Source organism: Anolis sagrei, chromosome 1 (genome assembly GCF_037176765.1).
Source record: "Anolis sagrei isolate rAnoSag1 chromosome 1, rAnoSag1.mat, whole genome shotgun sequence".
Classification (NCBI taxonomy): Eukaryota; Metazoa; Chordata; class Lepidosauria; order Squamata; family Dactyloidae; genus Anolis; species Anolis sagrei.
The window spans coordinates 244,888,218-244,960,306 of record NC_090021.1 but is presented as its reverse complement, the minus strand read 5'-3'; the positions used below and the strand labels follow the sequence as shown (position 1 = coordinate 244,960,306).

The 72,089-nt window shown below is 41.2% G+C and overlaps 1 protein-coding gene across 1 annotated transcript; it reads left to right on the top strand.

The window, feature by feature from the left end:
* The first annotated feature begins 30,751 nt into the window (after window positions 1–30,751).
* Window positions 30,752–49,997, top strand: IGF2 (insulin like growth factor 2). Its single transcript, XM_060768519.2, has 4 exons — window positions 30,752–31,127; window positions 42,664–42,826; window positions 48,363–48,529; window positions 49,346–49,997. The coding sequence occupies exons 1-4, from the start codon at window positions 30,978–30,980 to the stop codon at window positions 49,583–49,585; spliced, it is 720 nt and encodes a 239-aa protein (XP_060624502.1). The 5' UTR covers window positions 30,752–30,977; the 3' UTR covers window positions 49,586–49,997.
* Window positions 49,998–72,089: the final 22,092 nt, after the last annotated feature.

Here is a 72,089-nt window from a genome sequence, read left to right as displayed (position 1 = left end):
AACTGTGAAACTTAGTGGGTATCCTTGGGTAGGTCACACTTTCTCAACCTCAGAGGAAGGCAATAGCAAATCACTTCTGACAAAATCTTGACAAGAAAACTTGATGATATGTTTGCCTTAGGATCAACATATTTTGGAAAATGTTTGAAGGCACACAACAACAACAACAACAACAACTAATGGTGGGCAATTATTTGCCCTGAACAGAAACGATGTAAGCAGAAAATGTGATGGGCATTCTCTATCATTGTTCATGTTACATCTCTAAGGTCATTTTGCAACAGTGGTTTGAGACAACATTTGTTTCTGGACATTTTGATCAGACAGGGTAGGCTGAGCTTCTCTTTTTGTTATTGTGGTTTAAAATACCCAAAGAATCACAAACATCAAACTACATATTGGAGAAGCAATGTTAATGGATCTTAGGGTGAAGTTTGCGTAGCAGAGTTTTTATGAAGTACTGTATAACTCCTGTCTCCTTTGTACTGAGATAAAGTGTTATCTTTTATTACATCATAGTTTTCCTTTAAGCTGTTAGGATGTTGGATTAGGTGAGGAATTCCATGCTTTTAAATAGTGCGGCTATGATATCACCCAGATTCCTTTCTGTTCCCCCTCCCCTGAACTCTCTTTCCAGTTCTCCACCCTGGTTTGAGATTCCCATTCGACACTTTCAGTCCTAGGGCTTATATATAGTCAATTGTGGCATCAGCATTGAATCAATACTTTCATTGCATTACTGAAGAAAACAACAGCAATGTTTCACTCATTTTTAAAGCCGTTGAGCACCATGAAAACTGAACTGATACAGAAACACATTTTAATTCATGTTGTTTACTAGGGCTGGGCAATTCGTTTCGTTAATTCGTTAATTCGTTAAAAATTCGTTATTTTTTTAATTACGAAACGATTACAAAACTTTTTTTTTAACCTGGAAGTGTTTTTAAATATCGAAACAGCAGGCGCCGGCTGAGCAAGCGAGCGAGAGGGCGAGCGAGCAGCGAGCGAGAGGGGCGAGCGAGCGGAGAGCGAGAGGGGCGAGAGAGCGGCGACGGTGAGAGCCATTCAGCTGTGAAACTCTCTGCCTCAGAGGGAGTGCGGTGGAGACTCTTTGAAACAGAGGCTGGATGGCCATCTGTCAGGGAAGGGCTTTGGGAGTTTTAGTTACGGGAATTTATGGTTCACCTGCAATCAAAGAGCGTTCTGAACCCCACAAGCGGCGAGCGAGAGGAGCGAGCGAGCGGCGAGCGAGAGGGGCGAGCGAGCGGCGAGCGAGAGGGGCGAGCGAGCGGCGAGCGAGAGGGGCGGGCGAGCGGAGAGCGAGAGGGGCGAGCGAGCGGCGACGGTGAGAGCCATTCAGCTGTGAAACTCTCTGCCCCAGAGGGAGTGCGGTGGAGACTCTTTGAAACAGAGGCTGGATGGCCATCTGTCAGGGAAGGGCTTGACATTTGGGAGTTTTAGTTACGGGGATTTATGGTTCACATGCAATCAAAGAGCGTTCTGAACCCCACAAGCGGCGAGCGAGAGGGGCGAGCGAGCGGCAAGCGAGAGGGGCGGGCGAGCGGAGAGCGAGCGGCGAGCGAGAGGGCCCGCCAGAGTGAGTGCCTGCCTTCCCTCCTTAATAATAATTTAAATTTAATAATAATAATTTTAATTTCTCCTCCCTATTCTACTAAATTAATAATTAAATTTAAAAAATATTTTAAAAATATTGAAAAAAAAAGGGCGCCATCTTTACAAAATGTTTTGTAAATATTTACGAAATTTCGTAAATACCGAACTTTTTTTTTGGAAAATTTTGTAATTATTTTAAATATCGAAACAAAAAAAACCCCCAATTACAAAACGATTTTAGAAACAAATTTTTGCGTTGTTACCCAGGCCTATTGTTTACAATGGATTTCAGAGCTGAAGGAAAAGGATAAATTAGGATCAGCCATGGGTGCAACTACACTGTAGAATTAATGCAGTTTGACACATTGTTTAATTGCCATGGTTCAATGCTATATACTCTTTGGAGTTATAGTTTGATGTAAAACCAGCATTCTTTAGCAGAGAAGACTAAAGAACTCATAAAACTACAATTCTCATGGTTTCTTATTTATTTATTATTTTGCTTTATTTCTATACCGCATTTTCCAGCCCTTAACAGGCGACTCAATGCGGTTTACATGGTACAATTATCAAACAGTGTCAGTGCAATTAAAACATAACAACGCAACAAACAGGATCAACAGCATCAATCCACAACAGTTAACAATCAACAAGACAGATCAACAAAACAGACATAACATAACGCCTCAGTTGAAATCAGATCCGTTATCATAATCCTTGTGCCATTCCTATGTTCCATTTACCGTCTTCCTATGATTGGTTGCACTGCTTAACCAAACACTTGTTCATAAAGCCAGGTCTTAACCATTCTCCGAAACGTCAGCAGCGAAGGTGCCTGTCTGATGTCTGCCAGTAGGGCATTCCATAGCCGAGGGGCCACCACTGAGAAGGCCCTGTCTCTCGTCCCCGCCAAGCGCGCCTGTGATGCAGGCGGGATCGAGAGCAGGGCCTCCCCAGACGATCTTAATGTTCTGGTTGGTTCATAGGTGGAGATGCGTTCCATAGCACCAAGCTGTGGCAGTTAAAAGTGATGTGAAAGTGCAAAAATCTACAGTGAAGATGTACCTTTATGGCCCATTTAAAAGGACACATCCTCATCCCCTCCTCCTTTGCCTCTTCTTTATTTAGACACCACCTTCCCCCCAGATTAGCACCAATAGAAGCTTAGAATTTAAAAGAAGTTCAAAGAAATAAAAAATGAAGGTCTACATGATAATAAAATCAACTATTCAAAATATTAAAGGAATGCAAAATATATTATTGAGTTGAGAGAACTCTAGACATGCATCTATCACAGACTTCTTTAATTTGGTGCCTTTCAAATTTTTTGGACTTCAACTCTCATTATTTTTAGTCAGCATAGGCACTGGTCAGGAATTCTGCAAACTGTAATCCAGAACATTCGTGGAGTAGCTCTCAACCTTTGGCTTTCGATATGTTTGGACATCAGCTTCCAGAATCTCAGAATACTGACTATGTTGTCTGGAGCTTCTGGGAATTGAAATCCAAAAACATTAGGAAAGCCAAAGGTTGAGAGTTACTGAGATAAAAAGCATGAGGATGGGAAAGGATAATGAAGCCTCCCCCATAACTGTGCTGTTTTGTGATAGCAGCATGTGGATGGGCTTTCTGAGTCCTTTCACAAGGTCCTGGGTCCATGTGTAAGATTAGAAATGTCCAGTTCTATTAGAGAGGAACTAAAATAAACCAGACATCAATGACAGACCACCAACTGAGTTGGTAGTACATTTCAGTAGAAATCCCCTGTGCACACAAGTATTTGAAAAACTTGTAATCAGCAGCACTGAGGCAATCTCCATGCCCCCACGCCAAAAGGCTATTACACAGAATTGAATTATTTCCCAACAGCATGAGTATTACTGACATAAATTGTGAAATCTGACTGTAACCATGTTGCATTTCTCCCCCATGTTATTTAGCTATGACGTCAAATATGTTTTCTTCAACATCCCTTGTTTTTCTGCATTGCCATTCTCTCAGTATGGGAGGAGCATCCTGGACATCTGCCGCAAAACTAAGTCACGGTTCTTAAATTTCTTCCTTAGAAACACTCCTGTGCCTTGTTATACTCAATGTAACATGCACCCCCTGCCCCCTGGGCCAGCTAGTGTGCAGAATTTCCTCTCCACAAATACTGAGTCACTTTGTTTGCTCAGATTCCACACTAGGTCCAGAACAAGCCTCTAGACCAAGGGTGAGACCATTCAGCTGTTGCTGGACTGCAAGACCCAGGAAGCCTAGCCAGATCGGTCAATAAAGCAGATTTCTTGAATATGAAATCAGTTATATCCAGAGTATTGCATGGCTCCTACTCCTTCCCTGTTCTAGGCCCTAACAGTGCATGATGACATATATTGGCTCTAGTATTGGGGATGTCCATGGTGCCATTTTTCAAAATGGGATCCAGGAAATCTGTCAGATCCGGAAACCGAACCCTCAGAAACTGGACAAGAAATGGGACTTGAATTGACTCTGCTGAAACGGACCATGGGATGACTGATGTTGCTTGGCCATGCATATCCCAGTTTTCATCCATACCCATGTGTACATTGACTTCATGAATAAGTTGAAGGCAGGTTTGGATGCCAAAAATAAGGGAATGCTTTAGCACAGTAGGTTAACCACCAGCTGCAGTAAATATTGCCAATTAAAAGGTCAACAGTTCAAAGCCCAGTTCAAGGTGAGCTCCTGGCCTTTAGCCCAGCTTCTGCCTATCTAGCAGTTTTACAAACAGCAGTGTGAGTAGATAAATAGATACCGCTTAAGTGGGGAAGTATTTAAGGCACCCAAAACAAATTGCCAGAAAAATGCTGGTGATTCGATCAAGGAGGAAGTTACTTAAGAAAGCAGGAAAAGTGGAGCGACAGCATACACCATCCCTCCTATGGCTGGAACCGAGCACAATCTCTAAGATCGAAAGCCTGTATATATCCCTATCTATGTACAGTTGTCTGTCTTGTCAGTATATATCAGCATTGAATGTTTGTCATATATGTGTTCTGTGATCTGCTCTGAGTCCTCTTCAGGGTAAGAAGGATGGAATATAAATACTTTAAATTAATAAATAAATAAAATATGGATTTTGATATGATCCATGGATGCAAAAAGGGGAAAGCACCAGTGACAACTCAGGTGGTTAACTGCCTTGGCTCCCACCACCATTTCCTCACCCAGGCATTCAAAAAGTCCAGAAGCCACAGCATAGTGGAGAGAGTTGGGGGGGGGGGGTCAGTGCTTCTTTTAAGTTCTTCCAGGATGGTCTAAGCTCTTGCCTTTTGCCACTCTAGTCAGAGAAGAGGATCGTTCCTTTCTTTCTTTCTTTCTTCTTTTTTTGAGTCAAGATACAGTACTCTCATTGATCTGTGGATAAGATCTGTTTTTACTGAAAGTGACTTATACATGAGTACATAGAGTATGTATAATCATTGAAAGACAATTTGGAAACTGCTATTCTATATTTGTTTTTTGTGCATTTTTTTAAAAACTGTTCACAGATTTCCCTAACACAGATATTCTAGCATTTAATTACAGAAGGATAAAGTCCCAGTTTGGACCTTTATCCTCCCCTGATGTTCATAGGTTATTTTTGGACTTCAACTCTCAGAATCCCTTGGTCAGCATGGGCAGTTGAAGAACTCAGAATGCCTCACTTCTTTTCCTAACTCACAGGAGATTTTCTTTCTTTTTTTGTTGTTGCAAGGATAGAAATTATATAATCTAATATACATTAAGCTCTCTGGATAAATACTTGTGAAGTATATTATTTCATATTGCTTTGTTAGTCTCTTACAGCACAAAAAGAGGAAGGTAGGGGAGAGAGAGAAAGCAGCAGCACCTTATAGACTAACTTTAAAAAATTACGACAAACTTTTGTGGCTATAAACATAATTCTTCAGATGCAGTAGAGCAGATCAAAGTACAGAATAAGACTAAAGTGATATTATAGGCTTCATGAATGAAGGGGCAGTGAATTCTTTTCCTCATTGAAAAGGGTGTTTGTTGATCTGCACTTTCTGAAAGACACACGGTGGCCAATTAGTTTAATTAGCAAAAGCCCACCCAACATTCCCTACTAGAAAGCTATACAAACTATTAGGGAAAAAGTGTGAAAAGGGGAAGAGAGAAGATAATACAGTTACACAATAGCCAGGTAGACTTTGAAGAAGCCAGGGTTTCCCTCCATATTCATTAATTCTATTTACCCTTCCCCTCCTTTACCATCACTCACAGTATCTAGTTCCCTTGTATCTTCTGCCTTCATCCTACTTTTTCCTCTTTATTTCACATCTGCAGAAGCAATCCTGACATTCCTGGATATCACCAGACATCAGCTCTTAGAAGCCTCAGCCAGGATGGACAGTTACCAGTGATATTGGGAGCTGTGGTCCAAAAATATTGTGGGAACATAAGCTTGTACATCACCAGTGTAGAGGATGGGATTATTTGGCTAAAATAGCAACAAGACCATTGTGCGATGTTGGCAGTTCTGGTAGAAACTGATCCCATGATTTTCTATTTTGAACCATGGTAGTTTTATTGCTGCAGCACAGAATGACAACAGAGGATTCAATGCCTTGGCAAAGGGACATTTTCTCTCAAAAACCCATATGCCCCATGATGAACCATGTGTCCTACTACCCCCTTTTTTTCAAGACACCATAAACAGATGAAAAGGAGGTGAACATTTTCCCAGATTTAATTTGCCCCTCTTTTTTGCTTGGCATTAAGAAAACAGCTGTCTGTATTCAGTCTCTATATGTTGGATCCAAGAGATGTGAAGCTAACCGCTTTCTCTAAACAAGGGCCAAAGATGTTATGGTTAACACATACAGACCTGCTTATATTCGTTCAGATGGTAGTCATCTCTATGTGGTGAGCCATTCATGTGGAGCAGGCAATATTGTTTGACACTACAAAAGATTCAAAAAGAAAGAAGTGAAGAAAGGAAGGGAAGGGAAAGGAAGGGAAAGGAAAGGAAAGGAAAGGAAGAAACAGAATAGAAGGCAAAAAGAAGGCAAAAGCAGACCTGTAGGAGCATGGAGAAAACTAATCCAATCTGTTTCATGAGTCATTGCACTTGAACTGCTGCATATTCCATGATGGTAGTAGTTGTCATACTGAGGAATTTATAAGTTCACTATGCAGTACTCATGTACTAGCCTTGCATTTTAAGGTTTTCCATATGACACACAGCCAACAGTTGACCAAACAGGCACAGAGAAGAGATGTAGTAGTCATGGGCGATTTCAACTATCCCGATATTTGCTGGAAAACAAACTCAGCCAAGAGTACAAAATCCAACAAATTCCTCGCTTGCCTTGCAGACAATTTCATGGTCCAGAAGGTAGAAGAGGCAACAAGGGGATTGGCTACTCTTGATCTCATCCTAACAAATGCGGAGGACATGATCGATGTGGTTGAAGTGGTAGGATCCTTAGGGGCAAGTGACCATGTGCTCCCGCAATTTGAGGTACAAAGGAAGGCCGAAACTAAGACAAGTCAAACCTGCATTTTGGACTTTAGGAGAGCTGATTTCCAAAAAATGAAGGAAACACTGAGCAGCATTCCGTGGACACAGATACTAAAAGACAAGGGAGTTACGGATGGATGGGAGTTTCTCAAGAGTGAAATACTCAAGGCGCAGTTGCAAACCGTGCCAACAAAAAGAAAAAATAGGACAAGTGCAAAGAAGCCAGAATGGATGTCCAAAGAACTGTGCTGAGACACAAAAGAGACATGCACAAGAACTGGAAAAAGGGAGAAATCACCAAAGAAGAATTCAAACAAATAGCCAACACCTGTAGGGAAAAGGTCCGCAAGGCTAAAGCACAAAATGAGCTCAGGCTTGCCAGGGACATTAAAAACAATAAAAAGGGATTCTTTTCTTAGGTCAGTAGAAAAAGGAAAAACAAGGAGGCGATAGGGCCTCTTCAAGGAGAAGATGGGGCAATGCTGACAGGGGATAGGGAAAAGGCAGAACTACTTAATACCTTCTTTGCCTCGGTCTTCTCACAAAAAGAAAGTCATCTTCAACCTCAGCAGGACGGAGTGGATGAGGGATTTGAGGACATCCAATTCCAAATTGGGAAACAAGTCGTACAGGAATACCTGGCCGCTCTAAATGAGTTCAAGTCCCCGGGGCCAGATCAACTACACCCAAGAGTATTGAAGGAACTAATGGAAGTCATTTCGGAACCATTGGCAACCATCTTTGAGAGTTCTTGGAGAACAGGAGAAGTTCCAGCAGATTGGAGGAGGGCCAATGTGATCCCAATCTTCAAGAAGGGAAAAAAGGATGACCCAAACAACTACCGTCTGGTCAGCCTCACGTCGATACAAGGCAAGATTCTGGAAAAGATTGTTAAGGAAGTGGTCTGCAAACACTTAGAAACAAATGCGGTCATTGCTAATAGTCAACATGGATTTAACAAAAACAAGTCATGCCAGACTAATCTGATCTCTTTTTTCGATCGAGTTACAAGCTGGGTAGATGCGGGGAATGCCGTGGATGTAGCGTACCTGGATTTCAGTAAGGCCTTCGACAAGGTCCCCCATGACCTTCTGGCAAGGAAACTAGTCCAATGTGGGCTAGGCAAAACTACGGTGAGGTGGATCTGTAATTGGTTAAATGGACGAACACAGAGGGTGCTCACCAATGCTTCCTCTTCATCCTGGAAAGAAGTGATGAGCGGAGTGCCGCAGGGTTCCGTCCAGGCCTGGTCCTGTTCAACATCTTTATTAATGACTTAGATGAAGGGTTAGAAGGCATGATCATCAAGTTTGCAGACGACACCAAATTGGGAGGGATAGCCAATACTCCAGAGGACAGGAGCAGGATTCAAAACGATCTTGACAGATTAGAGAGATGGGCCAAAACTAACAAAATGAAATTCAACAGTGACAAATACAAGATACTCCACTTTGGCAGGAAAAACGAAATGCAAAGATGCAGAATGGGGGATGCCTGGCTCGAGAGCAGAACGTGTGAAAAAGATCTTGGAGTCCTCGTGGACAGCAAGTTAAACATGAGCCAACAATGTGATGTGGCGGCAAAAAAAAGCCAATGGGATTTTGGCCTGCATCAATAGGACCATAGTGTCTAGATCTAGGGAAGTAATGCTACCCCTCTATTCTGCTTTGGTTAGACCACACCTGGAGTATTGTGTCCAATTCTGGGCACCACAATTCAAGAGAGATATTGACAAGCTGGAATGTGTCCAGAGGAGAGCGACTAAAATGATAAAAGGTCTGGAGTACAAGCCCTATGAGGAGCGGCTTAAGGAGCTGGGCATGTTTAGCCTGAAGAAGAGAAGGCTAAGAGGGGATATGATAGCCATGTATAAATATGTGAGAGGAAGCCACAGGGAGGAGGAAGCAAGCTTGTTTTCTGCTTTCCTGGAGACTAGGACGCGGAACAATGGCTTCAAACTACAAGAGAGGAGATTCCATCTGAACATGAGGAAGAACTTCCTGACTGTGAGAGCCGTTCAGCAGTGGATGTATGTGTTGGTGGGTGAGAGAGTGTAGAGGTCTTTGTGTGTGGTGAGAGAACTGTGGAAGAAAGGGGAGAGCGTGCGGAGTTGTGGAGTGGTGGAGGAGTGGTTGATTGAGACGTAAGTTGATTGTGAGTGAGGGTTGGTAAGTGTGGTGTGGTGTTAATAGTTGTTGAGTGGTATTAAGATAGGAATAGACATAGGAATGGCTAGGACATCCAGGTTGTGTGTGGGGGGGAGATTTGCTGGTCACCAACGTCCCAGGGAGAAGCGCAACAGAGTTCTTGCAACTCTGGAGAAGGTAGGAAGTGGTAGGCTCCATGACAGACCCCTTGGTCTTAAAGTTCTGCTGATTAATGCCAGATCCGTCAATGGAAAGACCACTGCCATTCAGGACTTGATCCTGGATGAGAGGGCGGATCTGTCTTGCATCACCGAGACCTGGCTGGATGAGCTGGGGGGAGTAAATCTAACTCAGCTGTGGGTGCCCACTGGGTTTTGGAGTGCATCAGCAGGCCAGGCCGGGGAGGCGGGGAGGTGGGGTCACAGAAGTCTATCGGCAAGCCATCGCCGTGGTCAGATGCTCGGTTCCGTAATCACCTGGGTTCGAGTGTGTCCACCTGAGGGTGGGAAACCGTGACAGCTTGGGGTTTCTGCTGGTGTACCACCCGCCCCATGACCCGGCAGTTTTTCTGCCTGAGCTAGCAGAAGTGGTCTCCAATTTGGCCTTGGCCTCCCAGCGCCTGGTGGTGTTGGGAGATTTTAACATCCATGCTGAGACCCCTTTGACTTGAGCAGCTCAGGACTTCATGGCCACCATGACGACCATGGGGCTCTCACAAGTTATATCTGGACCCACCCTGGACATACACTCGACCTAGTTTTTGTGGTGGACAACGAAATGATCAGAGTGGAAGAACAAAACATCCTTCCTTTGTCATGGTCTGATCACTATCTGATCAGTTTTAGGCTTTCTGCGACCCTTAACCTCCGCAGGGGTGGAGGACAAATTAAAAAGTTCTGCCCCAGGAGACTGATGGATCCGGATGGTTTCCTGAGGAATCTTGGGGTTTTTCCTGCCATGGAGCCTGGCGATCCTGTCGACGCCTTGGTTGATCTCTATAACAGGGAGATGACCAGAGCGATAGATACGATCGCTCCCGAACACCCCATCTCATTGCGTCGAGACACGCCATCTCCCTGGTTCACTGTGGAGTTGACCGTGATGAAACACACGAGAGGGGGGCTAGAGCGCAAATGGAGGAAATCTCGAGACGTGTCTGACCAAGCACGGGCTAAAGCCTCTCTTAAGGCTTATACTGTGGCTATACGAGTAGCCAGGGAGTCTTTCACGACTACCTGTACAGCGTCTGCAGCAAACAGATAATTGGAGTTGTTTCGGGTTGTCGGGGAACTCTTTCACCCACCGGTGGTGGAGGAGACCTTTGATGACCCAGCAACTCGGTGTTGCGAGTTTGCACACAATTTTGCAGACAAAGTTGCTCAGATACGTCTTGAGCTGGACTCCAATTTCACCACAGTTCCAGGGGAGGTGATTGAGGCATCTGCTTGTCCAACTTTGTGGGATTCTTTTAGGCTTGTTCTTCCTGAGACCATGGAGGAGGTCCTTGGTGCTGTGAGGGCAACCACGTCGGCTCTAGACCCTTGCCCGTCTTGGCTAATTAAATCAGCCAGGGAGGGCTTGGTAGATTGGTTTGTGTTGATCATTCATGCATCACTGTAGCAGGGGGTTTTCCCATCTCAATTGAAACAAGCGGTTGTTCGTCCACTTCTTTAAAAGGTTTCCCTTGACTCCACGGTGCTGAACAACTTCAGACCGATCTCCAACCTCCCTTTCTTGGGCAAGGTGCTGGAGCGGGTGGTCACCTCCCAGCTCCAGGGTTTTCTAGATGACAACAACTACCTAGATCAGTCACAGTCTGGTTTCAGGCCTGGTCACGGCACTGAGATGGCCTTGGTCGCCTTGGTGGATGACCTCCGCAGAGAGCTGGACAGGGGGAGTGTGACCCTGTTGGTTCTCTTGGACATCTCAGCGGCTTTCGATACCATTGACCATGGTATCCTTCTGGGTCGTCTTTCTGGGATGGGCCTTGGAGGCACGGTTTTGTCGTGGCTCCAGTCCTTCCTGGAGGGACGAACCCAGATGGTGAGGCTGGGAGATGCCTGCTTGGACCCCTGGCCTTTGACCTGTGGGGTCCCGCAAGGCTCTATTTTGTCTCCCATGCTTTTTAACATCTACATGAAACCGCTGGGAGAGGTCATCCGGAGTTTTGGAGTTAGGTGCCATCTCTACACAGATGACACACAACTCTACTACTCATTTCCACCTAATTCCAAGGAGGCCCCTTGAATGCTGGACGAGTGCCTGGCCGCTGTGGCTATCTGGATGAGGAAGAACAAGCTGAAGATCAATCCCGACAAGACAGAGGTCTTCCTGGTCAATCGTAAACCGCATCGGAGTATAGGTTGGCAACCTGTGCTAGACGGGGTTACACTCCCCCTGAAGTCACAGGTCCGTAGCTTGGGAGTCCTCTTGGATTCATCACTTACGCTTGAGGCTCAGGTGTCGGCGGTGTCCAGGAGGGCTTTTGCACAGCTAAGACTTGTGCGCCAGCTGCGACCGTACCTCGCAAAGGTTGATTTGACCAGGGTGGTCCATGCCTTGGTCACCTCTAGATTGGATTACTGTAATGCGCTCTACGTGGGGCTGCCCTTGAAAACGGCTCGGAAATTCCACCTGGTCCAACGGGCGGCGGCCAGGATGTTAACTGGCGCTCCTTACAGAGAGAGGTCAACCTTCCTGTTTAAGGAGCTCCATTGGCTGCCGTTTACCTACTGAACCCAATTCAAGGTGCAGGTGCTTACCTACAAAGCCCTAAACGGTTTGGGACCTGCCTAACTGCGTGACCGCATCTCCGTTTATGAACCCACACCCTCCCTTCGTTCATCCGGAGAGGTCCTGCTCGCAATTCCACCTGCGTCGCAGGAGTGTTTGGTGGGGACGAGGGACAGGGCCTTCTCTGTGGTTGCCCCCCGAATCTGGAACACCCTCCCCAAAGACATTAGACTAGCACCCACATTGGCAGTCTTTAGGAAGAACTTGAAGACCTGGCTATTCTGATGTGCCTTTCCAGAATAGGCACATCAGCACTATGTCCCAGAAGCACTTTATTAGAGTTTAAGACTCTCTGCACATTGCATTTGCCCAGAATTCCAACATACCACCTGTCACACACAGCACTGTTTAACTTGTAGCCATCACTGAGTCGGCCCTGGTTTTTATTGCGTAATAGTGTAATGTTTTGTTATTGCTTATGTTTTTAATTTGCTTTGAATTGTATTGTTATTGTTTTGCTGTTGTTGTGTTGAGGCCTTGGCCTTTGTAAGCCGCATGAAGTCCTTCGGGAGATGCTAGCAGGGTACAAAAAAGTTTTAATTTTTTTTGAAAAAAACATTGTTCCTGATTTGAAAGTGTTATTTTCTGCTTAATTGTATTATACTTACCTTGAAAGTAATTGTTATATCCCAGAAACTTTGTTTTTGTTTTTTAGAACCAGGAAAATAAGATTCTGACTATAAATAGAAGGTCAGCTGCTGTCCTTTCCTTTTTGCCTTGTCTTTTTCTCCTGTTGTATTTTGAAATGGTCATATGACTGGTTAAATAAATAAATAATTATTATCCTTCCATTACAGTGGTTCTCAACCTGTGGGTCCCCAGGTGTTTTGGTCTACAAGTGCCAGAAATCCCAGTTTACCAGCTGTTAAGATTTCTGGGAGTTGAAGGCCAAAACATCTGGGGACCCACAAGTAGAAAACCACTCTTTTATTATCTGAAACCCAAACTTCGCAATTTTCCTTAATGAAAATATGTGCAAAAAGAAAGTTTTTGCAGTTTAATAAACCTTTTCTGTGTTTTTATGATAGAACAAATTAGGAAATGACATTTGTAATCCAGAAACAAAAATCGTTTTACACAGTGTAATTATTTTCGGTGACACGCATTATTAAGAATATGAAATATATACAAACCAATATTACAGAAAGGAAACAATTGCAAATGAAAACTGGCTAACCTATCAAGACCTTTTTTATTTCATCAAGGTAAGTATTGAATTCAGTCTAACAAAGAACTATTGCAATTCATAGTTTACTATTGTATCCTTATAGATAAATATTTGAAAGATTTAAAATGGACAAATAACTGTATGACTTTTAATTGAATAAATTTGTATAGACAATCAGTAAGATGTATAAATCTTTGGTAAAATTGGGTGGGAAGAGGAACAGATCAAATATTATATGATAAAGTAGTCTCTGAATTTTGGGGAAAATGTGGTTAAAGGGAGTGAACTTTGCATTGTCTTATCATTTTAAGGTGAACTCCTGAAAACTGACTAAAATGCATAATAGGATTTGTAATATATGGTCGAAATGTAAGCAACATGTCACATTTTTTTCATATAAATTTCTCAGAATGCTGTAAAATGCTGGACTAAAAAACATTGTTTGATAGAGACAATTTTGAAGATGCTGCTGTTTTGGGGGTTGATAAAGGACCAAATGGAGAAGAAATATGGAAGATGTCTTCATTATATGGCCATGGCACAGAAACAGAAAAAATACTGAAATCCCATACCTGAAGACTGGCCTGACTGAAACAGATCAATTAGCTACATTAATTGGCAATCGTTGGCAACATTTCTGTAAGGCAGGGAACTTTTGATTTTCTTCATCTTTTCTTGCAGAAAAATGAGAATAATATGCTAATTTTAGGTTTAATCATTAATAGGCTTGACTAAGTGGTAGAAACAGAAGAATAGCCATTCCTTATGTAGTACAATATACAACCATCATTAAGAAAGTTGGAAATTAAGATTGATTTTTCCTTTTGTTTTTATCTGTTTTGTATTTTTTCTCTCTTGCTGTTTTTGTTTCCATTTCTTTTTTCCTCTACTTGCATATTTTTCTTCTATTTGCATAAATTCTCAACAAAAGTTTCTTTAAAAAACAATCAAACAAGTAAACAGGACCACCGGTTATCAACAGCCCTGCTCAGGTACAGCGGGACTTTCTTGATTGAATCAGTTCACCAGTAATGTGGTCTTCCTTTTTGCTACTATCTTCCACTTTGCCAACCTTTATCATATTTTCCAGTGAGTCACATCCTCTCATATGCTCAGTGTGATAGCCTTACTGCAATCATCTTGGCCTCTAGAGAGAGTTCAGGCTTGATTTGATCTAGGATCCATGTGCTTGCTTTTTTTTTTAGCAGTGTCTAGTGTCCGTAGGACTCTTCTGCATCACATTTCAAATGAGTTGGTTTCTTCTTATCAGCTTTCTTCACTGTCCAGTTTTCATGCCCATACATAGAAATTGGATTTATTGATTGAATTTATATCTGGACAGTTTTTCAGTAAAAAGAACTACAGGTACAGTTGAACCACTGGGTTTATTCATTGAAATACAAATTTTGTGGACTGTTTATACTAGTGGTTCCCAACCTGTGGTCTGTTGACCACCAGTGGTCCCAAGAACTAAAATATGGTCCTTACTTACGTACTTACTTACTAACTGTTACTACATCATTGCAATGAGAGTGACTGGTCTTGCGAAACCCTCTTATAGTGCCGAGGCAATGGGGATGTCAGGAGAGAAGAGGCTGACTATCCATGAAAAGTGTGTCAACAAGCCTCCGGATTGCTGCTTCTCCTCCTCCTCCCTCCCCCTAGCTGAGCTGCTCCATGTGGCCTTGGTATCTTTGTTTTTAGACCTGTTCCAGCTCTAGATTATTAAATATAGTTTTATGCAGGCTAGTAGATGGCAACTACTAGATGGCATATGTTCTGTATCAGAAACTAGAGCTGATATGGTCCATCCAATTCAGTTTTCTGAATCAGCATCCCAAATAACCAAACCAAATGTAACCCTTTTGGTACTAATGTTGGAGAGTGGTCCCTGGTCAAAGTGGTTCCTGGTCAAGTGGTCCCTGGTCAAAGTGATCCCTGGTAAAAAAAAAAGGCTGGGAACCACCGGTACAATTGCACAAAGTATTCCTTAGTTACACTGTCTTCATAATACCCCCACTGCTCCCACACAAGCTGTGTAATATTCCCATCTAATTTTAAAAAAATGGAATAACCTTAATTGCTATTCACTACACTGTATACTTCTAAAATATCAACAAGACTACTCCATGGTTCGGTTCTATGGAATAGTATAAACTGTGAATAGCAAAAACATTTTATAAATAGGGAGAAAGATTCCTCTAAAGGGAAAGACGAAGTCTAGTGTTCTTCCCCATCTTAAAACCTGAGTATAGTTGTAAGGGTTTGTGCGATTAATAGTTAGGTTGTGAAATAATATGAGAAGTGACCTGAGTTTCCATCATTAACATTGCCAAAAGACTTATAATCATTAGACTGTAATTACCAAATTTCAAACAACAGCAGCTGCATTTCCCTAGATCTAAAATATAGTATGTCCACTGCATCAGAAAAAATAAATAAACAGAAAATCGACATCAGAACTGTCGCCATCTGGTCTGCTTGAAAAATCTTGTAATCATTCACCAGTGCATTTTCTTTCATTTAAAACAATTGTCAGTAAAGAAAAACATACCCCCCCCCCCAAAAAAATGTTGAAATACATTGACTCTCTGGGGGTGTATGGTGGAATTAAAATTATTTTTCTATGAGCAAGAGCCCATGTCATTAATTGGCAAAGTCAGGTATATAACATGATCTACCCTTTAACATGAGTTCACTGCAAACTTTTAGAGACTTATTGCCACTGATAGCTGTTCACTTGGCCTCAAAATACACCTCAAACACCTCAAACACAATACACCTCAAACTCTGAGGTCCTCTGAGAGGTGTCTGCTCGAGCCTACCAGAACCCAACTGGCAACCACCACCATGACAACCTTTTAATTGGCCACTCCAAGACTGTGGAATGACCTGTTGGTAGAGCTCTGACAACTAGATCAGCTGTCAGAATCTAAGACACAAGTGAAGATCTATCTCTTCCAGCAGACCTACCCAGACAGTTTTAATGACAAATTTTAAACTTCCATTTTTGTTTGTGTATTTAAATATGCATTTTATGGAAATATATTTATTCCACTGTGGAGTGTTTTTAAACAATTATGTTTCTTTGATTATGTGTTTTAGTAATGTTGCAACCCGCCTCGAGCTATGAGAAGATGCGAGAAAGAAATGAAATTATTATTATTATTATTATTATTATTATTATTATTTGACTTGCATAGTTAAGACAGTTTAATTCCACTTTAACTGGCATGGCTACATCCTAATGGAATTCCAGGATTTGTAGTTTGGAGAAAGCCTTAACATTTCCTGCAGAAAAGTCCAATAACGTGGTTCAAATAAGTTCAGTAGTTTTACAGCAGTGAAGTCTCCTTATCTTACTCAACTACAAACCTGACGATTCCACAAGATGAAGACTATGATCATGAAGGCCATGCCAAAATGTTACAACTGTCTACCTTCTGTGTGTGCAAGATATGAAAGATAGAAGAACCAGTAAACTCCATTTATATTGCCTCTTGGTCCTTTCTCTAGGTCCAATTCACACTATTAACCAATTTGGGGAGGTAGGGGGTGATAGTGTGAATTGGATTTAGACAAAGTAGTCAAAAAATGGGCAGCTACTTAAAATGGAAACTTGGTGGCATTCGGCTCAAGGTTGGCCACAAATCAGAAAACACTAAAGCAAATAATTCATTTTTTGTGATGAGCAATTATATTTCTGTTCTTTTGTACAACTTTCTTTCTAGTGGGCACTATCACTCTTTGCATACCAAAACAGAGATCTAGTTATAATCAAGGAACATGTGCTAATGACACCAATGCCATTTCATCAGTGAGCTAAATCCTTGTTATTTATGGCTGTATAACATTATCTGTGTTTGCTACAGGACATGGATAAAGCCTTCACTCTGAGAAAGGAGGTAAACAACACCCCTTTGGTGTTCACAGTTGAGCCTTCCATGAGTTAATCTCTCTGACAGCATGACACACTAGAATCTCCTATCTCCTTCCCTTGGGCCCAGTCAAGGAAAAAATACAATGTGGCGATGAGAGAACAAAGTGGAGAAGTGGAGGAGAGATACGAATTCCTTGGGGCGGGTGGGGAGGGAGCATTAGTGTGTCTGTGGGGGGGGGGTGTATTTTGTGGTCAGATTCTTGTGCATTTCTAGGCTGTCAGTTCAGTGAGCAGCTCTTGTCTTTTGGCCTTCCAAATGTTTGGCATTCAGCTACCAGAATCCTCAGTGACTGGCCATGCTATTTGAGGTTACTGATGCCCCCCAAGAGTCCTGATTTGACACTAACAGTCAAAATTAATCCTCTGCTGTCCAATTTTTCTTCCACTTCCCACTTCCTCAGTTTGTCCTTATCTTACTTCAATTGTTGCAAACTGAGTTCAAACAGCAGAAGTAGTTTGTACTCCATTAACTCAGTGGGTAGAAGAGGATGGGACAGAACCTTGTCCTTCTCAGGAGGCCCAGACAAAAACAAACTGCTGCAGCCTCCCTTGATTTGTCTCCTCTTTCTCATTAATAATCCTTGCTGTTATCAACCATGTGTCCTGATGTTAAACTGTGAAATGTTGTAAGGCAGGGGTCCTCAAACTTTTTAAACAGAGGGCCAGGTCACAGTCCCTCAAACTGTTGGAGGGCTGGATTATAATTTGGAAAAAACGTGAATGAATTCCTATGCACACTGCACATATCTTATTTGTAGTGCAAAAACCCACTAAAAATAATACAATAATTAAAATGGAGAACAATTTTAACAAATATAAACTTATTAGTATTTCAATGGGAAGTGTGGGCCTGATTTTGGCTGATGAGATAGGATTGTTGTTGTTGTGTACTTTCAAGTCATTTCAGACTTAGGTTGACCCTGAGCGAGGGCCGGGTAAATGACCTTGGAGGGCCGTATCCAGCCCTCGGGCCTTAGTTTGAGGACCCCTGTTCTAAGGCATGGGTTTCTCAGAACTGCTGCTAAAATCTTTATAGCTGTCCAAATCCTGAGAACCAGGGCTTTAGGCAACATTTAGCTATAGAATTAGGCTTTCCCATATTTGAACCATCAATACTCTTTCTCTTGCACGTAGTTCTCAAAGGAGTTTGGGGTGGAATGTGGGACAGAATGTCACTGTTTTCGGTTAGAATTTGCAAACTTTTCATCAGTAATGGCCAGGATCCTACAGATAGAATGGTCAGAATTCATACCAGAGATCATTTCTTATTGCACAAATAGAGTGCTGAGATTCCAATTTAACTGATATGGTTGAATCCCAGGGAATCCTGGGATTTCTCGTCTGGTGAGGCATTAGAAGTTTCTTGCTCAGGGTTCTGCATGTTCCTCCCCAAACTAGGAATCCATAGGATGGAACCAAGACATTTAAAGTGAATAATGGTGCTATACTTCTACATTGTGAAAGAGTCTTAACTGAAAGGGTTATGGACATTATAAACTAAAAAAAGTAATATATCCAGGCTCTGCTTTTGAGTTGTTATAACAAAAGGAGATGAAATTTGCTTAATCAAAGTGAGTTTGATTAAATGAGAATGGTTTATCCCAGTAATCCCAAAACCAAGAAAGGATGTAGTGGTGTCACTAGGTGAGGTAGCATCAGGATGAGTAAATCACACTTAGTGATATTTGAGGGGGACACTAAAATGACTGCCTGTAAAACGTTTGTGCAGTGTTTCAGCAGAAAATTGTGAATTTTTGTAAAACAAATAAACTTTGTAGTTATACAACCACAAAAACTTTGTCAGTAAGACCAGTTTATATGCACTGTATAATATACTTTTTTTTGCATGTTCTAATGTGCAAATGTTCCAAATAGAGCTGTCATTATTGCTCAATTACAAAGATGGTTCAAAGATGGTCCAAATCATATACATCTGCTATTGTTTTTGTTGCTGCTGAATTTTCTTAATAGTTGTTGATTTTTTTTCAAATTTCCCCTGTATTTTACCAACAATATTTTGTATGGAAGAAGCCCATGGGAGTAACACCATGGGTTACTACACTGGATGACACCAACCCTAGTGATACCACAGGCAGTCTGTGCACTCATCACTTAATTTCATCACAGTTCCCTTCTCCAGGTGACTATGTGCAACTCACTTAAATATCATGAGTGGTTGTTTGGGATGTGATGGAAAAGACAGAAGAAGCAAGGATGTAAGAGCCATGCTGTCCACATCTTCTCTCCATGCTCAAAGATTATCAAAAATATACCCATAAGAAGCTCCACCTGTGAGTGAAGTCCCTGTTCATGTGTCTGTAAAATCATCTTTCTTCTTTGCTTGCCACAAAACTGAATTATCTGATGATCATTTAATGCTTGCAAAGCAGACATGGTAGTACTAGGAATCATAATTTCATTAATTTTGGGGGGGGGGGGATTCCAAAGGGAAGTGTGACATTTCAGTGTACTCAATTCACCTCCTTGAATATTATATAAGTTGGATGCCATGGTGTAAAAACCATGTTCCCTCTTTTCTGTTCATCTCACTCCCCCATCATGCCTTTTCAGCAGCTGAATATAAACATTTACAACAAAATGCACTTTAGCTTTTGTGGTTGGTTGCCAAAAGCAGTTGGCTCCTCACCTTGGTTATGATTATGAGAGAAACTGTGTGTGTGTGTGTGTACATTATGTTTAAAGAGAAAACAAATCATTCACATTCCTCCTATCCTGTTCTACTCCTTCATTCTTCGAGCACAGCCTTATTCATATGATAGAGCTTCACTAGTACTACAAGGCTATTTTGGAAAGAAAAAAAAACATCTGAAAGCTGCCAACAATATGCCAGTCCTTGGCTTACACCCCTTAGATTCTTGCACTAAGCAGAGGACATATCTCCAACGTCAAATGCAATGGTTCACCTAAATTAGACATTTCATGCCACCAATTTCCAGAATGTGAAATTCAGCTTCTCACACTTATTTATTTACCATTGTTGCCTTGGATGTTACACATTCTGCTATGGATGGGGAGAAGGCAATATTTATTCATGTACTCAATTGGCAGCATTGCTCTATTTTACTGTTACCCCATACATAACAGCAACATATAACACTGGAAGAAAAAAATCTTAAAGATGCATACCTGGCATTCCAGAGCTCTTTAGAGGTATTCATCTTAGTCAACATGCTTTGCTTTTAAAAAGCCATTAGTTTCACAATCCAGATGTATCTCTAGCCAACACACCTAGCTAGAAGTGAAATGTATTTCATATGTCTATCCTAAAATGTGTCATGAACCTCTATAGGATTTGCAAAACATAATCACAGCCTTTGCGTGCATCTGGAGGGGTGAATTTCTTCTACATCTTTCCAGATAATTGGAAATGTCTACTTTGTAAGGTAATGCTTTGAACTCCCAAATTAACAGTGCCATCAAAATAGGCATGTGGAATTCCTAATGGACAGCTCCTAGAGCCACAATAAAATAATTCCTTGCTTAAAGTGGCAACCATATAGTGTCCTCTTTGAATTGTAAGTAGCAAATCATTCACAGATAGTTCTTCACAAAGGGAAGCCTCAAACGTATTGTTTTGTCATATTCCTTCCTTACTGTTATTCTAAAAAGCTCAATGTGTAAACATGGGACAATTTCAATTTATCCCCTGAACACCCCAGTGAATAAAGTTAGGCTACATATGCAAGATTTGCAGATGAGGCAAGATTCAATGCCTGGGCCTTCAGTTTTTTGTTTTCTGTTTCTGTTTTGCTCTTTCCTTTTAGTAGTATGGTGTCATTTGCATATCTTAAATTGTTGACGCTCCTTCCTTCAATGTTCATGCCTCCTTTTTCCAAGTCTAATCCTGGTTTACGTCTCATATGGTCAAAATTAGTATGGTGCAATGGTTTGAAAATTGGACTAGGACTCTAGGATACAAGGATTCAAATCCTGTTCACCTGTAGAAACCCACTGGGTTACCTTGGGCAAGTCACATTATCTCAGCCTCAGAAGGAGGAACTGGCAAATTCTTTCAGAAATACATTGTCAGAAAAAAAAAACATGATAAATTTGCCTTAAGGTTACCAGAAATCAGAAATGACTTGGAGGTACAAAACATCACAGTTTGAATGTTAAAAACATGTGTGTTTTACCATGCATTTGGGGATTTAAATCCTTACTAGCAAGAGTCTCTGGTTTAAAGTTGATTAATGTATTTATATTTTAACCCCATTGTGGTTTTAAAAACCATTTTCAAGGTAGAAAAACTTTCGTGTTCTGTCTTGAAAATAGTTAATAAGCAGCATATAAATTATCTAAATAAGTAAAAAGCAAAGAAAAATTGAGCCTTACAGTTAAAAGAGGCCTGATACATTCTTACTGGTAATTATTCCATCAATGTTTTAGCAAAATATTGCAAGGTGGGATGCTTTTTTATCTAAATTGCCCAGAATCCACAAGCCAACACAGTCAGATTTTCTAAGTCCAGACTTCCAGCAAGGGTCATTCCCATCTATGCTCCCTGAGAACTTTGAAGTGGAGTTGTTCAAAATGGAACATGGGATTTTCCACAAGAGTGCAGAAACCTTGTCATTGAGTGACCAATGGCATTCCTTCAATGCTCCCATGATGCTAATGGCTTGTCCAAAAACTGACTCTTTTCCTACTATCACACAGTACAACACTCTCATTGAGACAAATGTTGTTCAGAGTGTAAATACATTTATGAGGGTAAAGTTTACAACAGGCATCCTCAAATTGTGGCCCTCCAACTCCCAGAACTTCTAGGCAGCTTGTTGAATAGTCAGGACTTCTGAGAGTTGGAGACCCAAATAGCTGGAGGGCCAGAGTTTGGGGATGGCTAGTTTACAATGAATAATGTCTTAACCTTCACCATACAACAGGAACTGGAAATCCTCTTCATGCAAAACTGGAACTTAAAGTCAACTCAAAGGTAAAACACATTTGTAACCATTTAAACATCATGCTGTACTTTTTTTTTACATTCAGATTCTTTTCAAGTATCTTTAGGGTTGAGGGAGCATTTGATTGTGCAGGAACGAGAATATGAGTCTGGGTTTTTAAACGTTATATGAGTACTCACTATGCCCCCAGTACCTTGGATAGCTCCTTTCGAATCCAGGCCTAAACCTAATGTGGATTCACTGCCCTATAATATAATAGCCACCGTTGCTACAGAGTTTTTTTAACTCATAGAAACTATAATCATTTGGGATTCCGTATCATCATATCATTTCACAGATAAAACTCAATATACATGTGGCCAAGCAATATCAAAATATGATTATGGCAAAAGAGGAGGAACAAAAAAGCTAGGGGAGGTTGCTGTAGCTTGCTTTTGCCTGAGTGCTCTTGGAAAGACAAGAATCCGCTTCCTCCTCCTCCTCTCTATACTTCTGAGTTAGTTGAATGCAAACTGATGTTGAAGTCTGAATGGTTACAGTTTGAAAGTAGAGTGAACTTAGGACAAAGAGGGGCTGGAGGAGAAGGAGAGAGTATCTGGGACATTTTAAAAGCAACTGAAAACTGGCATGACAGAGGATTGAGACAGTTGGAGACATGCTGCAGTATTGCTGTCATGCTGGGGGAATTAGTAGTTTTTTGTGAGGAAGGGGGCATTTATCATGAAGGAGAATTGCATGATGTTAGGTATCATTTTGAAAAATATTATTTGATTCTTTTTTTAAAGAAGAAAGGGAAAAGGTTTTGATTAGTAGCTATATTACTAGGTCAATCTGTCTTTTGTGCTCCACTTCACCTAATACTCTACTCAAGGAAAAATGAACGTAATTTTAATTAATATCAAATCAACACATACAAAGAAAACAATTATAGGAACATATTAGGAGGCTGGGCAGGTACTATTGACTTACTTGAAGACTTGTTATTGCTGGCACAGAATTAATCCTTTCTCGTTACATGACATGTTGTTGTACTTGTGTGCCTTCAAGTCATTTTCTGAGTTATGAAAATCTAAGATGGTCCCATCACAGAGTTTGCTGGGGTTGAGAGTCTGTGACCCAGTTGATTTTCATGTCCAAGTGGAAATTCAATTCCTGGTATTCAAAGAAATAATCAAATTATACATCACACTGGCTCAGGGTAGGAAATAACCAATGAAATTGCACTCTTTTTTTCTGGCAGATTTTTCCATTCTGACACTCCCCATATGTGTTACACTATAGGCTATGTTGCACTGGATTGCAATTTCCTGCCATGAGCAATGGGGACTATAGTCCAAGAGAACCAGAGATGAAGGAGGGCTGCATTTAAACCATTGCCCATAAAATGGTACTACTTTAATCCTATGCAGTCTTGGGGCATGTAATATACTGAGGAACCTAGAAATCTCTGCTAGAGGGTCTGAGCACCATAATTCATGGCAGTAGAATAGACCTTTTCAGCAGGGAATATTAAGTATACCACATTGCACTACAAATCCCAGGACAATATAGTAAGTAACAATGGCAGTTAAAGTGGGGTCAAAGCTGAGCTAACACAAATGCCACGAACTTCCAGTACTATTCAATTCATAAGAAAGCCTTCCTGAAGGCTGCAGCATATATCTCAGAAGCAAAATATAAATACAGGGTTAGTCAAAATGCATAGGCCAATAAGCCATTCAATTGAATGGCTTATTGGCCTATGCATTTTGACTAACCCTGTATAATATTTTCCTGTGTTGTTGGAGGCTTTCATGCCCAGAATCACTGGGTTGCTGTAAGTTTCTCGGGCTGTGTGGCTATGTTCCAGAAGCATTCTCTCCTGATGTTTCGCCCACATCTATGGCAGGCATCCTTAGAGATTGAGACCTCACAACCTCTGAGGAAGCCTGCCATAGATGCAGGCAAAATGTCAGGAGAGAATCCTTTGGAAACATGGCCATACAGCCCGAAAAACTTACAGCAACCGAATAATATTTTCCTACTCCAGTACCCTCCCCAAATTGTTGCTGCCATTTCTATCTTCTCATAGATATTTCGGAAGAAGAGTAAGACCAGAAACAAATGCTCCATTTGATTATGTTCCAACTTTAATTGTGATTTTGTTTGATGTATTGTTTGCTTTTTGTTTTATGGACATTTGGTCCCATATAAGCCACCCCAAGTCACTTTGGGGAGATGGTGGTGGGGTATAAAAATAAAGTTGTTGTTCTTGTTGTTGTTGTTGTTGTTGTTAGAAGGCAGAACCTTGAACCTCTAGATGTTTTAGATCAGGGGTCCTCAAACTTTTTAAACAGAGGCCAGGTCACAGTCTCTCAAACTGTTGGAGGGCTGGATTATAATTTGAATAAAACATGAATGAATTCCTATGCACACTGCACATATCTTATTTGTAGTGCAAAAACTATTTAAAAACAATACAATAATTAAAATGAAGAACACTTTTAAAAATATATAAACTTATTAGTATTTCAATGGGAAGTGTGGGCCTGCTTTTGGCTGATGAGATAGGATTGTTGTTGTTGTGTGCTTTCAAGTTGTTTCAGACTTAGGTTGGCCCTGAGTGAGGGCCGGGTAAATGACCTTGGAGGGCCGCATCTGGCCCCCAGGCCTTAGTTTGAGGACCCCTGTTTTAGATCCTCCCAGAATTCACAATCAGACATTGTGGTAGTTCAAAACATCTAATTTTTCCACTCCTTTGCTAACAAAAAAAGTTGTTTATGTTATGTCAATTGGATTCCCTCTCACCTACTTTTTGATTATCTAGTGTCTTAGATACTTATCCTGGAGACAATGAAAATTACTAACAGGTAAGCATTTACAATTCAACAACAGACATGTTTTTGTAATGTTCTTCTGATTTCGTATTTTCTGTGTGTATGTTTCATAACATAGTCTGTCTGATCTGTGGCAACTCCCTTATAATGGACAATATGACTAGCAATTTGCACCCAATACATGCAGAAAATAACTTCAAACATTTCAAAATTTAGAACTGAGTCAAGTGAGGAACTACATGTCAACAAGCCCAAAGTGGCTGATAAAAGAGCTAGTAACGATAACTAAGCCTTAGGCTAAAGAGCTTCATAAGGGAAAGCTTGTTTACATGTGAATGCAACATGCGCAGGAGCTTTATAGAACCACCACACCTTTCAAGGTAAGCAAGGATAAGGCTTTCTCTTTCCCCATCTCTTCCCACTAGAAAGCCAGGTCTTAGGACAGCAATTTTAATGAAGTTATAAATAATTAATAAGCATGCCAACCCCAAGGAACCATGCCATGGATTAATTTACACCAGATTTCAGAAATGACCCACATCAATATGTAAGCTGCAATACGTATATATGTTAATGGAGTGTTACTCATTCCAGCTGGATGATTGAAATTCATATGCACTAAAGAGTTATATCTATAATAAAAATGGTTAATAATTCAAGATTAGCTGCTGTGAAGCAGCGCCAAAGCCAAGCTGTGGTGCTAATCCCGACCAGATTGTAGATCGTTATTATATAAAAGATAACGCATACCTTGATTCCCTAGAAAGTTACGTCGAAGAAAAAACAAGAAACAAAAGGAAAAAAGGAAAGAAGCAAGAAAAAGATCATCCTATGAGAAAATTGCATCTATGTAATATTGTATCTCTTTTTCAGATCTTAATGGAAAGGCAGAGCAATTGATAAAAAGAAATCTAAACAGTCAGTTTGAAGGAGAAAGCCCATTCATCATGAGCAGCATCTTTGTTTTAAAAAGTCACAGTAGGTAATGACTATGTTAAGATCGTTGATGTAGAGAGCTCTTCTACCCCTATAGAAAAGGCAATTTAGAACTAGGATAATCTCCCCCCATGACACTGAAAAGAAAGAAAGAAAAGCCTCAGCCTTCATTCCTGGTGGCATGAGAACTAGATGAGGAGCACAAGCTCTTTTTGAAAATTTGTCATATGTGTCCTTGTTCCACATCACAGTGGACCTTATATCTCTGCAGAAAGAAACTTCATTGAATTTCCAGGCACTGATGAGCCTATTTAGGACAACTCCTTTACAGGTCAGGCAAAATCCTGGAATAAATTCTATAACCCATTTACACAGAATTCTAAGTCTTAGGTGACATACTGAGCAACTAAACTTGTGTTGGACTGCCTCCTTTGACATTCCTAATCACGCACAGTCCTATAATTGTGGTGCAAGTAAAAGGCTGCAAATTATTATGTATTTTTTTCTGTTGTTTAATTAATTGTGTTTGTGATTTTGTTTTCTCTGATGGGGAATGCTCGGTAGGTTGTTGTGAGTTTTCCAGGCTGTATGGCCATGTTCCAGAAGCATTATCTCCTGACATTTCACCCACATCTATGGCAGGCATCCTCGGAGGTTGAGGGGTGTGTTGGAAACTAGGCAAGTGGGGTTTATCTATCTGTGCAATGTCCAGGGGGAGGGAAAGAACTCTTGTTTGCTTGAGGCAAGTGTGAATGTTTCAACTGGCCATCTTGATTAGCATTTAATGGCTTTGCAGCTTCAAAGCCTGGCTGATTGCTGCCTGGGGGACTCCTTTGTTGGGAGGTGTTAGCTGGCCCTGATTGATTCTTGTCTGGAATTCTTGTCTGCTTTCTGAGTGTTGCTCTTTATTTACTGTCCTGATTTTAGAGGATACTGGTACCAGATATTGCAACATTCACACTTGCCTCAAGCAGGGAAGAGTTCTTTCTTCCACCATGGACATCCCACAGACATATAAATCTCACTTGCCTGGTTTCCAGCAGACCCCTCAACCTCGGATAGATGCAGGTGAAACGTCAAGAGATAATGCTTCTGGAACATGGCCATACAGCCTGGAAAACTCACAGCTACCCAGTGATTCTGACCATGAAATCCTTCAACAATTCAATGCTTGGTAGATTTTGTTGTCCCAAATGCTAAAATGATATGCACTAGATTTGGCTGTCAAATGCCATGGGAAGGCCAGGGAGAGTGTTTGCCCTTCAGTCTGCATAGCATTTTGGGTCAGCCACCTCAACTCCCGCTCTGTGTGGGCTGAGCTGTGTTTGCTTCCTTGCAATGATACTGACCGGTCCAGCTCTGTGGAGTACTACTGACCAGTGACCACCACTAGGCGGCTGAGTAGAGCTTTTCTTTCTTTCTCCGACCCCAGTTCCTTATGAGCATCTCGGAGGCTCTGGAGTTTTGTTTTTGCAACTTTGGTTCAAGCTTATCTCTGACTCTCTGACTAATCTTGCTCTGAGAGGGTGTCTTGGTTGACTCTGTTTTGGCTGCTCCTGCTTTTAATCTTTCTTAAGGTTGTCATAACTTTAGTCAGGGGTTGTGTAGTTTTAAGCAGAGGCGATAAGCATTTGCAGAATCCCATGGGGGCATCTTGCAGAGAGGAAAAGGGTTTCCAAAGTGCTTCCTAAAGGATCAGGGCAGTTTAGGTTCTGGGTTTATCTAGGAGAAACTGCAGGTCTACCTTTACTTAGGCAACAATTCAGGTATGCTTTGGAGAGTAAGGTTCAGTGGGATGCCACCCCTGCTCTTCCACCTGCACTGGTGTAACAACTCAGTATATGTATCGTTGAAGGCTTTCGTGGCTGGAATCACTGGGTTGTTGTGACCTTTCCAAGCTGTAATGCCATGTTCCAGAAGCATTCTCTCCTGATGTTTCACCTGCATCTATGGCAGGCAACCTCAGAGGTTGTGAGGTCTGTTGGAAACTAGGCAAGTGAGGTTTATATATCTGTGGAAATGTCCAGGGTGGGAGAAAGAACTCTTGTCTGTTTGAGGTAGGTATTTATTTGTCGTGTCAGAACAACCAGTCTAACAGAACAAAGCAGACAAACAGAAAAATACACAACTTGTGAGTTTGGTAGCTGGTTAAATGTCCTTTGATCAGTATCTGGCCACTTGGAGTGCTTCCGGTGTTGCTGCAAGAAGGTCCTCCATTGTGCATGTGGCAGGGCTCAGGTTGCATTGCAGCAGGTGGTCAGTGGTTTGTTCTTCTCCACACTCGCTTGTCGAGGATTCTACTTTGTAGCCCCATTTCTGAAGGTTGGCTCTGCATCTCGTGGTGCCAGAGTGCAGTCTGTTCAATGCCTTCCAAGTCGCCCAGTCTTCTGTGTGCCCAGGAGGGAGTCTCTCATTTGGTATTAGCCATTGGTTGAGGTGCTGGGTTTGAGCCTGCCACTTTTGGACTCTCGCTTGCAGAGGTGTTCCAGCGAGTGTCTCTGTAGATCTTAGAAAACTATGTCTAGATTTAAGTCGTTGGCGTGCTGGCTGATACCCAAACAGGGGATGAGCTGGAGATGTCTCTGCCTTGGTCCTTTCACTATTGGCTGCTACTTCCCGGTGGATGCCAGGTGGTGCAATACCGGCTAAGCAGTGTAATTTCTCCAGTGGTGTAGGGCGCAGACACCCCGTGATAATGCGGCATGTCTCATTAAGAGCCACATCCACTGTTTAGGTACCCACTGTTGAGGTAGGTGTGAATGTTTCAATTAGCCACCTTGATTAGTATTTAATGATTTAGCAGTTTCAAAGTCTGGCTTCTTACTGCCTGGGGTTATCGTTTGCTGGGAGGTGATTAGCTGGCCCTGACTGTTTCTTGTCTGGAATTCCCCTGTTTTTGAATGTTCTTTATTTACTGTTATGATTTTATAGTTTTTAAACACTGTAGCCAGATTTTGTTCATTTTCATGATTTCTTCCTTTCTGTTGAAATTGTCCACATGCTTGGGGATTTCAGTGGCTTTTCTGTGTAGTCTGACATGGTGGTTGTTAGAGTGGTCCAGCATTTCTGTGTCCTCAAATAATATGCTGTGTTCAGGTTGGTTCATCAAGTGCTTTGCTTGATGAACCAACTCAGTGTATGTATGCTTGGTCACTATGCCCAGCCTCATGCACAGAGGAAGAACTGTTTAAAGCTACAGACAGTGTAGTTGCTGTTGCCCATTTTTGGTCTAAATCTATTATCAGCTTGTGATCCCTTTATTTTATCAGTTTTAATCGTATCTATTTATGTAATGCTTTTGACATGAAATAAATAAAACCTGAACTTTGGCAAAGTTCTCTAGGGCAAAGAAGGGGACCTTTGGCCTCACCATTCTACCCCAAAGCAAGATGATGCCAGGCTCTGCTGGTGGGGGCCCTTAACACATGTAAAGTTGGATTAATTTGTAAACGTTCAATGAAACTGTGACCTATCCCCCTATCTTTACTCTTGATTGAGGAGTAATAGCCCTGATCAAATCATGGCCAGCATGTATTGGAAAATTTCCTTCCTCCTCATTTCACTGGCCTGATTGCATTAAAAAGAAAGATTAATTCAATCAGTGAGCTTCAAGGTGAATCACTGCGAAATGTTGGGAAGTCCCAAAGGGGCTGACATTCTCCAGTCCCAATACAACTGAATTATAGGTTTGTTGTGAGGTTTCCCAGCTGTATGGCCATGTTCCAGAAGCATTCTCTCCTGGCGTTTTGCTTGCATCGATGGCTGGAATCCTCAGAAGTTGTGAGGTCAGTTGGAAACTAGGAAAAGGTGGTTTATATATCAGTGGAATGTCCAGGGTGGGGAAAAGAACTCTTGTCTGTTTGAGGCAGGTGTGAATGTTGCGACTGGCCATCTCGATTAGCATTTAATGGCCTAGTAGTTTCATGCTCTGGCTTCTTACTGTCTGGGGAATTGTTTGTGGGGAGGTGACCTGGCCCTGATGGTTTCTTGACTAGAATTCCCATTTTTGAGTGATTAAGCAACTAGATTAAGGGGTATGAAAACTAGGAAAATGGGGTTTATGTATCAGTGGAATATCCAGGGTGGGAGAAAGAACTCTTGTCTGTTTGAGGCAGGTGTGAATGTTGTGATTGGCCACCTTGATTGGCATTGAATTGCCTAGCAGTTTCAAGGTCTGGCTTCTTACTGCCTGGGGGAATCCTTTGTGGGGAGGTGATGAGCTAGCCCTGGTGGTTTCTTGTCGGGAATTCCCCTGTTTTTGAGCAAACAGATTAAAGGGTATTCATATATAGAGAGAGGGGGGGGGGCAGTGGCTCTCAATCTGTAGGTCCCCAGATGTTTTGGCCTTCAACTCCCAGAAATCCTACCAACTGCTAAACTGGCTGGGATTTCTGGAACTTGTAGGACAAAACACCTGGGGACCCTCAGGTTGAGAACCACTGAGATAGATATATATATATATATATATATATATATATATAGAGAGAGAGAGAGAGAGAGAGAGAGAACCCCTTAATCTATTTGCTTAATCTGTTTTTTTTTCTCTCTTTCGGGTATTGCAGGATTTCAGATATTTTGCCCTTCCAGGGAAGCCCAAACTAAAAATCCCACCCTCCAGATTCCCCTTTCTTTTCTCTTTGCCTGTGTATGTCTGTGGAGGGGGCGGGAGGGAGATTTTCTGCATGAAGCAATACCCAAAACCCATGAAACCACTTCCCACCCCCTTTCCAAATGGGAGTCTCAGGAGAACATTTTTTTAAAGGGGGGGGGGGGAGAGAAAAAGAAAAAAAAGAGGGAGGAGGTTGAGGGAGGGAGGCGAAGGAGAGGGGTTAGATAACCCCTGCAATTTTATTGGCTGGATTACCTTGATAGTTAGAAGTTTGAGCATGCCCATTGGATGGGTGTATAAAAGAAGGGACAGTGAGCGCTCTCCGCCTGTCTCCTCAGTTGTGGAGCAGTTCATTGAAGCCAGAGCTGCTGAGGCTGCTGCTGCTGCTACCGGGGAGCACCAACCAAGCCGCAGCACCAACCTGGGTGGGAAGCCAGCCTGAGCCAAGGAGGCAGCACCAGCCGAAGGCAAGCCAAGCCGATCCTTCGGGGGCTGCTACTACTGCTGCTCTTGGGGGTCTTTGTGGGTCTTCTTCCGCATGATCCAAAGGGGACTTGCTCAGCCCAACCCAGCCAGCAACATGTCAAGAGAGCAGGAGAAAGCCCACAGGGGGGAATGCAACGGCAGCCACGCCGCCTTGCTCCAAATCTCCACGCAAGAAGTTGAGAGCCCCTCGGGCAGTTCAAAGGTAAGGGGAAAAACAAACCGTCCGGAGGCTGGTTATCTATCTCCTTGGCTTAAAGCAAACGGGAGGCTGGGCAGTGTGGAAGGAGGAGGAGGAGGAGGAGGAGGAGGGGGAGGAGGAGAGGAGCTAGTGGGTCAGCAGCATCACAACAGACCCTCTGCTCTGCCCGCCGCTTGGGTGGCTGGAGCGGTGGTGGGTCCTCCGGGCGCGACCCTCCTCCTCCTCCTCCTTCTCTTCCTCCTCTTTTTCCTCTTCTTCCTTCGCCTTTTCTTTCCCACCTCGCGCGCTCTGGAGTTCACCGAAGGACGCGCGCCGATTTGGGTGAGCAGCGGGGGCTGAACCAAGACGGAGAAAGAGCCAAACAAAGCTCCGAAGTCCACCGGGGTTTGCGGGGAGGGGAAACCCGCTTCGGGGAGTCTTTTTCTGGACTTCCCAAGAGAACCAGGGACGGGAGTCTTCAGCACTCTTTGCGCCGGAGGGGAAGGGCAGGGGAGGATAGGATAGGATAGGATAGGAGGGGGGGGGGAAGGGGAACCCACCCAAAGTTGGAGGCTTGTTTTTCTGCACACCTTTGCCCTCCCCGCTTCTCCTCCTCTCAGCCAGTCGCGGAGAGGAGCGTCCGGCGCAGAGGAGCCTACCGACCCTCCCCTCCCCATGAGCTTGGTTTTTGTATCGATATTTTTCTTTCCTCCCACTTTTGGGGGTTTGCGGAGCAAGTGAGGAAAGGGGGGCTCGCTCTGCACTTCTGAGACGGCGACACTAGAGGGAACCCGAGGGATGGGTCAGAACCCACTCGCTTTTGACTTCTTGCGAGGCTTTGGCAGGTTACGTCTGGCTGGAGAGCGGGGAAAGGAAGGCGGCGCGGTTTCTGGCACAGCGCGCCAAAGCCGGGCAGAGGCTGGGTGGGCGCCTCCGGGGCGTGGGGTCCCCTTTAAAGGCGCCTGGGGGCAGGGGGCACCCCAGAACCCAAGCCTTGGTCCCAGCAGCAAGTCGAAGCTCAGAGCGCCCCAGGTTTTATGAATGGAGTTGATGTCGGGAAATTGCAGGTCCCCTTTTCTCTCTCCAAAAGTATGCCTTTCTTGGTGGTTGTAAGTTTTTCGGGCTGTATGGTCATGTTCCAGAATCATTGTCTCCTGACGTTTCGCCTAACATCTGTGGCAGGCATCCTCAGAGGTTGTGAGGTCCTCATAACCTCTGAGGATGCCTGCCAAAGATGCAGGCGAGACGTCAGGAGAGAATGCTTCTGGAAGATGTGAGGTCCTCACAACCTCTGAGGATGCTGCCATAGGTGCAGGCGAAACGTCAGGAGAGAACGCTTCTGGAACATGTGAGGTCCTCACAACCTCTGAGATTGCCTGCCAAAGATGCAGGCGAAACGTCAGGAGTGAATGCTTCTGGAACATTGCCATACAGTCCGAAAAACTTACAGCAACCCAGTGATTCCGGCCATGAAAGCCTTCAACTATGACTTTCTTCTTTAGTTCTGTATTATCTGAGCGAAGGTGGAAACACCCACCTTCCCAATCCACACACACACACACCCACCCCTCTAAGTAGTTCTTGGAGAGGTCTTAAGGACATTGATAGGTCTGAAGGGAAAGCTAGACGATTGTGAGCTCAGTCTTTAGAAGACTTTTGAAGCTGCAAGGCCATTTAATGTTAATCAAGGTGGCCAATTGCAACATTCACACCTGCCTCAAGCAGACAAGAGTTCTTTCTCCCACCTGGACATTCCACCTCCCAAAAAAGGATTCCCCTAGGCAGCAATCAGCCAGGCTTTGAGGCTGCAAGGCAATTAAATGCTAATCAAGATGGCCAGTTGAAACATTCACACTTGCCTCAAGCAGACAAGAGTTCTTTCTCCAACCCTGGACATTCTACAGATAGATAAACCTCACTTGCCTAGTTTCCAACTGACCGCATAATTTCTAAGGATGCCTACCATAGATATGGGTGAAACATCAGGAGAGAATGCTTCTGGAACATGGCCATACAGCCCAGAAACTCACAGTAACCCAGACTTTTAAAGCCTTTGGAGATTAAGGAGGCAGCAGTCCCAAAAGGGGTTTGGATACTGGGTTTGTCTCTTTCTCTGCCTAAGGATATGCAAAGTCCTGTTCTGGCTGTGGGGGAAAAGCCCCCTCAGTGGACATTCCACAAATATATAAACCCCACTTGCCTAGTTTCCAGCAGACCTCACAACCTCTAAGGATGCCTGACATAGATGTGGGCAAAATGTCAGGAGAGAATGCTCCTGGAACATAGCCATACAGCCTGGAAAACTCTCAACAACCCCAAAATCCCACCATTTGCTTGTTATTGTTATTATTACAAAAGTATTGCCTGCTTTGCTCAAGCTGCTTTGGTGGGAAGAAAAGTTTTGAAAGATTGTTGGATTTGGTGTGAAGAACACACAGTTCTTTTGCCCCGGTGGTTATTAAATCCACTTCTTTGCAAAACATAACAAAACCAAAACCTGTTAGAGCTTTGAGGAATGAAAAGTCAGAAAAGGATGTGGGAGGAAGGGCGGGGGGGGGGGGGGGGAGAGAGAGAGAGAGGCAAAAAAAGGCAGCCAAAAGCTGAGAGTTAACTGTTGGCATAGGGCCTTCAACTTTGTATGGATATTTTATTATTATTATTGCCTTTCTTCTCTTCCAACTACTTTTCCCCCTGGAGGAATTGTTTGGAGAAACTTGGAAAGGTTTTAGCACTGCACTGAGCAGGAGGGATTTGGGGCACACGAGGAGACTGCAGTTTAATCTAAGTGTACCAGCAGATGTGTCTCAACTGCTTTCAGGCAGTAGTATGTTAACTGGATTCCCGACTGGTTGACTCAGAATGCAGACTGTTTAATAAAGAATCGGGGTCTTTAACTGAGGCACTTCTCTGGAGAGAAGGGAAAGATGCTACAAATATATAGGATGGTATTCTCAGCTGCATAGGAATCTTACTTGCACAGTGCTTGCTAGCCTGTGCCAACTACAGAGAAAGTTGTTTGCTTCTCCCTTGAAAGCTGCTCTAGCTGCCTCTGGTACAAGAAGGCTGTATGGAGGAAAGATAGCAGAGGCTCTCCTTCTTGAGGGGAGGCGGGGGGGGGGGGGGAGGATTGCTTTTATGGCTGCCAGAATCTTTACTGCCAGGATCTTTAATGGAAGGATGTACAACTGGAACCTCATTCCTGGCAAAACTTGTTGCTTGCTCAGTCACTTTCTTTCAAGTGAAAAGCTGTTTACCTGTGGTTTCCAGAGAAGGTCATTTACTATAATAACTCTGTTTAACCCGCTGAGTGATCTACAGCAGCCCAGGAAGATGAATGGGACTGTTTTATGGAGCTATCTTTTCTGTCGTGAAAAGCGGCAGGTCTTTACGGTGTGGAGGTTTTCTTAACCCCTCTGTGGAAAAGGGTGTAACAGAGACATTGCCTGCTGAGAGCAGGACTCCAATGTATGCTTCGCCGTGACTTTGTCTCCTTGAAATCCAGGTTGTTGTTGTTTCATGAGTAATGTGGCAGCTTAGACTAGCAGGTTTATTGTGGCAACAGCCGGCTTCATCAGCTGTATACAGTGAGGAGGAGGCTGTGAAGCAAGATCCTTGAAAACAGGCAGATGGTAGTAGAGGCTATTTTGGCCTCCGATGGCTCTGCTAGGTTATGAGGCAGTTGCAGAAAATACATCAAATGCTGGCATGGCAGGGAGGAACCACATACCAATATACAGTAGAGTCTCCCTTATCTAACCTTCGCTCATCCAACATTCTGTATTATCCAATGCAGTCTGCCTCCCGCCTGGATCCACAGCTGTTTCGATACACTCAGATGTTTTGGTGCTAAATTTTTAAATACAGTAATTACTATATAATGTTGCCATGTATTGAACTGCTTTTTCTGTCTATTTGTTGTAAAACATGATGTTTTGGTGCTTGATGTGTAAAATCATAATGTAGTTGACGTTTAATAGGCTTTTCCTTAATCCATCCTCATTATCCAACATTTTCGCTTATCCAACATTCTTCCAGCCTATTTATATTAGATATGTGAGACTCTGCTGTACTGACATACCCTCTTTATTTGAAACTGAGATATGCATACTTTTAACATTATTCGGGTTCTGGAAACAAATCTGGAAGGACACTAGAGAAGAAGTTGCTAACTTGGGGAATTAAAACTGATCAGTCAGCTTTCTGAAGAATGCCTTTTAAATCTCCCCATCCTGGTTTCTGCTAGATGAATTTGGAGAGTCAAGCAGTACTGCTTCCCTTTTTAAAAATTCATTTTTCCAGGATATGAATGTTCATGCAATAGATTATACACTTTGGTGGGGTAAAGTTGTACTGTACTTGATTCACCATGGCAGCGAATACTTCTCTACGACCAATGGGTGGTGACTGTTAATAAAGACTTTAAAGTAGATATCCAGATGTTGAATCTTGCCCCCAAAAATAGTTTCATTACAGCTTTAGCATTTTGAAAGTTTGGATTATGCACCAGAGTAGGTTAACTAAAAGGTAACGGTTTTCCCCTGACATTAAGTCTCGTTGTGTCCAACTCTGTGGGTTGGTGCTCATCTCCATTTCTAAGCCAAAGAGCCAGCATCGTCCATAGACACCTCCAAGGTCATGTGGTTGGCATGACTGCATGAAGTGCCATTACCTTCCCACCAGAGCAGTACCTATAAATCTACTCACATTTGTATGTTTTCAAACTGCAGTGCTGGCAGAAGCTGGGGCTAACAGCAGGAGCTCATTCTTCTCCCCAAATTTGAACCGCCAACCTGCAGTGGGTTAAACTGTTTTGCTAATAAATCCCCTTTGAGAACTGAAGGTACAGGACCTGGTGCTTGAAGACAGTGTTAAAAAACAAAGGACAGTTTGGGAGAAAAACATCTCAAATAATTATATGACAAAGCAGATTAGTGGCATTCAACTTTGTTTTTACATTATATCTGTGTATGTGGAAAGAACAGAGATTGGAAAAATTACTTTTTCAAATGACAGCTCCGGCCAACATTATTGGCACTTGGAAAAGCAACTTTCCCAAGCCCTGAATGATCTGAGCAATGAAAGACCAAGCTACATAGGGCTGAATGAAAACTCTGTAGTAACAACCTTATTTGATGCTGTTCCAATTCTGAATAAGCTTAGATTTGAAGAACCATCTATTTCAGGCATTTTGTGTTGGTTCTGAGCCCATCCAACTTAGAAACAGCATTTTAACACCTGGAAGTTTTAAAAAAGGCTTTTCCCTTCTGTCTTTTTTGAAAGGACATTTATAAGCCCCTTCAGTCAATCTTTCAAGTAACTTTACAAAACTTTAAAAAGCTATTATTTATTTAGAGAAATGTAAGTGATTTAACTGATCTTAGAAGCTTTGAAATCACTTAGGTTTAGGGGTGTGAAGGTATTGCATGTGAATCTCCATATAGTTATTTTCCTGTCATTTAATTTGCATGCATTAGAGCAGGCACTATCTAGAAGAGGCATTATTTACTAATAGGCAATAAAGAAGGATAGATGCTTCTTCTAAGATACTGCTTTCTGGCTCTGTATTTTTGAAAACTACACAGTTTTAAAAATTGGCCTCAAGTGACAGGTGAAATAGGCTTTCTGTCTATATTTTCTGCAAATATATATCACACTGACCTGTAAGAGGGGCGCACATGCATAATTTGTTCCAGTTTGCAGAAATTTCTATGCCAAGTTCCCTGAAGGCAACTCTTGCTTGAGCTTGGAAATGTTTTTAAAAACCAAAAACTTGCAACTTCCAGTAATCATTCTAGTTGATGAATGTTTAGTGTTCCAGAAGAAGTACCCCCCTCCCAATCTGATTTTGCTCATTACAGGTGACCCCTCAAGTGACTGGCATTTGAGATTAATAGTGCAACTACACTGTAGACTTATTGCAGTTTGATGCCACCTCAACAGCCTTGGCTCAATGCTATTGAATCCTGGGAATTGTAGTTGTGTAACTCACCAGCAATCTTTGATAGAGAAGATGAAAGGCCTTCTAAAACTATGACTCATGATTTCATAACATTGAACCAGGGCAATTAAAGTAGTTTGAAAATGCAATAATTTGCAGAGTAGATGCACCATTAGTGTACTAATCCCATTGTGGGTCTTGCCTGTTGAGTGTGTGGCTAGCAGTGTTGTTATGCTTTGGGTCTCAGTCCAGAGAGAAAATGGGGTACAAATAAATATCCTCCTCAAGGAAATGGTAGCAGAAGCAGTGATTATTTACTTCCCAGCAACAATGTATTGTTGTAGTCCAAGGTATTTTGACAGAGATTTTGCCTTGAGCAGTTAAAATCCATTAGCTTTACAAAAGACTTGCTCTGCTAGAGAGGAAAACAGACAAAGAGATATATAGAAACATAACTGCCTGCATTTTGGGTTCTCCCTGTGGGTATTGTTATCAAGACTTTGTGATCAGATATACAGAACTGACCAAGACACTGCTGGGGGCTATCTTGTGAATTCTTCAATACCACCTACTTTAACAAGACAGTATAATTGTCTTCCAAATGTAGAACATGGCAACATCAGCAATCTCTGTCCATATGCTCCTGTCTTTACCTCGCCATATCTAGTACATATGAATACTTGGTTTTTCGACCAGTACAATGTGTGCAGAATCTTGAGCTTTTCCAGAGGAAAGGGTATTTATGGAGATTATGATTTTTCATGTTATCAAAACATTCAACTTTCCTGAATAATAGTTCTAACTGCAAAAGTAAATGGAAAAACTTGCATAGGTGTAATTTCACCTTTCATCAGTCTCCAAGATCTGTTGCCTGTGTGTAGGTGTGTATAAATCCACAATGTAGAAATCCCTAAAACAAGCCAGCGTTGGCAAATCACGATCAAATTTTAGCTTTATCAATTTTATCAAGTTGATTACCATGAGATTCCAAGACTCTTGGTGGTGGCAGGTCATTTCATGTCAATCACATGGGGAATCCTCTCTGAGTTGTAGCCCAAACCACTGAATCCAAACTGTGAAATTATGTCTGAAAAGAGACAGTCTTGAGTAGCCAGTTAAAGTTGGGACCAAAACCCAGAATGTTTTGTTTAGAGTCAATGTGTTATAATGTTTAGAGTGTTGAACTGGGAATTGGAATATTCTCCACCCAGCAACCCATAAAACTTGCAGTGTGGGTGTGTCAGTTTTCTCACTCCCCAATCTGGCCTACTTTACAGGACTGTTGTGAAATCAATATCTTTCAGATTTCTATGAGACAACTATATGCCCTTCCTTGAACACAGCTGAAGGAAAGGTGGAACATAACATAACATAACTGAGAAGCAAAGTAATAGAAAGATCCCTTGAAATTTCCAGAACAGCTATGGGATTAGACATGGGGAGCAGAGGTGGGAGCTGAAGGAACCCATTGGATCCTAACGTATGTTATGGCAGAGGGCGCAGTGACTGACTGCAGATAGGCCCATGGCCACACTGTCTGTTAAGATAACTACTAAGGTTTTCTTATCTCTTCTGCTCCATTGTCTCTAGCGTCCAATGTACATAGGGCATGCAAAGACACAAGCTTTTTTGGTTGTTTGCAGAGGATTCATCTGGGGATGACAAAGAGCAAGGAGGTCAGTGCTAGGTAGTAAACAAGTATTTTCTACCTCCCTTGCTCTTCTTCAGCCGGTTTCCAATTACGGTGACGATGAGGCAAAACCCGTGGAGTGGGGGACACCTCAAGGTGAACATTGCCACTGAGTGAGCAGTATCTGAAAAGGGCAGCATTTGAGTGGAGAAGAGAGATCACAGGTTTGAATTGTACTCTGGTTCACACTGACATCCATTTGGGTGTGGGTTTAGGTTACACATACCATTGTTCCTTTTGCAACGCATTTATTGCAGGATGCTTCCAATATGCTTTTCCTGTCTCAACCTACTAACAGAATAATAATGTAAATGGACATTCTTTTTCTTCCTTGCCCTTGGGGGGAAAAGAGGGGAGTATTTTTTGTGTGGAGAGTGATAGAGATCATGATGTATTTTTTGACTCCTCAATTGTACGAGACTACGTATTTTCTAGTCTCATAGAAATCTGAAAGATATTGATTTTTCCCACCACAGAATGATGGAGAATTGAGGTTACATCACCACTGTTGATTAAATGTGTGCATGTTTCTCTCTGAAACTCCTCATGCATTGACTTGGGTAAGAGATCTATTCTGCTGAGGGTTGGAATAACTGGAATCAGTGAAAGAGAGGGATCTAGTTATTGCAGTGAGTGATTTTCTGGTGGCCTCCAGAAGTTTTGGTTTAAACTCCCATCATACCTGTTCATTGTATTGGTTCCAGCTGATGGGACTTGTAGTACAAAACACCTGGAGAGCATCAAGTTGGAGAAGAGTGTTCTTTTGGCTGTTGTTCCTTCTCTTCCCACTGTTTTTTCTCTTTGAAAAAAGAAGGTATCAAATTTTACTTTAGAGGCAGATAAGGAAAAATCATACTAGCAGAACATCTTTAATGGTTGTACTTGATAGTGGTAGACTTAATTTGCTGTCACATCTCTCTTCCTTCATCACATTCATTTAAGAAGATGGGAAATGTTCAGAATTCAATTAGTTTTTTTACAGTATTGGCAAAACATTGCTGTTCTATTGGTAGGATGTGTGTATGCGTACTTGTTTCTATTTGCATTGTTGGCAGAAAAGGGCTTTTTAAACAGACACATCACTGACAGTTGCCGTGACTTCACAGGGTGAGGGAGGATATTTTTGGAGCAGGTAGAGGAGTAGATCTTATCAGTGAAGGAGGGGGATTTGAAGAAATTATGAACCTCAGACACATATTCCCAGATTTGAGGCCTCTTAAAAATAGGCAAACATGCTCATTTAGTCAAGAGCTTGTCATACATAAAAATTAAGCAATCCCTTGTGAGAAATTGACTGTGACCAGGATTGATGACAAAGTTAAACCAATTGCCTGAAGCTTGCCATCAGGCAGACATTAACTAGTTGGGGGTTGGGACTGTCAGTTGTCCTTAAACCTCATAGGTAAAGGTAATAACATGCTGTGTCTGTACACCTCTGCTGTCCAGAAAACTGAGCTGTCATTGCACAGGAAGCTCAGCAATTACTTTGTTAGATTTACTTTGTTTTGTCTGTAGTATGATGGGTAGTGTTAAGGAAATGTTGTGGGATCTTTTATACACTTGGAATTTGCTTTGCCACTGTGCAACTTTGAATGATTTATGGGAGGTCCAGGTAAAGCACTTGAAAAATATTATTGTCATTGCTTCTCAGCTGTGGTGAACTACTTGTATGTTCTCCCTCTGCCACTTGCAGGATTTGGATTCAGCACAAATTGGCATGAACATACGAAAAAGTGACATTTTCGGGCAGAAGTTGTCCCCAAAGCTAGGCTCGATCTGTACTTCTTTGAGAACCTATATGTTTTGCTCTACAGGGAAAATAAAAGCACACTTTTTAATCAGAAGGAAACTAGCAGAAGAAGGATATACAAAAATACAATGGCTTCTATATTGTTGCTGATTGTGCTGAATTGATGCTGACTGTGGATCTCCTATGATATTCTTGTCTAGCTCTAAGCTAGACTGTGGAAATATGGAAGAGGTGAACTCAATGGCTTGCATCCAGTATCATCCTGGAATCTCCTTTCTTCTGTAGCCTTTGGAAATCAGCTTCAAAGGTGTTATCATCCCTCTAGAATAGAAGGTTTTGAAAGGTGCTCGGAAAGACAACAGCAGTGATCTGGTGAGATCGTTCCCTTCATAATTCCATTGATGGAAGCTGTTCCATTATTCAATCTTGTTCAGCCTGAGCAAGTCAATTCACATTAGGCCAGGTGAGGCAACATATTTGGGATTTATGAAAAGTAAATAAATGGTTAATTGTTAATTCATTTTAGTTTTGGGGCCAAGTAGATGGAGACAGATAAAGAAATAAAGAAAACCCAATGTATGAAAAGAATTTGCTTCAGCTGCTGGGTACCATGAATTTGGGGCTATGGGTATCAATCAACTGCTATTTCCAAATACTAAACATCTTCACCAACCCTGAAGTTAAAGAACATAAAATCTAATATTTATTAGGAGAGTGGAAAACCATAAAGGAAGAGAGGGATAGTGGGAATTCCGATATTTGAGAACACAACAAAATGTTAAAACAGTATCTTGCTACATTGTGGTTGCTTCTTGCTTTTGTTGTTAGATCTAGTGTGTGAATTAAAAATGCAGTCTTTTCCTCCAAAATAATAATACTGTGCTCTTCAAATCAGTCTAATTGTCATTCAAAAACCTATGCGCTTTGAGCAAAGATGATGTTTTCATTCACTTGTTATAATAAGTGACTACAGGTTGATGCATAAACAGAATGAGTTTGTGTGCTCTATATATGTTTTCTTCTGCTGTGTCTGAGACCATAAGGGGCTGCTGGGTATGTAGGAAAAATATTTCAAGTGAATATTCTGAAACAGCTCTTGGTTCAAATCCAAGTTAGAGTATTTGTTTTAAACTTGAAACCAGAGTGTTTTGGATCATTGATATACTTTTCCTGCCCATTAAAGCAAGTATCCCCCCTTGGGTGTTGTGAGACTACTCTCTGCCTTAAAAAGTCAGGTTACTTCTACCACTGGGGACTGAACATACTATAAATTACTGGAAAGCTGGTAATCCAGGATTGGTAGTATGGATTAATGGATAGAAAGCTGGCCTTGGACTCTGTCTGGGGTCATATTAGAAAGCTTGGGGCTAAGCCAGGAATAGATTGAACTAGATCATGGGTAGAATTCAATCCAACTCTACAAAAGGTCACCCTGTCTGTCTTGTGCTGTTGTGACAACCATGTATTAGTCAGCCTTCCAGTGTTGTAACATTTTCTTTTAAAACTTTGTTAGCTCTGATTTAAAATTATCACAAATAAGAGTCTAGAACTAAGACTGCAATATGTAATCAATTTATAGGGTAGATCAAACAAAATTAATTAACTGAATCAGAAGTTGACCCCAATTGATCAAGCAACAGGTGCTAAACTTTGTATACATAAACATGGTCTCTAAAGGAATTTACCAGTTCTTCAGGAAATTCTATAATATGCTTCCCCTATGGACCTTCATGTATAAATCCACCCACTGTCTATCTTATACATAATACTGATCCACATGCCACACACACACCCCAGGAAGGGTAATGGCAGAGACCTCTCCTATTGACCATTCTGGAGGTAATGCCTTCTCAGAGGTCAGCTTGGAAGCTATTACCATGTGGTAATCTGAATCTTCTCCTTTGATCATCTAGCCCACATTTAAAACTCCAGGCCCATGGGCCAAATGTGGCCCACCTCATCATTCTATGTGGTCTGCAAGGCTTTCAATGCCAGGGTGACATAAATACATTTATACAGCTTTACAATTACATATGGCCCTTTGGAGGCAAAATAAGGCTAATATGACCCTCACTGAAAATGTGTTTGACATCTCTGATCTAGCTCATCTTAAGTTGCCAGTTGTCAAAATAATAAAGAAAAAAAAATAATGTTCAATTATTTTTGAATCTGTGTCTTGTAGGCACCGAAAATGTGCACCTCCAGACGGATCCTGCTTCTTGCGCTCACCTTCCTTGCATACACCATCGATTCTGTCTCTTCACATGGCCCTGCTGAAACTCTCTGTGGTGGAGAATTAGTGGACACCTTGCAGTTTGTTTGTGGGGACAGAGGTTTTTACTTCAGTAAGTATTGTATTACACCGTGTTTTTTCTGGCTGGAAATGCATGCCTTTATGGGATTGAAGAGAAAAGATGCACCCAGGAATAATGAAACTTTACATTTATTTGGTGCATTACAAGGAGCCCCTGATGGTGCAGTGGGTTAAACCACTGAGCTGCTGAACTTGCTGACCAAAAGGTCATCTGTTCAAATCTGGGGAGCGGGGTGAGCTCCAGCTGTTGGCCCCAGCTTTTGCCAACCTAGCTGTTCGAAAACATTCAAATGTGAGTAGATCATTAGGTACCACTCTGGGGGAAGGTAACGGTGTGCAAGACCTGAGCAGAGCTGTTGAAAATAGGGTGATTAGGGTTGCCATAAGGGTTTCATCTTCCATAATATCAACTTTAGCACAATATCTAAATGACAAGGTAGCTACAATCTGACACAATTTCATCTGTGGTTTCCACGCCGATCAGAGATTTTTGTGGGCTTGCACTAAATTCTTTTATTAATACATCTAAAATCGATGAAAGGTAAATGCTCTACATAGTAAAATAGACTCCCCATTGCCATTCTTGAAAAAGCACCATTCAGTTTTGCAGTGAAAATATTGGTAATTAAGAAGACAGAAATTTTCCTATCTGATGACAAAGTCCTTCAACTTCAGTTTCATATTAACAATATATCTGCTAGATCACAAGACATTTGTCCCTAGAGGGGTAACAGTACTACTTTGAACATCAATGCATCACATTTCTTAATTGCATCTGGCTCTGTAACCACTATGGGCGATAATTTGTTTTTGCCATGATACTGTAGGTGAGATACTAATTTACCCAAGGTCATTGTAAAACAGTTATTTTTTAGTCACATGCACACAGTTTAAACATTTTAAATAAGGAATTCTTGATTCTCTGTATTTTATTATTGGAAATGACATCAAGAACAATTGGTAAGAGAGTAGGCACAATTATCACAGAGTCTAAGGCAGGCATGGACATACTTTGGCCCACCAGATTTTTAGAACTTCTGGCTGTTAGGAATTATGGGAGTTGAAGTCCAAACACCTGGAGGGCCAAATAATAATAATAATAATAAACCTTTATTTATATCCCACTACCATCTCCCACAGGACTCGGTGTGGCTTACAAGAGGCCGAGCCCAAATACATCAATAAAACAACAATGCAACAATAAATGAACTCATAAACAAAGCAAAAACAATAACAATAATATCACGATGCATTTAAAAACCTGTGGCAGGGCCAAATGTAATGGTTAAAATTTTAAAAAATGCTGGGCATGTCCAAGTGAAATAGGATAGATATTTTAGGGATAGGTAGGCATTCACCCAAAGTTCACCCATGCCTGGTTTTAAGGGATGTGACATCATTAGAATTGCATCCTAGAAGTACATGGATTGTAGTCTACCTTTTGATTTCTAAAAAGTGGTATGTCTGAGGTCAACGTTCCTCCAAAACACAAACCCTTTCCTCTTAATGTTTGTGGAGATCGTTTTACATATTTTCAAAGACACCACCCATTAGATTCATTTGTGCCAAGGCAGAGGCCTGGGACTCAAAACAAATCCTGACTAGTGGGGTATCATTCATATTGTTAACTTTAACGATTTAAATTACAAGAAACTTTGGTCAGGGTACAAAAAGTTACAGAATCCTGGTCTGTGAGGTTCAAGCTTAAGGGAATGCATGGAATGTTTTAATTTAGCACACAAGAAAATGCCAAACTTCCTCTTCCATAACCAGAAAAGAAGCATCTTCTGTGTAGCATGAAAAGCTGTGCAACTAATTGTCATGTCACATCTGGCATTCCAAGATGCCATGGCCTTGTTTTCCATGTTGTAGGTGGTCTGAAGTCTCTCCTGAAAACATTTTTTTAAGCAGGGAAGTTGCTTTTTAGGCTCTGTAATCTACAGCTCAGTCCCAAACCACTAAAGGTCAGGACCCTAGCAGAGACAATTCATCATAGCCCTATTGAAGTCAGACTTTCTGCTAAGCCTTAAAGAGCAGTGGCTCTCTGATGTTTCAAGGGATATTTCTTATTTGATAGTGGGTGGGAAAACCTGGTGGCTGCCCTGAAAAAATGGAGATGTCTCACTAAAAATGCTTCTGTATAGGAAGCCATTAATCAACAACAAACTCAGTTCACCCCACCTCCCATGTCTTAGCATTATATTCAGAAAATGGTGAAGTTTAGAGTGATGTTACAGAAAGAACATTTTCTGTTACTTTTATTTCAAAAGCTGCTATAGGCAAGAGATCCAGGACCATGTTAGGCTTTTAAGTGCATGTGGGAAAGTGATTGAGGCTTAAAAAAACTTTATTGCTACTCTGAGTTTGTGTTGAAAAGATAAACAGAATCCCCCCTCTTAAATATAGGTAAATGAGCCTTGCATCCTCCTTCATGTTGAAGGAGAAAGGAGAAAGAGAGAGAAGGAGAAAAGGCGTCTGACTTCTGTAAACAACAGCTCCTGTTTCTTCCTTTCCAACAGCTGATAAGAATTTAGCTCTTTCCAGCCACTTATGCTGACAAAGCACATTCTCTCTCTCTCTCAATTTCTGCACCCATCAGAATCATACTAGGAAAAAAAGGGGGGAGTAAAACTATTTTGGGGGGAGGGGTTTGGAACAATGGCCGCTGCTGCCCAGCCATCTGACAAAGGCTCTCTTGTTGGTGCCCACATTCCTCTGACGGGGGAGAGGAAGGATTGTTTACACCCAGAGTCGTCTTCCGCTTGATTTGGTGCTTGATTGATCAGACAGAAGTGGTGGTTAGGGGTGTGTGAGGAAAAGGGGCATAGACTTTGAAGGATCTTACAATGATCCAGAAGTGTGGCACATAAGCCTCTACACTCTGCAACATGCATTTTCCCTTCCCTCTTCTTCTTGTCATGCATACACATACACTCCTTCTTTGATATCCACATGTGGATTGGTACTGTGAGCTCAGACATTGTTATAAGAATTGCAAGGTAGTTGCAGTTCCTGTTTAGGGAGAATAAAAAAAGGAAAATTATTATGGAAGAGGAACTCAGGCTAGCCACATGCCTTGTTTTTTGCCCTTTGTGCAAGCTAGCAAGTGTGTATGCGTAGAGGCTGTATACCTAATTAAACATGACCCCCTGGCCCTTTCCTTGAGAAAAAGTTCAAATGATTGCTTGACCATATGGACTGATGGTGACTGATAAAGCTTACTGCTGAGTTTAGGCAGGCCTGAACACTAAGGGTACTTCCAGACAGGCCCCAAAATACGGGTTCTGTTGGGCTTTTACCAGAGGCATTCAAACAAAGCCTCTGGTAAAAGCAAATTAATTTGGGACAAAACAGGTAAACCCTGCTTTGTCCCAAATTAATTAGATACCTGGTAAGATCTGGATGCTTTACCAGGTGTGGAGCCAGAGTGGATTGGGTCAGGGGAACATGTCACACACAGCTCTCTTGGCTTTTCAGGCTCCATCCCTTCCTGAACCCCTTAAAAGAAGAAAAAACATACCAGGCTACCATTAAGGTACTCCTGGAGTCCTCCTGGCATGTAGAAATGATGCACCATGGGGCCGGAAGGGGGCGAGGAGCGATTTTCCTCCTTGCCTCTCCCGCCTCCTGGCATGTTATTTCTACATGCCAAGAGGACTCCAGGAGTACCTTAATGGTGGCCTGGTAAGATTTTTTTCTTCTTTCCAGGGTTGTTTTTGGGGAGGGGGTTGGAGTGGCCCCATACCATCCCAATAGTTACTGGGATGGCATGATGACCCTCCCCCCACCAAGGAAAGTTTGGGTTTTGGGGATGGTGTGTAGATTTACACTCACACTGAAGTGGCCTTTGAAACCTGCTTTGGCGCAGGTTGAAGCCACGTCTGGAAGCGCCCTGAGATCTCCTGGAAAGGACGAGAATAGGAAAGTTTGATGAGGAAACTCCTCTTAATAACCAATTAAATACATTCAAAATGAGATGACAAAATAAAGATTGCAGAGGACATGCAACTATTTTTCAATAAAACTTGGTGCATGATGAATTCTGGCTTTGAACAAAGATACTCCCATTCAAATCTCTTCTTGATAGCCAAGTAGTTTTAAAACAGGTTTGGAAAACCTTTGACTCTCCAAACTCTTTGGCCTCCAAGTTCCATTATCTCTATCTAGAATGGCCAGTGGTGAATGTGGGAGATGTAACGTAAACCTTCTGGTGACAATTTTTTTCTTGTCCAGAAATCCACTATCCCACCTGTCCCTCTCTGTAATATGGGGATGATTACCAATAAAGCAGTTATTACCTAGCATATGGGTCAGTTGTGAAGATTATTGAATTAAATTGCGGTTACATGAATTACAGACCAGGGCTCCTAGACCTTTGAGTTTTGTGTAAAAGAGGAACTTCCAGCCATTTTCCCCATCTTACATCAAGCTGTACCTTCTAAAATTCTCTCTTCCCCACAGTCACAAAGTCCTGGAGCCCTGCCCTCTTTTTCAAGGTCTGCCCAATGTATGTTATATCCTTTGAACACGTGGAAGTGTTCTGTTAAACCTTATTATTGCTGGGTGCTCCTGCCACTGTCTATGTTTGGCAAGCCAAGTGCTTGAGAGTGAAGCCAAATCTGTATGATTCTTTGGCAAAGCTACTGGGAAAATGCATTGTTTATTGGAATGAACGTTCTGGCTAAACAGGGTCACCACTTTGGACTCTGCTTTTAAACTAGAAATGCACTATATTTCCATCATTGTGTCCAGAGGTAGCTTTCAGGCTGGAATACCCTAAGAATAATCAAATTGAAAGAGACCAGAAGGGCCATCCAACACAACTCCCTGCGATGCAGGAATACACAAAGTACTCTTGCCTCTGTTTAAAAGCCTCCAAAGAAGGTGAACCTTGTTCACTTGGATTCTTTTTTTCTGATAAAAAAATGATATGTTGTGGATATATTTATGTAGTGTATTAGCCAGACAGATTTATCAATTTGTTTAATTTGATAATTGAGACCTTTCCTAGAAACTGCTTGATCAGCAGCTGTCAACAGCAGCAGTCTATGGCCCTTCTACACTGCCATATAAAATCCAGATTATCTGATTTGATAATCTGGATTATATGGCAGTGTAGAAGGTGCCTATATTACTGCTTTAAAAAACTCCAGCCTTCTGGAGAAAAGTTGGGATATGTCTAAGCAAACTTTCATCCTTAAATCAGTTCTGTGTTAAGCATACTTCTCCTCATGACTGTTGTGCCCAGAGAAATGAACAAGCACTCAAAGGATGGAGCAGAGCTAATATGATGGAGCTTGAGAACACTGCCTCAGAACTAGTGATAAATCCTTAATAATGGATAAGTAAATAAACCTAAATAATCATTAGTAATTGGTGCTTGGCATACCAAAAGTAGCAGTTGGGTGTAGGATTGAATTAAATTTCCATTACCCATTGGTGAATCTAGGAGCTGTAATCGTGGTCTCCCTCACCCCCTGGCCTCATACCTTAAATGATTAAGATTTGTTATGTGCAGAATAATTGTGCATTTCCACCCTAACTTAAATATATTTCTCTATTGACAGGTCGGCCTGTGGGCAGAAACAGAGGAAGGCTTAACCGTGGCATTGTGGAGGAGTGCTGCTTCCGGAGTTGTGATCTTAATCTGTTGGAAACCTACTGTGCAAAATCAGTCAAATCAGAACGGGACCTCTCATCAACTTCACTTGTTGTCTTACCAGCACTCAACAAGGTAAGTGAAGATACTATCTGTCCTGCCTCCCCATGCCATAGTCACGATTCCATGGTCACTGAACATGTTCCATCTTCATTAAGCCATGTGGGGGTGGTCACTGTTTTTCCACTCCAAGAGTTTTGTTTTGGGTTGTTGTTTTATAAAGTTACTGCAAACATAAGCATTTCTCCAAATCTTAGGGTTTGTATGTTCTTAAATGCCCGCTTGCCTGCCTGATGTTATGTTGAAATTGTTGCTTAAGAAGCAACTATTTACAGGAGCTACTGAGGTGCACATTTAATGGTGCATATTTTGTATCATTATTGAGAAAATTAAGGAAGAAGGGTGACCCTTGGCAACTCAGTCAAGCTGCTTTCAGCACAACACAGAAGACTATACATGTATTATAAGCATAAAAATATTGGTCTGAAAGATGGCTAAATAAAGCTAGGGACTAATTTCACTGTAGACAACAACAGGGAATCATGTGGTTCTTTAAATCCTAACATATTTCCTATGACATGAGTTTTATGTCCTGTAGCCCTTGTTGTTTGATGAAGGTGCTATAACAAAAGCGTACACTGTAATAAATTGGTTAGACTAAGGTGCTAATACGCTTTTCTTTATTTGAACCACAAATTTTAAAAAGGCAGTGTTGTTAAAAGTATCTGTCCCACAATGCAGTTTGTTTGTTTTATTTTTTCTAATCATTTGGTATTACATCCAAAGGCTGGCCAGGTTTCTTTAGGATAACTTCAACCAACAGTTATTTTATTTCATTGTCCCCAACTTGTTGGAGTTCACTCCTTCTCTTCCCTCCACATTTTCCTGCAGGATCCCTTTCAAAAACCCTCTCATGCCAAGTACTCAAAATATGACATATGGCAGAAAAAGAGTGCCCAGCGTCTGCAGAGAGGAGTCCCCAACATCCACCGTGCCCACAGATATCGATGGCAGGCTGAGGGACTCCAGGAGTCTGAAGAATCCAAGATCCATCGTCCTTTGATGGTCCTGCCAACTCAAAAGCCTCTTGTTGTGCAAACCACCTCAGAAACATCAGTCAGCCAGAAGTGAACTGTGAAGAACAGTCTGCAAAATGGATTCTTAATATTATTATTAATATTAATATTATTTTTCTGGTCTCATGGGAGACCTTTCCCAGTCCTGGCCTTACCCCTTTTCTCTCTCCAAAACCAAGGTAGAGAAGAGGGAGGGCAAGTGCCCTTTCATACTGAGGAGCAACAGAAAGAGGGCACCGTAACACCAAACAACTGACATAGAATGGGATTACAACATTGGCAGTGGCAGCAACAGCAGCAGCATTTCTGTGGCATTGTCTTTACTATTTTTGTTAAGAAAAGATCTTTTGGTTTTCTTCTTTCCCTGCCCAGTATTTTTTTTTTGGCCTTTACTTAAAAAGGACAGTTAAGGCACTTGAACTGTTCAGGCCACTGCCTTTTAGTCCATATGCCGACCAATGAAGACAGAGCAAGAGAAGATAAATGACACTGGGAGAAGCCCAATTTGTGTCTATATTGACAATAAAACTGAAAGGGGTGTGTGACATCTGAGACTTTTAAATTCTGGCCTTGTTTCCATCCCATTACATTGTCAAAAAGTCTGAATTAGTCTACAGTATGTGTTTTTGAGGGGTTCTTTTTAAAAATTTCTTTGCACGTTTTTAAAAGCCAGAGAAAGAAATGAGAAGGCCCACTACCTTATTTTTAATTACACAGTTCCAAATGTACTTGCACCTTTTTAAAAATCACAGATGAAGTGAGAGAGAGAGAGTGAACATAGGTTCACTTTAATGGAGGAGGCGTATGCATTGCACATTTGCCACAGATTTAGTTGAATTATATAAAATATATATTATATATAACTTTTTTGTTTGGCAGAAAAAAGCACTATTTTTAATGGGACCATTTTTGTGTATGCGTAGTTAACTGAAGAGGGATTGTAATGTTTTAAATGTTGTTATGGTGCTAATGTAAGTTGGACAGGGGGGGGGGGGGGGGAATCAATCCAGAAAATCACAAGAGGGAGGGGTGGGAAGGACAAGATCTCGAATACTGAACTTGAAAATTTTTTTAGCTTTTCGTTTTAGGAAAGTGTGATAAGTGTTCTTTTTTTCTCTTCTGAAATATAGCTTGGTCATGACCATATGAGCTAATTGCCTTTCACTCATATACATAAAATGCACGCACATGCAGAAACACAAATACATCTATAAGCATTGTAGATCAAGAAATTATTTGTCTTCCTTACAGCTTTCACTCAGTCTTAACTTCAGAACCTAGAGCAAACCTGCAAAGGTACACACATGTGCTTTGTGAGTAATCCCATTGGATTTCATGGAACTATTCACTGTACATAGTGCACCCATTGGCCTTTGTAGCATGAGGAGCACCATCCTATTGAGCTGGTCATTTTTTCCTGTCTTCCTCTGCCATTTTCTTTCTGATATGATAGCTACTTTTTAGATAAAAAAAAAGAGATTGACTTAAATGGGTGGCTCACACAACTGAACCACACAACAGTTTAATCTGCTGGATTTTTGCTTCCTTTCTCCTTGGCAAAGTCCAGTGGTTCTCAACCTGTGGGTCCCCAGATGTGTTGGCTTTCAACTTCCAGAAATCCTAACCGCTGGCAAACTGGCTGGGATTTCTGGGAGTTGTAGGCCAAAACTCCTGGGGTCCCACAGATTGAGAAACACTGGTCTAGTCCTTCTGAAGACTCCTTGAACATCTCATTGTTTGGCAGCAATAACAGGAAACCTGCTTGAAAATATAAATTTTCCTTCTTTCCACTCGAATGACTAGGGAGTGTAGTTTAATTTGGCTTTGACAACACAAGAAATGAAGAGCTAAGGAAACATAATCTATCTGAGTGGTTGGTCCCACTTAATTTTTTGTGGTACAAACCAAAATCTGACTTGAGGCATGAAGATAGCAAAATTAAAGAGCCAACTTCTCTGTTTGATACCCAAACCTTGATTGAAGGAGTGTGCAGAAAGTAGTTCTTTTAAACTTCAAATTTTAAATTATCAGCTCCCTGCCTATACTGTCAGTTCAAAATGGGAAACCAATTATCATATATACTCAGCTACTTAGGAAAAAGGGGAACATCTAATTGGTTCTTTACCTGCTTTGCCTTATATATTATTGTACATTTTAAAAAACATACAAATTACTTGAATTGTACTCTTTTCTCTTTTTTATCTGTTATCAGTTTTTGGAATTTGCATCTTGCAATCTTGAGCCATGACACCTTTAAAGGTTTTATTTTCCATGGCACTGAAAAACAATAATTGCACCCCAAAATGGGTTATAAAGGAAGGAAAAAAATAAATTGCCCTGTAAAACAAGGTTGAGGGGGGAGAGAGCAGCCAAAGGAGATTAAAAGTTTACGTTTTCAAAACAAAAGTTTCCCATGGAAGCTCTTTACCAAAATATTTCCCCTTTTGAAAACAGTACTGCATAAAATATGCTTCACTCACAAGTATCAAGGCTTCTTTATAATTTCCTATAAATATGTATATGCTATAAGGTAAAAAGCAGACAAATCACTTTCTTTTTGCAGCATAACAGTAATGAAAGGGATTTATCTATAGTCTGGGAGATCAGTTTTGTAATATTCTTAACAGAGCTGGGTCCCTAAGAAGTTAAAAGTATGTGCTTTATTTGAACTTATGGAGTATTGATATAAGTCGATGGAATGTTTATAAAGTTAAATACCCCTCAAGTGCTTGTCAACTGGAGGAAAGTTTCAGTAGCCAGTGGGCCAGGATGAGAGAAACGCTCTACTAAGAAAATATGCGGGTTTACTGGCTTTAGAGCATTGCATCTTGGAAATGGGTCCAATGCCTCTCTAGCTGTTTAAAAAAACAGAAATCAAGGTTGTTGTTAGAATCCTCTTACCTTGTTACAATTATTTACTTTAGTACCAGAAAGAGGTTGAATTTTTTCCTATTAGGTTGCCAATACCTTTGGGGGAAAATAAAATGTGGAGTGAAAGCCAAATTTAATTAAAATCAAAATTCCACAACAATAAGTCTGGGCAAGAAAACGTAAATCTGATCAAAATAAAAATGTTGGGTAGTACCTTGGCTAGTTGGTTTTCCTTCCCAGGTTGACATTCACTGTTAAGATTTTGGTCCTGTGCATGCATATTTGGGAGCAAGTCTTTTTAAAGTTCAGGCACATACGATTGATGCAAACCTAATGATGAGCCAGCCAGAGGAAATGTGTTCTAGCACTGAGATGTCTTCTAACTATGCTGAGGGGGATGCACCATTGTTCAGATCACCTAGATGCCTTGGAAATATTAATTTGATAATATTTCATATTAGCCCAAGAGACGTTGCACAAACTGTCCTTAGGCCAGTAATGGTTGAGTGAGTGATCCAAGTGTATGGTATCTTCAAGCCTTCTTTAGCAGGGCATGTAATGAATTTGGTGAGGTCTCCTTGATAATCATAAAAGCGATCAAAAACAGTACAAAAGAGAGGGAGGGTGATTGACTTTACAACAGCAAACAGCACAATTCACCAGGAATTCAATTTAAATTACTTGTACTGGTATAGCACAACTGATCCCTAGGGCATTTCTAGTTTACGGACTAGTTTTTCCCCTTTCTTTTCTTTTTTTTTGGGGGGGGGGGTCTTCTTTGGCAAGGTGGGACAAACCCACTTAAAAAAATACAAAACATTGCTGGAATCCGTACTGGTCTGATTTCTTCCACCCCTCTAGTGCAAAGCCACAAGCACTGGATAGGGTGGGACATGGTTACCCAAAATGGTTCCACCATATTAACAGTCCCATATCAAGCTTCATTTATTTCATCCTGCCTGATTGCAAAGGCTCAGTGTTTTGGTGATAGACCTAGCTGCCTCTGCACTAAATGAAGGGAAGAATTGTATTTGTTGTTTTGGAAAAAAAATTTAAAATGTTTTTGGATTTGTATGTATGTGTATGTATGTGTGTGTTTCATTGTATGTATTATTGTCTGCTCAAGTTTTATATGACGGGGTGGGGTGGGAAAGAGGGTGGGAAATGGGAGTTGATGTATCTTGAAATATTCCACTTGTGTGCACTCAATATGCAAGATTCAAACTGCCCGGATTCTGCACCTATTGTACTTTTCATTTGTAATACAGTATCAATAAAGCAATCAGTTATAATGTTCATATGTCTCCATTGTCTTTGTGTAAGATATGTTTTTGTTTCTTACAATGGTCTTGATTTGGCAGGGACAGTTCAAATTAATCCTCTGCCATGTGACTTTTGAGCTGCTTCGCAGTAGGCTATGGTAAAGGCAAACTACTATAGCCTGTCCCAGCTGGTGTAGTCTTCCTCTTGAAAAAGTTTTCCCTTCTTGACCACAATTGCTGCTGCTTGGTCACACAGGTCTGGCCTGTGTAACAGAACTTGGTGAAGTTACTTTTTTGTCTACATCTCTCAGAAGCTGCCAGTCAGCATGGCGTGTAGGATTCTGACAATTGTACAAAACTGTAACACTGCAAGCCCTTTTTCTTATTACATGTACCTAGGTACCTAGTGTGTCCTCCACCCAGGTGAAGCTTTCCTTGGCATGTAGTTAAAATAACACAGTATACCACTCTACAGAAGTTGGCGAAATGTTATCTAAATATCCAGGACAAATGTTGGAAATGTGTAGAATATGAAGGAACCCTTTTCCACATGTGGTGGATGTGTAAAAATAGCTTTAAAATATTGGAATTAAATTCAAGGAAAAATACAGAAGATGCTACACAACATAAAATTATAGTTTAAACTAGATGGTTACTTATGGGGAATAATAGGCATAGAATTGGACAAAAACAAAGATAGACTATTGAATTATTTAATGATGGAAGCCAGAATAAATAATGCCTACTATTGGAAAACAAAAGAAATTCCTTCAAAAGAACAATTGATGTCTAAAATAATGGATATAATGTCTATGGAAAAATTAACCCAAATACTAAATAAACATAAGAAAGCATATGTGTGTGTGTATCTCAATGGACTGGACTTTAATAAGAAACTATATGATAAAAAATAAAACAAATAAAATTGATAATAGTTAAATTGAAGAAAATAAGAGAAGAATTTGTCCCCGGAAAAGAAAATACGAAGGATTCCTCCCCCAGGATCCCTAGCAATTTGGGCAGTTTTGGGGTGTTTTTTAAAATTGTGTTGACCCTTTCATGTTAGACTCCCATGGTATCCCCAATTTCTGCTCTATCTTATCCATTTATTTCCTTTTAAGATATTGTAATCAAGAAAATAAATAAAAATAATTAAAATACCACAGTTAAAAGACAGAGAAGCAGGTTTAAATGTTGGTAACCCAAATGGTATGATGGAACGAGGAGTACACAACTGCCATAATAATGCTTAATTTGTGCTAAAATGAAAATATAGATATGTCTAAAGTTGAAAGTTGGAGTCTTGGTGACATGGGTTCTGAATGATAGAAGACTCTGGTATCTCATAGGAGCTTTTAAAAATGTGTTCATTGCTGGTGAGCCAAAAAACTGAAATCAGTGGTATTTATGTTGGTGATGCCTCAATTAGCAATTGGCTGAATTCCAGTACTTTTATGGTGGTGTTTACAACTGTATTATGTTGTTGCACCAAGAGTTTTATTATTATTATTATTAACTTTATTTGTACCCCGCTAGCATCTCCCGGAGGACTCGATGCGGCTTACACAGGCCGAAGCCTCAAAACACAATACAGTAAAACATAATACGACAATAGAAAACACAGCAAATCAATAGTTAAGCAAGCAACAATGACAATAACAATACATCATGACACTTTAAAACTGGGCCGGCCAGCGCAATGGGGTACAGGGTTAAAAGTGCTAGAGTGGCAGGAGGAGCATAGGAATAAAAATAGTACGGTGTGCAGTAATGTTAATTGTACTAAAGTGCTTCTAGGACTTGGGTGGGGGATTCCTAATCTGAGAAGGCACATCGGAACAGCCAAGTTTTTAGGTTCTTTCTGAAAGCTGCTAAAGTAGGGGCCTGGCGAAGATCTTTTGGAAGGGCATTCCAAAGTCGGGGGGCCGCCACAGAAAAGGCCCTGTCTCGTGTCCCCACCAAGCGCGCTTGCGACGTGGGTGGGATCACGAGCAGGGCCTCCCCAGATGACCGGAGCGAGCGTGTGGGTTCGTAAATGGAGATGCGGTCACGCAGGTAGGGTGGTCCCAAACCGTTCAGGGCTTTGTAGGTGAGCACCTGCACCTTGAATTGGGCTCGGAAAATAAATGGCAGCCAGTGGAGCTCCTTAAACAGAGGGGTAGACCTCTCTTGATAATGAGCCCCAGTTAGCATCCTGGCTGCTGCCCGCTGGACCAGTTGGAGTTTCCGAGCCGTCTTCAAGGGCAGCCCCACGTAGAGCGCATTGCAGGAATCCATTCTAGAGGTGACCAAGGCATGGACCACCCCGGCCAGATCAGCCTTCGCAAGGTACGGTCGCAGCTGGCGCACAAGTCTCAATTGTGCAAAGGCCCTCCCGGATACCGCCGACACCTGAGCCTCAAGTGTAAGCGACGAGTCCAGGAGGACACCCAAACTGCGGACCTGTGGCTTCAGGGGGAGTGTAACCCCGTCCAGAACAGGTAGCCACCCTATACCCCTATCCAGTTTACGATCGACCAGGAGGACCTCTGTCTTGTCGGGATTGATCTTCAGCTTGTTCCTCCTCATCCAGATAGACACAGCGGCCAGGCACTCGTCCAGCACCCGGGAGGCCTCCTTGGCATTAGGTGGAAAGGAGTAGTAGAGTTGTGTGTCATCCGCATAGAGATGGCACCCAACTCCAAAACTCCGGATGACCTCTCCCAGCGGTTTCATGTAGATGTTAAAAAGCATGTGCGACAAAATAGAGCCTTGCGGGACCCCACAGGTCAAAGGCCAGGGGTCCGAGCAGGCGTCTCCCAGCTTCACCATCTGGGTTCGACCCTCCAGGAAGGACCGGAGCCACGATAGAACCGCGCCTCCGAGGCCCATCCCAGAGAGACGACCCAGAAGGATACCATGGTCGATGGTATCGAAAGCTGCTGAGATGTCCAAGAGAACCAACAGAGTCACACTCCCCCTGTCCAGTTCTCTGCGGAGGTCATCCACCAAGGCAACCAAGGCCGTCTCGGTGCCATGACCAGGCCTGAAACCAGACTGTGACTGTGACTTTATTTACCAGAATAAAGGAGATAAATCCTGTCCATTATTTCTGCCACTTAGACTTGTTTTGGATCTGGAGTGAAGGGATCAGCTATAAGAGCATGTGGAAACTTCATTTCTCATCCATCCTATGAGAAGCACTTCTTTTCCAATTACTCCATCTTTTGCAATTTCATCTTTACCCACTTAATTTAATTTACTGATTCCTATGTGAAGTCTCATCAAAAGTCCCAGGTTTAAAGCTTGGTAATCTTAAGTCCCTTCCACACAGTGGTGGAATCCACATTGAACTTGATTATATGGCAGTATGGACTCAGATATTCCAATTCAAAGCAGATATTGTGGATTATCTGCCTTGATATACTGGGTTATATGGCTTATGAAAGGGCCCTCAGTCTCCTGGAGATGAGGAACCGCTATGCAATGATGACTCTATGGATGTCAAGAAGAGGGTGCCCAGCTGACCGTATTACTTCTGATCTGAATCTTGTAATCCACCAAGCGTGGTGGGCATTTTAAAGGGGAGAGGAGAGTCATTTTGTAAGAACAGCAACATTCAAGCAAACTAGGCGCTCAGTAAAATAACTGGACCAGCAAAATTGTTCACCCTTCAGCTTTATAGCTCATTTAATTAATAACTTAATTCCAGAAAAAACATTGAGCTGGGATCCAAACTTAAGGGAGTGACTTTTGTTTAGGAGTATACATTTAATTAAGTTACCCTTTTTCATGGACACATTTTAGCTTACTTTATGATTAATTTAACTCAGTTATTTCACAAGAGAAATGTGGTCAGGACTGGGTTTATCCTGCTCCCAGTTAAGGAAGGCAGCCATTTGGGAGAGGCATGTTGTGTTAAAAGACTAGGGCTGTAGGTGGGAAGTCAGTCCAGGCACGATGAGATGTTTATTTTATTTATTTATTTACAACATTTATACCCCACCCTTCTCAACTCCTGAGGGGGGACTCAGAGTGGCTAACACTGGCAACAATTTGTAAAGGCTGAGTGTAACAAAGAGTACTCGGGAGACTTATTATTAACTTGCAATCAGTTCCTGTTTTAGATTATATAGACAGCCATTCATCCGATAGCGAATGGTGATACTTGTTTTTATTAATTATAAGCCAAATGTGATGTTATTAATTGTTTATTGTTGTATTTCATCATTCTACTTTCACTTGACTTAGCTGATGGTTTGTTGACCGAAATAAAGGCTACTGACTGACTGACAATTTGATACCACAATATCACAATATAACAAACAATATAAAACCATAAATACATAATAGATTCCCAGAGAACATTAAAGCTATAAGTCTGCATTCCTAAACCTAAATAAGAAATAAGATATATCTAATGCAGAACAATCTGTCTTTGAGCAGAATGTCCTTGTTTATCATCTGCGTTGAAAGAGGCACATGTAACCTTTACTGAGTTTGAATTGCCAGCTGTCTGTAGCCAACTCATGATTAGGCAGAGAGGTAATAGAGCACATAATCATCACTACTGTTCATTGGGACTTTGTTTAATGAAAAGTACTGAAGTGAACTTTTCCAGATATCCATTCTATAAGGAACAATCAATCCTTCACAATTCTAAGATCAGAAGAAACTGAACAAAATCTTAGACAGCAAATTCTGGGATGAATCCCTGGCACAAGTTCAACTCAGATATTCTATCTCCTATTTGTGCAGTGCTAGGTGGTTTTTAATGTGTTGCATTACATCCTTAGCGTACTGGCACCTAGCAGTTTCTGTGTCAGTGGGTTTTAGTCCAAACCAGTGGTTCCCAAACTTTGATATTCCAAGTGTTTTGGATTTCAGTTTCCAGATTTCCTTACTGTTGGTAAGTTTGGCCAGGGCTTCTGAGAGTTGAAGTCCAATATACCTGGAGGACTAAAGTTTGAGAACCACCAGGCACAATGCTGAGTCTTATCCTATTCAGCACCTTGGAGAGATCATTTAAAGATGAGACTAAAACCTGGATTGGATTTACTACCACACTGACTACTAAATATATGCACAGGAAGATCACATAGTCTGTCTTTGTGTGTGTGTGTGTGTGTGTGTGTCACACACACTCCTACCCACCCATGAGCATAGCAGACTATTAGCAAACTATTTTATGTCGTATTAATGTGGTTGTCAGTAAGAGAGTTAACACATAATGTTCAACTTGTCCTGTAAGTGCCCCTGCCCAGAAGCTCCGTTGTGATGAATGTATAAGCCAGAGGTCTTGTTTTACAGAGAATAACCCTCTATTTGAAAGGCTGTCTAGTTTAAGGCAGATCTAAAGATAACAAATAGGTTTGCAAGAAGAGACTTTAAGTTTAAAGTTGCCTATTAACATTTGATACCCAGACAACCGACTGAAGAAGCACACAGGTTATCTGGTGTTCCCATAGTATGACAGTATATCTTATTATCTCTGTAAAACCTTTTTAATTATTTAAGACTTGTGCCTGCACACACTAATAATACACACAAAAGCTTTGCTTGTCCCCTTTTTAGGTGACAGAATTCCTCTTTTTTGGCGGGATCATTAGTGACTATATAGAAATCCCATGAATAACACATTCCTATGCACACTCTACTCTAAATTAATAGATTCAATTTTTGACAAATTTGTTTTTTTTAAATTTTACATACTGTGTATATCCCTATATTTCAAAGTTGAGTAAATCAGTAAAATACAACAAATATATATGAAACATAAGTGTACAACAAATATATATTTTTTGAGATACAAGGAACAGAGGTCACATTACACTAAACAGGGAAGGCTTGCTAAAATACTATTTATTTATTTTATTTATTTATTATTTAAACTTATATGCCGCCACTCCCCTGGGGCTCGGAGCGGCTTACAAGAATAGCTAAAATCTAACAAAGTTTAAAAGCAATTTAAAACAATTTAAAAGCAACAGTATCAAACATTAAAAGCCTGTCGGAACAGGTATGTCTTACATGCCCTGCGGAAAGCTGGTAAGTCCCGCAGGGCACGAACCTCAGGTGGCAGAGCATTCCAGACTGATGGCGCCACTGCTGTGAAGGCTCTGCGTCTGGTTGCCGCTAGACGCAAGGTCTTGACACTGGGGACCTCCAATAGATCTTGGTCCTCAGAGCGGAGGGATCTCTGGGGTTGGTAGGGGGTGAGACGATCCCTCAGATACATTGGCCCCAGACCATGCAAGGCCTTAAAGGTGAGTATCATCACTTTGAAAGTGATCCGGTGCTCAATTGGTAACCAATGCAGCTGTAGTAAGATTGGTGTTATGTGGCATCTCATCAGAATTCCCGCAAGAAGCTGAGCAGCTGCGTTTTGTACCAACTTGAGCTTCCGAATCACCGACAGAGGGAGGCCAATGTAGAGGGCATTACAGTAGTCCAGTCTTGAGATGACTGTGGCCTGGATCACCGTAGCTAGGTCGTCCCTGGACAGGTAGGGGGCCAGCCGTCTAGCCTGCCGCAGGTGAAAGAAGGCGGTTCTGCTCACGGCGGAGACCTGGGCCTCCATTGTCAGCAGAGGGTTCAAAAGGACTCCCAGACTCTTTACCAATGATGACGGGCGTAACGCCTCGCCATCCAGGGTGGGCAGATGGATGTCCCCACTGCCCGGTCCACCCAGCCATAGGATCTCCATCTTTGCTGGATTCACCCTCAACCTGCTGGCACGCAGCCATCCAGTAACGGCCTCGAGGCACTGATGGAAACAATCGGGTACAGAGTCCGGTCGGCCTTCCATCTTCAGCACCAGCTGAGTGTCATCGGCATACTGATAACACTCAAGCCCAAAACCTCCAACCAGCTGAGCAAGTGGTCGCATATAGATGTTAAACAACAGAGGGGAGAGAATGGCCCCCTGAGGAACCCCACAAGATAGAGGGGACCTCTCAGAGACCAGGCCTCCCCTCTCCACTCGCTGTCCACGGTTGTGAAGAAAGGAGGACAGCCAGTTTAAAGCTGTCCCCCTGATTCCAGCAACAGCAAGACGGTGGGTCAAGAGATTGTGGTCGACTGTGTCAAATGCTGCTGTGAGATCCAATAGCACAAGTAGCGCTGACCCGCCCTAGTCAAGCTGGCATCGAAGGTGATCCGTGATGGAGACCAGCACAGTCTCTGTCCCGTGCCCCGCACGGAAGCCGGATTGGAAGGGATCTAGTCCGGCTGTGTCGTCTAGGAATTGCTGCAACTGCTCCGCTGCTGCCCTCTCAATCACCTTGCCCAGGAACGAGATGTTTTCAATATATTTCTAACACTAAAGATAGTTTGGAGCATGTCAAGGTTTTGATGGAAAAGCATTCAACACAGCAAATCCACCATAATAAATTCCCTCCTTCCAAACAGGGATCAGAAACATGAGGGAGCCCTCGGTGAATGACCTCAAAGTCCAAATTGGTCCTAGACATAAATCCTACAGATTTTAGTAGGATTTACTATAATTTGGGACTATACAGGAACCTGATTCAGGGAAAAATTGATCTGTGGAGGGTTGTTGCTGTCACGTATGTGTCGTGGAAAAGTATAATTTATTTTTAAGGAGTACCAATTTGCTAAGAATATCTGCTCTGGTAATACCAATAGTTTTGTAATCTGACTTAATCTCTCCATCTCTTCTCTTTTCCTTAGTCTTTCTAAGATCTTCTGGGGAGGCCCTGCTCTCGACCCCGCCTCTATCACAAGTGAGGTTGGTGGGGATGAGGAGCAGGGCCTTCTCGGTGGTGTCCCCCCACCTGTGGAATTCACTCCCCAGGGAAATTAGATCAGCGACATCACTCCTTTCCTTTAGGAAAAAACTGAAAACATGGATTTGGGACCGGGCATTTGGACAATTGGGCAGTTAAAGAAAGGACTTTGACAATGGTCAGGAAATGACTAATGGAATGGAACTATGGAACTCTGAAAGACGAAACGCTGAGCATGAGAATAGTTTTATATGATGTGTTATATACTGATTGTTTTGATTGTTTTAACTGTGATAATTGTTTTAACTATGGTTTTGTACATTATGTGTAATTTGTATAGGCATCAAATTGTGCCTTTTTGTAAGCCGCCCTGAGTCCCCCCTTGGGGGTTGAGAAGGGCAGGGTAAAAGTACCTGAAATAAATAAATAAATAAATAAATTTTGATGTCTTCATGTATTCACTGTCATGTTCAAGTATGTACCTCAATCCTCACCATCCCACCAGGCCTTTTACCTTGACAGTATAATTTTTGGGAGCTTTAAGTGTCATATAGACCAGTCTGCAAATCACAAACATGTCTAATACATGTTTATTAATTTAGAATAGTGCCTTCTTTTTATTCCAATTGCATATGGGAAAGGCCTTTAGTGAGTAACCACAATATTATTATATTTGAAATATTTATATAAATGAACAGATGCCCCTACTGTTATTATTCATTGTGTTGGCTGTGCCTCATATTCTACTATGTCTATTTTATAGTTTAAACCAGAGAATTTCTAATAGAAATACTCAAATTTTGCAAAAAATAAATAAATAACCCAACCAAAAACAACAACAAATAACCCAACCTCTTTTTTCTACATGTTATGAATGCAAGAGAGAACAAAAGTGCATAGATTACAAAACCATGCAAAAAAGTACTGTATACTCCATACCCCCCAAACAATTTCACAGGTGAAAACATGGTCATATGTCTCCAAATACTATGAAATTGTGATCCAGAGACCAAAAGTTAGGAGAGGCTGCAGCTGTTTGCTTTTGCCCGACTCCACTGGGAAGGGAACAACTCTACCCCTCTCCTTTCCCCTTGTTAAATTGAGTGAAAACTGCTTCTGCACTTTGAACTCAATTTTTACCAAATGAATTAAGCTAAAGATAATGGATGGAAGTGGGAAGAAGAGAGTGAAACTGGACACTTTAAAAACAGATGGAGTTGGGTGCCATGGAGTTCTGGAGTTGGGTGCCATCTCTACGCAGATGACATACAACTCTATTACTCTTTTCCACCAAATTCCAAGGAAGCTCTCAGGATCCTAAAGCAGTGCCTGGCAGCTGTGTCAGGTTGGATGAGGGTCAACAAGCTAAGGCTTAATCCAGACAAGACAGAGGTCCTCCTGGTCAGTCACAAGGCTGATTGGGGTATAGCATGGCAACCTGTGCTCCTGAGGACACAGGTTCGTAGTCTGCGGGTTCTCCTGGACTCAGTGCTGACACTTGAAGCTCAGGTGTCAGCAGTGGCCAGGAGGGCCTTTGCACAGTTAAAACTTCTGTGCCAGTTGTGACCATACCTCAAAAAGCCCGACTTGGCCACAGTTAGAATGAACTACTGTAATGCACACTATGTGGTGTTGCCTTTGAAGATGACTCGGAAACTGCATTTCGTGCAAAGATTAGCATCCAGATGGGGCAGTTTTAGGGAGCATACCACACCCCTTTTAAAGAAGCTCCATTGGCTTCTGACAAGTTTCTGGGCCCAATTCAAAGTGCAGGTGATTACCTCTAAATCTCTATATGCTTTGGGACCAACCTATCTTCGAGACCTCATCTCCTTTTATGAACTGGTACAGGCATTGAGATCTGCCGGGGAGGCCCATCTCTCAATCCCACCACTGTATCAAGTACAGTTGGTGGGGAGAAGAGAGAAGGCCTTCTTGGTAGTGGTTCCCTGGCTCTGGAATGCCCTGCTTAAAGATATTAAATTAGGCCCCACTCCTCAAGCCTTTCGGATGAGTTTAAAAACATGGCTCTTCAGAGAGGCCTTTGACCCTGTGTAATCTATAGTCAGCTTGATGTTCCATTGATTGTGTCACTCCACACTTTTATTTGTTACTACAGATAGCCAGCATTATTCGTAGCTTCTACTCTGTTTTAGGAAATTTTATAATTTTAATTTTTACAATTCTTACAATTTTAGTAGTTGGGATTTTATGTGTGTTGTCATTTTTATATTTATGTCACTGTGTATATGCTTATATATGGTTGTTTCTAAGCAGCACTTGGAGTGCTTCTGTGAGCTGCCCCAAGTCCTTTTGGGGAGATGGGGGCAGAGTATAAATAAATTATTATTATTATTATTATTATTATTATTATTATTATTATTATTGGGTTGCTGTAGATTTTCCAGGCTATATTATTATTATTATTATTATTATTATTATTATTATTATTATGGAAAACTAGAAGAGAAGATTAATCAAGATTGTCCCTTGAAATCAGGACAGGTGAACATATGATATTGATAAATAATAGATAAGTAATGGTGGAATTCTTCTTACTTTGATATTTTTCCGCATAAAAGATGGGCAACAGTCAACCCGCCAAATCCATATTAAGAACTGAGTGAAGATATCTATTATTTTAAGATTAATTGAAAAAACAGTGAGAGCAATTGATGTCTTAGTAATGTAATACAGCAAATTTGATTTTAGGCTGTTTTGGGAGGCACATGTTCAATGTGACTTAGTATAAAATTTCATCAAAATACACCCATGTATGTTTGTGTATTTAGAAAAAAACCCATTGATTGCTTAAAGATGATCCACAAATGTGAACTGTAATTTATTACAAAGACCACATTTTTGCCACTCTGCATGCTTCCCCATTTATAACAACGTCAAGGTGTCAGCTGGGCCCAATTTATTGTTTACCCATAATAAGAGAAGATAAAACAAGTTCCAGAGATCTGTTTATGAGTCAGGCTATCTACGGTTATATAATTAAACAAACCTTCCTGCCAACAATTTTGTTGTTTGGGGGCGTGGGAGGAGAAAGGGGAAAGACAATTAGATCATTTCTCAAGGCTGCAAGGTTGCACAATAAAAGCTTTGTACCACTCTGCCGTAAGCCCCCAATTTGGGCACTTAATAGCATCTCTGGGCAAGCCTCTTTTTTTTAAAAAAATCACAGATGTTAGGTGAAGGAATGTAGCAGGAGCAACAGGGGAGGGAAGAAGGAAAACAAAACTCAGTGAAAGGATGCCAGAATAGGAATCAGCCAGGGGGAGATGACTGAAACTTGGAAATGTAATTGTATTCACTACAGGTCCCAAAATATCCCAAACAATCAGCTGCCAATTATGGCTAAGGATTCTTAATAACATAGTCAATGAGTAACTTTTCCAAGCGCTGTATATAGCAGACATCTTTTGCATAATAAATGATGGTATGTTCACTCAAATTTTCTAAAATTTATCAGATTATTGGGTTACCAGATGAAATTGCTATTCTTTCTTTCCTTTGCAAATTATGCTAAGTCACCCACCTTTTGTCAGGATAGTGGGTATTAGGTGAACATTCAGTTTGTGGATTTGCACAGAACTTGGAAAGTTACTTTTAAAACTGTTACAGTTCCAAAGGCTCCAAAGAAGTCAGTTGACATTACTGTTAACACTTTATCATTTTAAACACACAAATATTTATTTGGCAGTTTCTAAAAAGTTATTACCATAGTTGTACAGGGTACTTTTATTGATTGGGACAACCAAAAATGCTCCAAAACACCATCCAAGCTTTTGAGGTTCTGGTTTCAGAAACTAAAGATGATAAAAATCTTTCAAAAGAAGAAGAAATGGCAATGGTTTGGAAGGAAAATGGTCTGGAGGTAAAAGGTAACTTCTTTTGCAAAAGGAGTTGACATTTTATTGCCTGGATTTTTGTCTCCAAGTGGCCTACATTATAACTTTCCAGACCATCATCACTAGTAACAACAAAAACAATACCTTGACAAAATGTAAACTTGAGATACAGTAGATTTTTTCTTGTTCTGTATGATTTCAATACTTTTTCCTAATAAAAAGCCAGAAGAGTTTTGAAAGCTTGTATGATGTATTTTGTCCATTTTTGGATGTATGGTTTTGTAGATTTTGAATGTTGTTGGATTTTGCTGTATACCCAGTACAGCTACCCCTGGATATGTCTTCTAGGTTACTCTTATTGCTTTTTACAAATCTGAATGCTAAAAGTGTTATGAACAGCCACAACAACCAGGAGAGTGCATGAAGCATAACATGAGTCAGTACAGGAACCATGTGATATTCCTCCACGATTTGAAAGCTTATAGTACCACTGACACAATGATAAATGTATCAAAAGAAATTACAGTTACACTGCAAAAAAGAAACAAAGTTATGCTTTGTCAAGTTATAACTGTTAGGGCATGTTGATATACCTCATTTATGATGGAAATAAATTAATTACAATTAATACAACTAGTGATTTGCAAAGTTACTTCCATGTACTGGATGAGGCCACAGAAATGCTAGGCTTCTAGATTAATTATTCTCCATCATCAAACATTTTCTTTATTAAGCACTTTATCCTACTATAAATATTCTCAGAGCAAAAGTAGAATACATAAGATAATTGTTAACAAGGCTGTTGAGTAGCATATCAAGCAAACTGCATGTATTCATGAATGCTTCTGATAGCTAAGACATTTCAAATATTAAGTGTAAATTGCAGTCTGTAGGCATGTTCATCTTTGGCAGAAAAAATAGAGTTTTGTGGAACACTGAAACCTAGGCAATTTACTATATTTATTATATTTTAAATGGCTTATTTGTTATATTTCAAATGGTTACTTGTATATTTTAAATGGTCATGCTGTTGTTTTTATGTTAAGCCACTTTGAGTCCCCTTCGGGGGAAGATGAATCAGGGTAATAATAATAATAATAATAATAATAATAATAATAATAATAATAATAATAACAACAACAACAACAACAACAACAACAGACTGCACTTTTAGCATGCATATGAAGGGTTATATTTGCTTGGAAGATACACATATAGATATGCATGCACTTTTAGCATGCATATGAAGGGTTATATTTGCTTGGAAGATACACATATAGATATGCATGCATAATCTGTGGTGAAGTCTCCTTCTTGGGGGAGGGGGCTTAAGTAGAGGCTGGATGGCCATCTGTCATGGGTGCTTTGATTGTTTAGGTTGGACTGGATGGCCCTTGTGGTCTCTTCCAACTCTATGATTCTATGATTCTATTTCTCTCTCCAACCCCTCTGGTCTCTCACTTTCCCCTCATAAAACTAGACAGACACATAGTTGCTTGGGGGGATGACAATCCCCACCGTCATAGGAATTTGACTACCCCCACCAGAATGTTTGCTTCAGTCCTCACATTTTCTGCATGGTAATTACTTCAAAATTCTGGTGAGTTTTAAGAAATATAGAATGGACACCCCACCCTTCCAAAAGGCAGAGGGGACAGGGAAGTTTTCCAAGGGAAACACGGCGAATGCAAAAATTCTAATTGTGAATAATTTTAATGTTTTACACTCTGCAATATAGAAAATTAGGACAAAAAGATAATCTTATGGACAGGTAAAATTCTTATTGTGGGAGGAGATCTATTTACATACAATTCTGGATGTAAAAAAGTTTGAAATGATAAGCAATCAGCCGAAAGAGCAATTAAATGCCAGTGTACAATCTTTTTGATAATCCTCTCTGTGGAAGTCCTGGAGGTATGCCCCCTTTTCTCTTCACCAAGATGAACATGCTCAGCTTCTTCAACCTGTCTCATATGTTTTGTTCTCTTACCATTCTCATTGCCCTTATTTCAACTTGCTCCTACTTATCTATATCCTTTTAAAAATGAGACACTCAGAACTGAACTTAGGACTGCAATGGCATTCCCACTTCCTCAAGAAAGGGCAAATTCTTGCTGCAAGATTTGGACCTTTCCTGGTGTTTTTTAAAACCAGGATCAAGCCATGTTAAGTGACTTTTTGTGGGTTGTTTGCATTATCCTCTGTGCATTGTATGAACACATCAGCCAAATGCTATCCACACACTGCATTGAGTAAATTTTACCTAAGAACAGCTAGGATATTGGTGGGTGAGCTTTTGCCTGCTCCTCAAACTGACAAAACCAAAGAGGTTCCTTATAGTCCAGATGTTCCTTACAGAAAACTTTGCATGTACTAGGGGACAGTCGCTACATCGGAAGAAAGAAACAGAAAAAAGTAAATTAATAAATAAACCATGATCCTATCATTGTCTCATTTTAGATGGTTTCTTCTTCAAAACACAAAGTGTCTTCTAGATCCATGGGGGTGTGGTTCCAAGACCAAGTGTGGATGCCCAATGAACAGATTATTGTGTCCCATATTATTAATGGTAACGTGCTCATTGATACTTCATTGTATCAGTGTTCACATTACTGCCACGCAATGTATAGTTTGTGATGATGTATGATAGATAGAAACCATTGATCTGGAGCCCATGGAGCCTGAGGTCCACTGTTATATTGCAACCCCATAGCAGCTCCGAAGATAGAAGGAAGCAACTGTACCTGCAAGTCTCCTGGCTGTTGTTATGCACTTATGGGGCAAGGGTCATTGCAAAGGCAGGTACAGGGAATCTCCTTCTATAATGTTGCAAAATCTACATATTTTGAACTTGTGCTTTGCCAGAGTGTTTGTTGAGTCTCATTTTTACAGTGTCTTCAGAACCTTTCAGCTACTGACCACAACTCAAAAGAAACTTGCTTGGCAGAAAATGCACCCAAAATTCTGAGATATCTTTTCCATGCAACTAAAGATTATTCCATGCTCTCACTTTTGCCTGGGTATTAAGAGTGGTTTATGCATTACAATTATTGGAGTCCTATTCACATGCTGTGTGTGAAACTGAACGATGCCTATTGCATGTTGTATCCTAGCTACTAAGGATGAGTGTTCATAAAACAAAGGCAGAGGGGGATTTATTACTGGCACAAACTTTGCTGAGTTTCTTGAGCTGCTGTTTTGCAGTCCGGCCCATGGAACTTAACTTTGGCAATTTTGTTGCTTTTACTGTGATCATGCTGGATTTATGCTAGTTTCTCTAGCTCTTTGTTTCTTGAGATGGAACTCAATAGGCTTTTGTTACTTACTTAGGTAAGTAGATTTGGGTTATTTAGAAATATTAGTTTCATTTGAGATAACATATTAAGACCTTCAGCTATATTTCATAGCTGGAGATGGTTAGCTCTGTAAAATTGCATTATTAATGCCTAGTTCCAGAATTTTTTTTAATTAATTGATGGAACAGACAAACTTGCTTAAAACATGTGCTATGTTGCTTGGGTTGTGGTTACAGGGTGCTACTGTCAAAATTCTTTATGCAACTTCACAAGACTTGTTTTTCCTTTTCAAGCTGAAAGATTTTGCAAGAGAAGACTAGATTTCCAACATACATACATATAAGATTGACAGGCCAAATTTATGTAATGTCTACACAATTTCCTTGTTTACCTTCATTTTTCCATATAGAAAGTCCCAAGCAAACTGACAAAGGAAGTTCTTTGTCATTTAGTGTCTCACTGTATTTCCAACTGGCTTACAATTATGTTTGCAAAAAAGCATGAAGTGATGACTTTGTCAAAGCTGGTTGACTTTTAATGCCATAGGTTTTTTTTTGCATAGTTCTTAACCACTAGTATTTTTTTTTGGGGGGGGGGCAGTTATTGTTCTCACAATTTCATTTAAAGTTTTAGTTTGATCAGCTGTTTCCTGTCAAAGGGTCCTGGCAACCTACAGGGATTCCAGACTTGGGTGGTTTAGCAGAACCCAGCTTTTATCTCAAGCAGAATGTTGGTTTCAAAAGATAACCACAGACCTTTTCCCATTACAGAGTTATTGCACTAAGGTTCCACTTTAACTGCCATAGTTGTATCCTATGGATTCCTGGGTCTTCTGGCTTGGTGAGACATTAGAGATGTTCTTTCATTGAGAATTCTTCAATACCTCTCCTTGAATTACAAATTCCGGGATTTCATTGGGCAGTGAAGGTGGAGTCATTGTACCACAAATGTGTAATGTGAAAAGTCCCCTAAGAGACATCTCTTATAATAAGGGGCATTTGCCAACTCTAGCCACAAAAATGACACAATACCTGATTTCATATGCCTCATGAAAAGGTTTATGTTTAACAAACAAAAACAAAAACAAAAACTGAGACTCATTATTTTGCTGTAGCCTTTTCCAGAATGATCGCACTCATGCAAATCACTTTTAAAATGATACAGTTTGAGCATCTCTTATCTGAACATCCAAAATCCTCCAAGATCCAAAGTTCTCCACATAGGTGGCTGAGATAATAATTCTGGTGATTTGAGGTACACAAACATTGTTTTATGCACAATATTATTTTGAAATATGGTGCAAACTTCTGCTACATTTATATAAAGCATAAATGAATTTATAGGTTGCATTTTAAGGACTTTATCATATGAACCTACTATGTCAGTACAATCATGTTACTGTTGATATTGGATACAAACCACTTGAGTACCCTCGATATAACACCTCTCTTCAATCACATAACTGCAGTGATTTGCTAATTTGTGCTTGCACTGATCGGTCAATTCATGATTATACCTCTGCACACCCTTATAATCCTACCTTCCCACACTACTACTGTTCCTTATTTTTTTTTTGTACAATTGTACAATTCTAACATTTAAAACAGAAAAGGCAAAAATAAAATATGAAAGAAAAGAGTCCTTTGGGAAACTGAGGGAAATAGGAGGAGACGTTACTTTACTGTCAGCATGCCAGTAAATATGCAGAAGGGAGCCATCACACTAAAGTAAGTGATGAGAATGTTGCAGCATTGAGAGCTATTGGCATTTTTTACCCATAAATAGCTAGAGATGAGAGACTCACAAGAGAAAGACAGACCATCAGCAAGATGCACACGGCATCAGGTGACAGGATCCATTAATTGGTTAAATGACCAAACCCAAAGGGTGCTCACCAATAGTTCCTCTTCATCCTGGAAAGCAGTGACTAATGGAGTGCTGTAGGGTTCTGTCCAACATCTTTATTAATGACTTGGCTTGGATGAAGGTTTAGAAGACATGCTTATCAAGTTTGCAGATAACACCAAAATAGGAGGGATAACAAATACTCCAGAGGACAGGATCAGAATTTAAAATGACCTTAAAAGACTAGAAAGCTGGGTCAAAATTAACAAAATGAATTTCAACAAGGACAAATGCAAGATTCTACACTTAGGCAGAAACATTGAAATGCCAAGATACAGAATGGGGGGGATAATGCCTGGGTCGACAACAGTCCAAGTGAAAAAAGTCTTGGACTTGAACATAAGCCAACACTGTGATGCAGCAGCTAAAAAGCTAATGGGATTTTGGGCTGCATCAAAAGGAGTATAGTGTGTAGATCGAGGGAAGTCATGGTGTCTCCCTGTTCTGCTTTGGTCAAACTTCACCTGGAATACTATGTCCAATTCTGGGCACCACAGTTCAAAAGAGGTATTGACAAGCTGGAAGGTGTTCAGGAGAGGGCAGCTAAAATGATCAAAGGTCTGGAGACCATGCCCTATGAGGAGCATCTAAAAGAGCTGGGTATGTTTAGGTTGCAGAAGAAAAGGCTGAGAGGAGACATGATAGCCATGTATAAATATGTGAGGGAATGTTATAAGGAAGAGGGAGCAGGCTTGTTTTCTGCTGTCCTGAAGACTAGGGGCCCTTCCACACAGTCATATAACCCAGAATATCAAGGAAGAATTCCAGAATATTTGCTTTGAAGTGGGTTATCTCAGTCCACACCGCCATCTATTCCAGTTCAAAGCAGATAATGTGGGGTTTTATTCAGTTTGTGGAAGGGGACTCAGACTCAGAGCAATGGGTTCAAATTACAGGAAAGGAAATTCCACCTGAACATTAGGAAGAACTTCCTGACTGTAAGAGTTGTTCAGCAGTGGAAATCTCTGCCTCGGAATGTGGCATCTGTTGGGGCTTCTTGGTAGTTTTGATTGGTAACCAAAGGAAATGTGGACTCTTTTCCTCCTTCCCCCCACCTCTCCCCCATTCCCACCCGCACTGAAAATATCTCAGGAAGTTTGTAATGCACAAGGCAGCAGAAGTACCATATTAACTTGCAGATGCCAGACGTTATGCAACCTTCAACGTTTCCAATTATGCTGTCCTTAACAATTCCTCCCTTCTCACTCACACGTGCATTACATTACAAATATGCACATGATCCAGCGTGGTTTAACCTTTACCCTGTCAAAATGGAATGTTTCATTCTTTGAAGTATTCCACACTATATTTGTCCTGACAGGCTAAATATTTTGCCTCCTGACCCAAGGCAGGAAGAGACGGATCTGTAAAGACACCTTTCATGTCTATCACATTTTATACTGTATCTTATTTTTCCTTTGCGGTGAAACAGCTCAGAGGAATGTACTGATGGTAACACTGCTTCAGCTTTGTGCCTGCCAAACATGGTGATGACAATGATGATGATATACTGGTGGTAGTGGTGATGATGATGAACAGGATTTACCAACATATGACCCTTGGAAAAAATAACATTTCACAGAATGATTTCTCAGACTTTGGAAAGTAAAGCATGGGTCTTCCTGAGCCAAATATGAAGTG

Coding starts and splice junctions, on each gene's coding strand:
- IGF2 (XM_060768519.2), top strand. CDS start 30,978: ATGATCCAAAGGGGACTTGCTCAGCCCAACCCAGCCAGCAACATGTCA. Junction 31,128..42,663: donor GCCCCTCGGGCAGTTCAAAG/GTAAGGGGAAAA, acceptor TGTGTCTTGTAG/GCACCGAAAATGTGCACCTC. Junction 42,827..48,362: donor GGACAGAGGTTTTTACTTCA/GTAAGTATTGTA, acceptor CTCTATTGACAG/GTCGGCCTGTGGGCAGAAAC.